The 72,089-nt window shown below is 40.8% G+C and overlaps 1 protein-coding gene across 1 annotated transcript; it reads right to left on the minus strand.

The window, feature by feature from the left end:
• Positions 1–5,551: 5,551 nt before the first annotated feature.
• CCDC68 (coiled-coil domain containing 68) lies at positions 5,552–44,033 on the minus strand. The gene is made up of 11 exons (XM_040984739.1): positions 44,016–44,033; positions 35,150–35,274; positions 32,958–33,044; positions 29,379–29,519; positions 28,207–28,332; positions 26,089–26,217; positions 21,056–21,138; positions 17,345–17,450; positions 16,048–16,131; positions 8,846–8,922; positions 5,552–5,781 (listed from the first exon to the last, which is right to left on the minus strand). The coding sequence occupies exons 2-11, from the start codon at positions 35,264–35,266 to the stop codon at positions 5,724–5,726; spliced, it is 1,008 nt and encodes a 335-aa protein (XP_040840673.1). The 5' UTR covers positions 35,267–35,274; positions 44,016–44,033; the 3' UTR covers positions 5,552–5,723.
• Between the last annotated feature and the right edge of the window lie 28,056 nt (positions 44,034–72,089).

Here is a 72,089-nt window from a genome sequence, read left to right on the forward strand (position 1 = left end):
TCTGATGTGTTAGGAGACAATAGTCTGACAACACCGAAGCTCTTTACTGTATCCCAGCGGTGTACTGTTAAGTGGCATTGTCCTCATTTTTAAGCTAAGCATGTGTAATTGTTTTGTCTGTCTTTCACAGAGATCTTTTTCGTCTAGTGCTATTAGCATAATTTAAGACTTTTAAATATGGAGTTTTTGATTCTATATGCCCCTGAATAAACTGTGGTACCTGACAAACACTGTTAGGTTATTATCTTCTTGTACCAAAGTTCTGATGGCTACTGAAATCATAGCGTCCTATGATTGTGTGGTGTCTGGGTTTGAATATTATGGATGAGAACTGTATTAAGTGACTGTTTCTTGCACATTTTTTCAAATAAAAATGCATTTTTATCAATTATCTTGTGTCCTCAAGGCAACTATTTCTTTATTGAAACTAAGAGTCCAATCATTAAAAATTGAGTGTGGGAAACATGAAATCAATGTCAACATGGGATTTAAATCACATTAATAATGGAACCCACTCCAACGTACGATATAAGAACTGGTCTGAACCCAGACAAGTAAAATCACATCATCTCTCTAACCTTACTCATTAACTACTTAAAGACTATGCTTTGCAAGTAAAACTTTCTAATACTTTTGACAGTGCATTTATTAAAATTGGCAGTCGAAGCATCCTATGGTACATACAACCTTCCACATCATAACATCCGTTAAAGCCCAGCACCAAAAAGCCTATGTTCTCTTGCTTATAGATTGGTGCAAGTCTGGTGTTCAAGGCCAATTCAAGACCATGACTGTACAGCTTCCTTTAAAATGTTCGTTTGCAAAGGCTGCCTTGTTCCCAGAGCAGATCTCCCTCCATATGTTCCACGGATAGACTTTGCCAAGATAATGATGAGTTTTTAATTTAAAGATAAACAACTCTCCCACTGCAAGCAAATAAATCCTTGGCACCATTCTCTCAATTCACTCCCCAGGAGTACTAATGCTGCCTCACACAGGCAGGATCTTTTGCCCACTGGGTTCATTCTAAATAATTCAAGATAAATCACTAGGAGCTTGGTTCCTCTAACAGTTTTAAGGGATTTTTAAAAAGACAAAGCATGCCCCATGTTGAGAGGGAAGAAGGACAGAGCAACCTAACATCCACTGTCTGTAAATATCAGATTTCTGTTTTTAAAATGGTATGCCACATTTGCATTATTCACAGTTTGCTATACCGTGGAGAATTTCATCTCTGTTATGGATTGCTGCTTCTGAAGAAAGAATCGGTAACAGAAGAGTGTAAGCAATTGCTGTTCTAGCTGAAACTCATTTCAGTAACTTGGCTGATGCCTTGGGAACACAGCATGTTCAGTATTATCTGACCTAAAACTGTGGTATAGATACTAAGATAATGCATTTTATAGTTGTTCTTATAGCAGTGACCTGTTTTCCTAAATCTGAGTAAATGAAGAAAAATACATATTCATCAAATATTTTAAACCTACAGCAATGTTATACCATAGGACTTCAATTTGATTAATTTTCCAGGTAAGTTTACACTGTAAACTAATTCATGAAACAGTAACTGAGCTAGCAGCATTACCAATAAATGTTGCCCCATTCCCTTTCTAGGTAAACCCTGTCCTTTCTCTTCCTCTGACTTCCAAGAGTAGTTGCTTGTGAGGCCAGCAGGTCAAGACAAGACCTTCAACTGAACCATCTCAAAGCTGCTTTCTCTGATTTATGCAGAGAATGTGGGTTTTCTAAGTATATTAGGAAAACTATATAACATCAGGAGTTGGGATAAAGAGTCCCAGGAATCATTTGCTTCCTGCACAGAATTCAAAAAGCTAAAGGAATAATTTGTACAAGTGAAAAATGAAATGCTATGGCATATGGAAAAGGACTTAGACAAAACGGATACTTCTCCAATCACCAGGTCAGTTGCACTCACCTTCCTCACCTGCTGGCTTCTCCCAGAGGTGTGCACTGTTCTTGCCTTGTTTAAATGTTGCCTTTTAAGATGCAGTCTTTGAAATTACTACCTTATTTAAAGTAACAACCTATTGTTGCCATTTTTATTGCCCAGTCTAATGTTGTCACCGCACCCTGTTATCTCTGGCAATTACCTAGCACTGGATTCTTTGTCTCTTTTTCCAACCTGTGCACTGGACACCTCTGACATCTATTCCCCCTCACTAGGATGCATTTCTATTGAGGTAGAGATTTTTCTTCTTCTTTTTTCCCTCCCACTCCACCCTTACCACCTCCAGCTCTAGACCTGACATCTAGAAACTGCTTGCCAACTAGGGAAAATCAAGAAGTATTTGCTGAAAGAGGGAATGATTGAAAACACTTCACTATAATTATTTAAATCTTTATTGCATTCTTAATAGTCTCTATCAAAAAGAAAAAGAAGGAAGAAAGGAAGGAAAGGAGAGATGGAGGAAAGAGGAGAAATTATAATGATTACAAATAGTTTGAGGGCTTCTCAGTTACAGTTGGGTAGTATAACTTTTGAATAACGATAAAGACTCTGTACTTACACATTGGAAGGGAGGTGGAAATTTCCAAAGTGGAGAAATATGAAAGAATGTGAAAAGTATATGTTCCTTTTGATTTCATGGTTATGATTTTTCAAATTTAGAATGTAAGCTCAATTGACTTGCCCTCAATTAAAATACAGAAAAAATTAGCAGAAAAAAAACCAAGGAAGATGTTAATGTCTGTTCACTAACAGAAAACAAGCCATGCTTTATATACTCATAATTAATCAAATAAAAACTTCATGTCAAATAGTTTTTATATAAAACAATTTTAATATAAAAAGGGATAAAATCCCAAGTGTACAGTACAATATCAGCTTTCTTATCATGAGGCATATTATAAGCAAGTTTTCAAAATACACTCATCACTTTTTATATTAAACATTCCTTGACAGTTCACAACAACATATGTATATAAAAACTTTCTTGATATCTTATAGCAACATATGTACATAAAAATACTTCCTTGTCTCCTCCCTTTTTCTTTCTTCCTTCTCTCTCCCTCTCTCCTTCACTCCCATCTCCTTTCTATCCTGCCTACATTCCTTTCAAGGCAGCAAGCCAAACTATGGCTGACACCCCAAAAGTACACAATGGCTTGGGATACGGCAGGCCAAACCAGGGAATTAAGAATTCAATCCAAGTTTCCCACGGAAGTAGCAAGGACCCAAAGACTGGAATGGAACCATCATCCTTCCCGGGATTCAAAGGATCAGAAATCTAGAACTGGGAAGAAAGTTAGGATTTGAGCTTTTAACTGATGTCTCAACCACTAGGTTAAACACACACTCTAGAACTAAATTTATTTTCATTTCCAAACTGCATATGTGAACTTAAGGCTCGCTGCAGACGTCATATACAATATATTGAATAGTATAATTAAAAGTACCGCTATCCAGAATAGAACTTAAGTATTTTCTTTGTCTATATGTCCTAGCCAGAACCACTTTCAGAACAACAGATTTAATTCCACGCTCTAATCCTTCGTTTCCGCATTGTCGGTTGTTTATTTAGAGAATATTTCAAATGAAAAATCCATACGGTCATACAAAATAACCCATAATGACAAATAAATGAAATGGCTTCTGCTACAAATATACATATGTTTGTTTAAGAGCTCAGATCTCTTTAGGCTTTTGAAACTGCAAGTCACTGTTCCTGGGAGTCCAAACATTCCAAAGTGAATCTACAGAGTTCACTTACATTGTCTGCAGCTGTGCTTCCATATCAAAGCATGAGGGAAAGGAAACCCAAACCAATACAACAGTATCTTTCCATTTTGACTTTAGAATACATTGAGAATGCATTAAGAGTGCTATGTCAGCTAAAGTACATCCCCAAGTCTCAAAGGTATTATGATCCAGAATGATGACTTTGCTGAGCTGTGAAAAAAGGCTAAGTGAATTACAAGTAAACAGGAAGGTTTCCTACTGCACTGGGCATGCTAAAACCAATTCATGACCCCAATTTACTTACACATATGCTTGAAAATGTGTTAGAAATTCTTCAATGTCACACAGAGTTATGAATAAAGGATAAAGTAATCAGACATTTAGCAGGGAAGGCTGGCTGAACTGAGAGCAGAAGATGAAAGGCCCACTTATTTCTGTAAACTAGTGACTTGTCAGTGAGTGTTCCTGGTCATCACCCACTGTGAAATGCAAAGAGCCATCCAGGAAGCTGTGTTCTCATAAAGTCTCAACGAGGTGTTCTCTGACTGCACAAATGCCAGGTCATTGGAGAGTGGAATGAACATCAACAGCCAAGTCAAAAAGTTAAATCCTTGCTTCCCAGTTAACAGTGGAGCAAATTAGTAACCATTCTTAGTATCTTCCTGTGCAACATGCATGCAAATATATGACCTGCTTCTGCAGAGGTAAATGGAATCAATACAGGTGAGGAATTTAGCATTGTTCTTCTTACGGTATAACTATGCTTTGGATGCTAATTAGATAACTACATTTTAACAACAGATAAACAACAAAAATGCTTCAAAAGACATCATGAAGCATAAAACTCACATTTAGACAATGTTTCAATGACAACAAGACCTAGATATATTTATAAATATGTTACTTCACCTCATTTATATACATTCACTGGGTTATGTTTAATACTGATATCTGACATTCCACATAGAAGGGCTGAAGCATCTTTCCTGGGCAAGTGTTCATAGCTGTGTATCACAGAGGATGACCAATGGCGGAGATAACTCACCCTCCAGGAATCTCTAATTACTTATTTAACTTAATTTAATTTAAAGTACATTCTACTTTCTTGAGTGACTTATGTTTGCATTTCTACAAATCAGAGTTTGGTTTTACTGAATGCACCACCATCAACGCTTCCTGTACAGAATGACATTATTAAAATACCAGCACTCTTTCACAAACACACAGACAAATTGTTGTCATTCATGAATTTAGATTCTTCCTCACTATATACCACAACCAACAGCTAACAGCGTTATGTATTGTCCTGCTCCTCCATGGTAACTTTTATCTAGATAATGTTAATGAATATCACGAAAACCACTAACTATAAAGGTCATGTGGGCAGTGGGCTTCCTACATGCTTATGTGTATGGATTGTCACTGGTAACCAACGTTTATTTCCAGAACAACTGCAAGGCTGTGGCTTTCTTAAGTGTGCTGAGGCAACCACTATTCTACATGTTGGAAAGCTTCTGGCTTAGGGAATTGGCCAAAAAGAATCTCCTCTTCACATATCCTTAAGTAAGTACAATAAACCCTCCATTAGCAATGGTCCAGCAGATGAATTGTATGCTATGAACAGGTCTTTCTTATTCAGAGGGTTGGCTTTAAAATAAATTATTTATTTGAACATATCTACACTCTTCCTTCTATTTATATCTTTGAAAAAACATTATCAAAAGCCATAATTGACACCACGAAACAATTCCTCCAGCAAAAATCTGAAAACAGGATTTACATTTCTTTCTGTTTAAAGGCAAATCCATCCTCCATCATGAGAAAACACCTGCTTCATAAATTTTGAAGAAATATATACTTGCTTGACTTTCTGAAATGCCACCTTTCTGACAAACTCATGGTGTATAATAAATTCCATTTAAAAACTGACATTATGCCATATTAACATGGGCAGTGAGGGAAAGCTTCAGGGCAAAAATTAAACGCACATTGTCTTTCGCGGTCATATCTTCATGCAGCCAGTTCATTTCCGCAGCCTAATCAACATCAGATACGGAGCAGTTCCTTCCATTTTCAGTTCACTGTAAAAAATAAAACTGTTCATCAATGGAGTCTGTTGAACTCTGATGATCAAGTGGCTATTCCACCTCCACTGCTGCGTCCCACCACGTCTGAGCAAGCTTGCCTTCCCCTCCTAAATGGCTGTAATTGATTTATTCTGACCAAACTCCTGTGAGATAGAGCAGGCTCACATGGTGAAACCATTCAATGTATGTAAACTTCGCTACAATAGCAATAAGTCAGACAGGGTCTATAACCTATGTCGGCCATTCCCCTTGGGTAATATGCACCAGAGTGAGTCGGGAAGGAGAGGATTCAACCAACCCTTCCCGCACGCAGTTCCACAGATTCTCACAGTCTAAACTCCTTCCTTCACAGTGCAATTCATTGTTTAAAACTCCATGTATATCGAAGTGGATTTGTTGCCTTTATTTGATGATAGGGCCCCCAGTCTAAAAGAAATGCTCTTTTGTGAATTCAACTCAAGAAATATGTGTCAGTGCTGAAGAAAAAAACAATCATAAAGTCTTGTATGTCCTTCCTGAGCAATAGCATTGAACCATCCTGTACGGGTGGCTTAGGAGATTTGCCAAGCTCTGCACCCATGTGGGAGACCTGGAGGAAGTTCTTGCTCCTTGGCTTCAGATCAGCTTAGCTTTTGCTGTTACAGCCATTTGGGGAATGGACTAGTGGATGGAAGATCTATCTCCCCTTATCTCTATAAATCTGCCTTTCAAATAAAAATAAATCTTCTTTAAAAAAAAACACAATAACTTAAGAATAATAATAAAAGTAAAACTCAAAAAAGAGATTTACCAGGATTAAATTTAAAGAGTATATGGTAATTTTTCATTACTATCCCCTTTAACACAGCAATCTCAGAGTTATAATTCCTTCCGTGAATGGCTGTCAATAGACTTATAAAATAATATTGCCACCTGCAGTCATAACACAGCCAGTAGATTATATTTCACTTTGCAAATATGAGATCCACATTTATACCATTATACTAAAATTTTTTCCAAAAATTAGAAAACAATAGGAATATCTGTATTAAGGAGATAGTAGATATTTAACTATTAATTCAATACTATTCATGACTGCAGCCTAGGAATTGGTAAAGCAGTCATTCTTTCCACCAAGTCCCCTCTGTAGACAGCAGTCAGGGCTGAAAGTGACCCCTGGTGACCCTCTCTGCTTCAGTTGCTCCCAATACTTACAAGGCCAAAGCAGCCTTGCTGGTCATGGTGATGCCCTGAGTCCTCAGGGCATAGTAGCTGGATGGAAGGAAGGGTGAACCATGGAACCATGCTCCCTTCTCATGGAAAATCCGGTCTGCCTGCTGTTCTCTGCCCTCTGCCCACCGAGGTAATGCCTTCTCCTTGCTTTTGAAATGTGAGCATCTCACCTTTTCATTGCATACCCCTGGGCTTTAGTTTCCTTTAGGAACTATAGGATTGGTGGCGAGAGATTTGGGAGCTGAGCTCCTGGTGTCCCAGGGATGTTAAAGGACTTGATTCCTAACCCTTTCCTCTCTCCTCGCTCATCACATGTGTCATTAGCAACATGAAACACTATACCAGGGAGTGTTGAAGAGGGAGGAATTTGCCTAAATTCCTCGGAGTGATGCTAAGCACAGGGAGTCTCATTTCCCACCTCAGGCTGTGATCAGGAGACCTTCAGGAAATGAGATGCTTCCCTAGAGAGAGGCGAGACTGTGAAATTCAAAAGCTGCTAGGATAGGAAGTTTTTAATCACTTTAAAAATTATACATGTAATTGCAGGCTATGTTTTCTTCGAAGTGATAATTTCCTAGAGTTTATGGAAAGGAAATGTGAGCACAGATTCAGATTCTTACCAGGAAAAAAAGCTGCATATTTTAAAAATGTCCTATAGATACTTACAATTCATCACTTTGATTATGTTAACGGATCACTATCAGTTTGAAATCATTTATTATTGGATTATTTTAATCACAGATGCAGAAAGTAAAAAAGAAATCAGAGTAAGCATTTTTTGTCATGACAATATTTGAGATCTGTTACAACTGAGCAATAAAAATGTGAAACTTATAAAAAGTCCCAAGGGCCTGGCACTATAGTCTGGTGGCCAAAGTCCTCTCCTTGCACATGCCAGGATATTATATGGGCGCTGGCTTAATCTCAGTAGCCCCACTTCCCATCCAGCTCCCTGCCTGTGGCCTGGGAAAGAAGTCGAGGACAGCCCAAAGCCTTGGGACCCTGCATTCACATGGGAGACTGAAAGGACTCTCAGGGCTCCTGGCTTCAGACCGGCTCAGCTCCATCCATAGAGGGCACTTGAGGAGTGAATCAGCGGATGGAAGATCTTCTGTCTCTCCTCCTCTCTGTATATCTGACTTTTTGATAAAAATCAATAGATCTTTTTTAAAGAGCCCCAAATTCAATAAATGTTAACAAATTGAGATTAAGATTTCTATCATGAAAGCCATGAGCCTTTGGGGCTGGTGCTATGAGGTAGTGGATACAGCACAGTGGCCATAGTGGCCACATGTGGTAACAGCAATCAAACTGGGAACCAGTTCCCTTATTGGCTGCTTTACTTCTGATCCAGCTATGCATCTGAAAAAGCAACAGAGTGTTGCCCAAGTACTTGGGCACTTGCATCCACATGGGAGGCCCAGAAGTAGCTCCTGAGCACGGGCTGTTGTAGCCACGTGGAAAGTGAAGCAATGGATGCAAGATCTCTCTGTGTCTCAATCTCTTTCTTTGTAAGTCTACAGGGAAAAAGAGATAACGAGATCTTTTTAAAATCTGAGTCTCAGTGGAAAAATGAGAATGAAAGAAAACATCTGTAATGTTTGGAAAGAATGTTGAAGTCAAGATTGGTTTTTTTAAGCAAAGGGGAAGAAAAAAGTTATCCAAACTCATTCATTCATTGTATTAATGCATTAGATTTTGAGATTTCAATGGTAAATAATATTAACTGTTCCAAATGGTAAGTGGGGCAGACAGTAAAGAAATTATTATATGAATATTAACAGACTGAATTTAACCAAGCTCAATAACAGTCAAGATTGGAAGTCAGTAGGAACAAATGCCTTACCTTGTTGAGACAGCCTTAGATACCTTTGTTCTAGGAGTTTCAGACCAAAGTGCCACCTTCGTTTTTAGTTCTTTATTCTAGAATTTAAAAGAACATAGAGATCAAATAGTTCATCTACTGGCTATAATCCTAATGCTTTTTTAAACCTATGACTTGGTTCACTCCTTGGCATTGTCTATTTTGGTTGCTTTATTAGAACACAAAGTATGGTTAGTTGAAATTCACTAAATATTATCTCTGAAGACTTAAATACACAATTAAAATGCATAATATGCTAAAGGATTAAAGTTTAGAATTATAAAACTCAATGACTTACCTGTGTTTTATTTTTACAAGGTTTCTTTCAGATAGACAATTAAATTTTTTTTCTAGAGAATCTTGTTAAAGATACTGTTGGGCCAAACCAAAGTGACTCCTAAAGCAGCTGAGTGCGTCAGAAGACAAGGGAGCTTATAACAAGCCAGGAACCCTGGCAAGGCTTGGAACACCAAGCAGCAGATCGAATCTCTGTGCTCTCTCTCCTTCCTGCCTCCCTCTGGCCATAAACAAAGCATCCCAAGTCTCAATGCTATCCTGGCTCAGGTCAATCAGACACTCCCATACAGAAATGTTTCAAATACCAAGTTTACACAGAATATCAACTCCCACCATCATGACACTGCAGTGAGGAGCTGCCATCATCCCCCACTTCCCACACCTAAGATGTATTTGTGCACCCTGGGTGGCCATTTCCCGCACATGGCCACTCTGCCACGTGGAAATAGTTTCGGGCACTCTCCCACTCTGTGGACAATTTGTCAGATTCATTCTCTCTCTCTCTGTCTCTCTCTCTCTCTCCCCCCTGCAGCCAGCTTTCTCACTGGAATAAAAGACCTCCCGTGTGACTCTTAGTCTAGATTTGTAGGTTTATGACTCAAAAAGCTAACAATACCCACAATCCTGAGCACACTTTTGTCTTTCTGCGGCAACTTCTTGATTACAAACCCTATGAATATAGGCACCATGATTACTACATCAGTTGTGGCACCTTAAGCCTTATTTTCTTATCAAAGCATACAATTCTTCATTTGTTTAGTAGGAGCAAATTATTCAAATCTTGCCTATCTTCTATAAATTGTTGAAAGAAGCACAACATATGATATTCTAAATTATTCAATATTATCCAATAGTCTAAACCTAGAAGCACTGTCATAATTCTAAGAAATATTGCAATAACTAATAAAAGGAACAATCCAAATACTGCTGATGATAAGCTTTCCGGCCTTGTTTAAGCCTAACTTCCTGGCCTACACATCAGGTGTAATACTAGCACTTTCTCTCTAAGTCTGGATTAAGGGGGAAATAGGTAAAATTCAGAACGATGTTTGGCATACATTTCATGATTTCAAGGAAGATGGTTATGATATCCAGTCCGTGCTTTACTTTCATAACTGAAGGTTGAAATCATGAGAGAAGTCAGTGGTAAGTTGGGTCCCTAATCCAGATCGAGTTCATTTTCTGCAACACAGCCAAGCCAGGCAATTTTCACTTCACAGCACTCAGAAGTGAGAGTTGAAAACAGTGAAAGATCCTGAGAAAAGTTGAATCACTAGTTGCCTCCAGACCAGAGGTCTCCAAAGAATACATCTGGATAGAAAATCTAGTATCAAAAGGTGAATGGTAGAATGATGACACAGGCAAATGAGGTTTTCAAGAATACAGCAGCACCAATGCCTGATAGAAAACTAAGGACTTACACAGAATCATATAATTAAAGTTTAAACAGTATTTTCTAAAACTATGATGGTCTGAGTAAGCTATTCCATTGGAATAAGCCAACAACAAGATATTGAGTTTCAGAAATAGACATTGGAATTTTGATGAAAACTAGAAAGCTAACTAAATATGAGTGCCCAGCCAATTCATAATTTTTACTAAGGAAACAAAGTTAGCAAAAATTAGAATGACTGAGAAGGTTTCCCGTGATATTGTAGAATGTGTTATTTTTCTCTACAACCAGAGGAATTAACCCAGCACCTTAATATTACATATGAGCAAATGGCGATGTTCAAGAGACATAAAGATTCAGTGACTTTAGAAGGGCCTGCTGGGATGATAGATACAAAACAGAAAACTTAAAAATAGGAAATGAATCCATGATTTATCTATTGCAACCATCCACACACACACACACACACACACACACAGAGTCACTCACTCACACTTGCACATTCTCTATTATTCAGTCCCTGCATCTCATCAACTCCAAGCCAGGACCACAGGAATTGCAAATAGGAACCAGAACATAGGATCTCTTTCAGTACACAGACGGAACATTATAGCTGAAGTGATACTACAAGCATGTGGATACTAAATAATGCAAGAAAATAAAAGCAATTCAATAAGCCATAAGTGGTGCATAATTAATTGCTGAATAAGAGATTTTAAAAAGGAGAAATCAGTGTGACCACAATAAAAAGCTAAGTACACTTGGAGACTTAACCTGAACAATAAAAATAAAATGAAATGGGCTTGTGTAGAAAAGCAGGGAGGATAAAGATTGAGATAACCATTCTTGAAGTGTGACCCTGGGATCAGCAGTGCCAGCATCATGTGGGAACTTGCTGGAACTACAAACCCACACTCTCAACCACACCTGCTGAGCCAGAAGTCCACGGTGGTCCTGTGATGTGGATTGGGTGACTCCTGAAATAATTCCAAGGCCTATTCACTTGGAAGACAATGGACTGAGAAGTATTTCCAGTCTTGACTGCATGCTAATGTTACTCAGAGGGCTTAAGACACAGTTTGGTCTACCCACATTCTATATTGAAGCATCTTGCTGAAATGCCAGCTCCATGTCAGATATCAGCTTCCTGCACACTTAATGCACACTCTGAAAGGAAACTGGCAATGGTTTAAGTCCTTGGGTGCATAACACCTTTGTGGAGATACCTGGATTCAGTGCCAGGTCCCTGATTTTCATCCTAATTCAACCCAGATGGCTGCAAACGTTTGCAGAATGAGCCAGCACATAAAAGAATGAGCCAGCAGATAAAAGAGATCTCTTTGCCTCCTAAATAAAATAAAAATATATACATAAAAATTTTTAAAATAAATTTTTTGTTGAAAAAAGAACAATAAAATGTGCTGATACCTAATGCCCTAGATCCTGTTTCACTTTATAGAGATTGAGTTCAGTTGTTTTCAAACTCTTCAAGTCATTGTAATGTGACCTGATGATCTGAAGCATGGGACTTTGCCCTTTCACCACCCCGCCCCGTCCCCACCTTCTGGATGGAGTATTCTCTAAAGAATAAGACCACCTGCAAGCACATTCATCATTTCTCCATGCTATTTTAATAGTTCCATGCAAGTATTACTCAGGAGATATATTACAATTTGATAAATTAGTAATAGAAGTGTTCCTCAAATAAGGGACATAAATCTAATACATAAGTAACAGAAATATTACTTAGAAATTATTTGAATTTTTTTTCCAAAATATACTTCCACTTTCTTACATTGCTGAGTATCGAGTAGCACATAAGCATGAGAGACTGTTACGCTGTTTTAAATGTATTTCAAATCCTATGCTGACACAGGTCATACATCAGACTCGGGTACTTAGTCTTACTCATTTACTTTTCTGTCTTTCCTTTAAGCATCACAGACATATGCATGGATTTACCACATCACGAGTTAAAACACCAACAGCTGGCCTGACTGTTCCTGCCATTAGCATGGTTCTGCCCGAAAGGAGTTTACTGCTTTCCTTTTCCAAAAGAACATATTCTAAGAGTGAAATCAAATTTCAGGATTCTGGTGATCATACAATAAACCAGAATCCTCAAAGCTTAAGAAATGGAGTAATTTTTGTTTATTCATTTTCATATGAACAGGTCATTAGTGCAGAAGCTAGAGATGCATAAAATATAAAATAGATAGCAGCATTGTAAATGAAGATGATCAAAGATGCAAACATAGAAAGAGGGTAAATATATTTTTTTAACAGTTAAACAAAATTTGCTGATGATTTTTAAAAGAAGATTGTGAAACTTGAAGATTTTTTTTTAAAGTTGATTGAGTCAAGTGTATAAACAAGGGTTAATTAAAACCAAGCTGGGATAAATAAAAGCAAATTTTAGGCAAAAATTTTAAAAATATATTTAACATAGTTGCTGGTACAATATTAATTCATAACTGTGCACCGTGTCTACAGTATGTGCATATTTCACATGAACGTCTATGTATCTGCACATGAATGTGTATTGTGTGCACACACACATTCCAGCCTATTGATAAACAGCCACTGTGCAGCATGGCAAGAGGTTCATGCACAAACCCGCGTACACTGAAGTTCAGTTACCTACTAGCTAACTGATTTTGAACAAGTTTCTTTTTAACTTCCATAAATCTCATTTCAAACTTGCAAAATACAATAGGTATTAACTTTCTCCTGAAGTAGTTTTTAACAATAGACAAAATTAAATACGTAATACACTGAAAACAGACAAAAGGTTTTAGCATGGAGAAGAAAATGGGGCAGTCAGTTTGGACGGCTGACAGTTGGGAAGAGTCTGTCAAGCTTTGGCGACCACTGCTCATAAATGCAATCAGCCTATCCTGCTTATAGATTTATAAATGATATTTATTATATTTAAAAAGCAATGAGATTGGAGGCATGTAAGCAAACAAATGTGAGGTTGGATAAACTAATTTCTCTTGTATTCATAGTAAATATCAATTTACATTCCAGAAGCACTGAAATTCAGCTCAAATCTCCATTTTCAGATAAACAAAAATCACCATGGACTCTGGCGCCATTTAAGAAGTTTCCACTAGAGAGGCACACATTTCTTGCTGCACCATACTCTAATGTGAGTCAGCAATTGTTTGCTGAATACTGAAGCAAAAGATTGAATGCTGAAACAAAATACAATAGGCTGTGTACAATTTCCTGATGTGATTATTGGATCAGAAGGCCAATAAGAAGATCCAGGCTTGTCTGGGTTAAGTTGCCAGTCTATTTAGGACAATTTTTTTTGTGTGTATGTGTGCGTGTATGAACACAGATACAACTAAAGAACATAAAACTGAGCTAAAAGCACTAGTCTTACGAATACCTTCACCCTATGATGAGAGAACTGGCACTTCATCAGGTAGGACCAGAGCCTAGAACTAGAAAGGAGTAAAAGAGCAGAAAAAGCTGTCAAGTCTAAACAAACTCTCCAGCTAAAATCTATGACAGAAGCATCCTAGTTACAGCATCATGTCATGGAGCCAAAAGAGACAGGTATGCTCCTGGGACAGTTGTCACCATTAAGGAATATTTCTACTGTGTTGATTAGCCAGTAATTCCACAGTACAGATCTCCTATCTGTTTTGTTCACCATTGGCTTCCTGAATTCAGTGCCTGAACTAGTGCCTACTTAAATACCTGCGAAAATAATTACATAATCAGTGATGTGAACAAATGAGTGAAACAAACAGGAGTTTAATAGAATGCAACAGACACGGTTTTATATCACATATATACTACACCTTTAACAGGTTCACACAGGTATGTGATAGACACAGACATCCAAGGAAATGTACAAAGACGTGTGCAATTATGCAGAGTCTGCAGCACCCATGTGTATCTTTAGGAGTAATTTTCTTGTTCTATTTGCTTATAAGTTTTCCCAATTTACATGAAACAAAACTACGTAAAAACAAAAGTAACACAAGCTACATTAACATCTAATAATATATGTAATGATATAAACTATTTCATCAAATTAATTTTGCTCAAAAACCACTAAGTAAGAGACATGGCAAAGAGCCGTTTTCTTTGCCAGAGCATTTCTTTGAAGAGTAACCAATTCATCCTGAAGTATCTAACCTGGAAGTCCCCTGACACACATTAACCAGCCATTACTGGGCACTTGAGTAAATGGCAATTTTGAGCCAATCACTCCACGTTCAGTGCATTTTCAGCCGTATGAAGCTGTGAACAATCTCTCAATCAAATCAGCAATCCCCTAGAGTGTGCGGTGGCTGAAGGTGGAAGGAAGGAAGAGTTCAGGGTTTCTCTCCTCCAGAATTAAAGCAGAAAAGTGGTTCTCTGAGAAGCCAGAAAAGCAAGAGAGCTAGAAAAGTGAAGCTGTAAAAATACTCGCCACCTCTGTGTCCTATGAATCAGTAACTTCTATTCAGGTAAAGCAGATAGAACATGGTGTTAGAAGGAATGATATGCCTTTGTGCTTGCTCTGAGAACCAGCTTCTGTTGGCTCTCCCTTGGAGCGAAGAAAGTTCCAGAAAATGTAGGGGGTTTCTCATGGGTACCAGAGCACCTCCATATCTCACAGGGCAGCACAGCCCTGGGAAAGGCAACAGCAGAAAATGACAACATGGAGGGACAAGGAAGAGATGACAACCAGATCCAGGCAGTGGAATTGGGAAGGTAAAGTGGTGTAGCAAGGCTGAATGATAAGCAGCCATGCAATCCTCAAAGGTGCTGCAACCTCGGCCTGCACGGCCATGAACTTCCTGCCAGTTGAGGCTACTGCCAGCCCAGACCAAGCAGTGACTCTTGAGAAAAGGAGAACTGAGTGGGCTGGAAGAAAATGGACTCAACACAATGAGTCAGGAAGTAGAATGTGAAGTTTTCCACAGCCTGCAGGCTGTGATGCATATGGAAGATGCAGAAGGAAAAAGAACCTCTTGGGGCAGGAACGAAATAGTTCAAGAAAGAAAAATAGATGAGAAGCCTGGTCTTCTGAGGAGATGGAATTAACATCAAAGTGGCCTTGACCATGGCTCCAATTCAAGTTCATACGAGAGACAGGTGGTAACAGTAAAACAAGTATCTGAGAAAGCTTGGATGAAATGTTAACAACTATTTATAGCATTTATCTAATTCACGCATTAAATGTCAATGGCAGCAGTAAGGTAATAATAAAACCATGTTAAATACTTAACAGTAATTTAACAATGATCGCAAACACATCCCCCCAAGCTGTTTCTTATGCATAGAAGATGTGCACATTCACAAATGACACTCATGTATAAACAGATGCATGCACAAAAATTCACAAATGACACTTCGACACAATCAGTCACACACAATCACAAAAGCTCATTCCCATGTAGTCATCCTCAGAGATGCTGTCACACAGCGCACGCGCACACACACACACACACACACACACACACACACGTCCAATCAATGCCCTCCTTACCTGAGCTTCAAGTATGTCGACTTTTTCTTTGAGACTTTCAATTTTTTCATCTTGTTCCTTTAAATTATTTTTTAATCCTTCCATCTAAAAATTAGAAACACAATTGGAAAAATCTTGTCAGTCCATTGAGAATAGTTACTGAAGCCAGAAAGCATACAACTTCCTGAGGTCACATGATGTTTAACAAATAAAAATATAAAATCCCAAAAGTATCATCCAGATGCAGCAGGCACAGAAAGCAGAATGTCGCCCTGGCCCCTGGGCTTTCAAGCACTCAGATGGCATAGTGAGATATTTTAAGCCTTGGATAAATTTTCTGCTAAATCAAGCAAGAGTGTATCTCCCAGGTGAAAATGGGCATTGGTCAGGCTCTGTCATCATTGCAGCTTCAAGGTCGCATCCTGCACACACAGCTGCTGGCGTGCCCAGAGATGAAGATCTTGTCAACCAGCCACAAGACACAGTGAGCCTGCCTTTCCAAGAGGGCGCGGACTGCACAGAGCAAAGACATGAACTTCGAAATCAACTCTGACATTAGTAGCTTTGCCTTCCCTTGAACCACTCTGGATCGCAGCTTCTTAGCTGCTAAATGAGTGTGGGGTGCTGCCCACTCTCTTCTCAAGTCCCCTGCTGGCTCTCAAATCTCACCGTTCGATTTCCTGGACCTTTAGAGAAATCATACCCAAGCAAGTGCAATTGCTATGTTTATGTTGGGGAATTTACTGGAAGTATCTGGGAAGAGTTCTTTGGCAAAAAAAAAATATGAGAAGCAATGAAAGGAGGCTGGGTTTAATCTAAAGTATGCCCCCAAACAGATCAATGCATATTTTGCGGTAGATTTTCAGCACTCATTCAGTATTCATTTAGTTGGGTGCTATCACAATTGCCTCTGCTTTCTTGGCTGCCAGGACGTTCCTGGAGAAGAAAAGTTAGGATATACCCTACCTAAAACACCTCTAAATGAACTCATTGCTTATAATGTCATAACATGGTTCATTCCAACCTACAAATTCTTCAAAAGAAACACTCACATTTTCTGACTGAGAATACTCTACAAAAACGTTGAAATGTCTAATAAAAGCATTTAAGGACAGTTTTACAGTCTTCGCCAAGAACAGGTGTTGACATCACAGACAGAGAGGGCACTAAGAAGTGCGCTATTTTGCATGGGAAGCAAGGAGGATATCCCAGTGAGGAGACATGTCTTGTTGCTTTGAAAGTCCCACCAAGACACTTGTACTTAACCTTCACGGTATAAGCAACCATCGGCCAGAGAAATGCACTCAATCAATCTGACCTCCTGGATGATGCTCCGCAGGTTCTGATGCTGGGAGTGAATCACAAATTGCAGGTGAGAAATTTGCTCCTGCAGAACAGAAATCTCCACTTGAAGATCCTGGCAACTGAGAACACAAGGGAGAAGGGAGAGAGGAAGATGGCTCCTGGTGCCTCTTCTTGCTTTTTCTTAGTGCCTGTGATGCCAGGGCTCCCTCATACACCCAGCAGAACTGGGCATCAGGTAGGTGATGCCAAGCCCCATATGCCATACAGACCTTTGAAGAGAAGCAGCTAAGAATTAGCCTCTCTTTTGCATATATGAACTTGAATGACAATATCAACTCATGTCAAATCTCCCATAGGACTGTCTGTGACTTCCTCCAATAGATAACTGAATCAGGTTGTACTGCTTGAGGTGAAACTCTTACATGTCTAAATTACCTTGTCTACAAACATTCACAGGCCCAGAATCCATCAGATTTCAGATATGCCAGTCATTAAGATGCTTACGTGCCACAACACAGACCTAGGGCTGCATACCCAGAGCTGTTCCCGACTCCAGCTTTCTGCTAGCAGAGAATTTGAAAGGCAATAGTGATGATGCAAGCAACTGGGCTCCTACCACCCCAGTCTGAGACCTGAGCTGAGTGCTCAGCACCCAGCTTCAGCGACAGCCCAGCCCAGGGCATCATGAGTATTTGACAGAGTGAGTCAGAGGACGGTACATCTCTAATCCCACCCCCAATCACACGTGGAGAGTGAGGTCAGAATACACAAGAAGGAATGGAGACTTTTAATCAGTTTTCAATGGTACATTTATTATATGTCGTAACTGCCTGTGCTTGCCTTTTGTATTTTTGCTTTACTTCCTATATTTGACAATTCTACCTTTTGTCATGATGTTAGATTCTTCAAATGCCAAGTTACATTTGAATGTACATCAACCATTGAGCAAGGTCGAGGCAGTTTGAACATTGCTGCTGTTGTTTTGTTTTTTTTTTTTTAATCAGTGGACATGTATTACTTTTGTAATAGAAGAGTAAGTAAGAACCAAAACCAATCCACATTGAAAATTATCCAATAAAAAGTAGATTAACGTTTGGGGAAACATCTGTATTAAAACAGAAACCCCATGTCGATCAGTTCAATTGAGTCATACAAGGTTACAGAGAGGAAGAGGCAGAAGTGCTACAAGTGGATAAGACCTGGGATCTAGGACAATAGAGAAAAACAAGCAAGTGGCCTGAGAAGCAAAAGAGAAGGCAGAAAACGACGAGAGAATGAGTGTCCAAATAAAGTGTGTGTGTGTGTCCTAAAAACATATCTTGTGAAATCCAGTCACAAAATGGAGTCACTTTGGTTCAGGCCTGTGTAAGTCTGTTCACCTGCTCTTTAATGATTCTGTACAAAATGCTTTGCCCACTTCCTGCTCTTTGGGTCAAAGCACAAGATGTAACATCCCTACCAATAGCTCTCAGTGTCACGAATTGATACTGTAAGATTTGCTTCACCCACTGTTCTCATGGCTGCCTTCTGTGACTGTCCAACTCACTTGGTTCCAACAGCTGCACAACTCACTGTATCTACGCAAACCCCTGTAGCCCTCATGTAGGGTTTTCTCTGGAGGAAAGGAGAGCTGAGCCCACCTGGTTGGTCTGCTTACCTGCCTCCTCAATAAACTCTGCAACTGCTCAGAATTGTCTGGGCTACACTTCTTTTAAAGATTTATTTTATTTTTATTGGAAAGTCAGATAGACAGAGAGGAGGAGAGACAGAGAGGAAGATCTTCTGTCTGGTGATTCATTCCCCAAGTGGCCGCAACGGCCAGAGCTGTGCCAATCCGAAGCCAGGAGCCCTGAGTCTCCTCCGGGTTACATCTAACTGTCCTTAGATCTTGGTATCACAACTACTTCTATATTACTATGGATTCATGTAGCATGCTGTTTATAGAAATGAAAATTCCAAAAGAAACAGAAAGAATGAGATGCTGAGATTTAAAGAAAAAAAAGCAGAAAGTAAAAGTAGCTACTGAAACTGTGTCACATACCCAGAGATTCTACTTCTGGAACATGACACGTTTTTCAGACATTGGTAATATGAAACATCTCACACGGGATTCCCAATTAAGAGAGAAGGCAATAATGTTAGTGGAATCTTATAGCTTATTTTGAGCTGCAAAAAATCCTGCTCCCGTATAGAGGGGTGCAGATTGTGTGGTATGCAGGCTAAAATGTTTCCCTGAACGCCCCTAAAGCTGAACAGCACTGATTACAGCAAAAGGATTAACCAAGAGCCCCACCTTTAGTGGGCATTTGGCACAGCTTCCAAGTTGCATCCCCATCAGGCGGCCTCATGTAAGCCCTGGGGACTCTGCTCACTCAACTGTCTGCTAACGTGTGCTCTGGCAGGAAGCAGATGATGGCTCAAGTACTGGGTCCCTGCCACTCACAGGAGAGACCCGCATTAACTTCCAGGCTCAGGCTTACCTGAGCTCCAACTCAGAGGCACATTGTACAAACTAGTAGTTCTACTGCATGGAAAAGATGCTCTATGTAAGAAACAAAGTAACCCAAAGATTTAATTAGAAGTAGGTGTGATACCAAGACCTAAGGACACTTTGTGCAGCCTTTCCTTTGTTCTCTACAGACTGCACCTTGTTACAAAGCTATCCTAGAAGTCTGGGACTATAGGCAGTTCACAGGGGAGATTTTATGAATTAACAATTACAGGTGCCTCAGTATGTCTCAAAAATGTATGTGTAACCGCAAGGGTCAACGCATTTCTGCATGAGGTCTTTTGTGGTCAGAAATGCATGAATAAGAAGCAAACAGAAGGTGCCACACATAAGGAGATGTGAGCACAGATTCAACAAGGGAAGACAGTGAAGTGCTTGGAGGAAACCAAAAGACTCAGAAAGAGGGATATTTAAGTATACAATACAGCATAAATGACAGTAAGAATCTCCTCATTCTAAGGATATGAGAGTACCTGGTTTCCCAGAAAATAACCATCCTATACTGCCAAAGTACAATCTTGAAATAGGCTTGACTTTTAACTTTATAAGATTAATACTGAAATACAATAACTAGGCTGAGCTTAGAATGCAAAAAGAGAACAAAAATTTCATAAAATGTGATATAAATTATTAAACAGAAACATAAGAGTAATTTAGTATACATAATACTTGATGCATCGTAGTAATTTTCCTAATAGCAGCTGAGTTGTCAAGCAGCTGTGCTGATTTCGATACATCTACTTCTGCCTGCTGCATACAAAGGACTGAGGCTGCTTAGAAAGCATCAGTATTTGTAGGTAAGTCCAAAGAACTAAGCATGTTTTCCATAAATCTTCCTTCCATCTCTACAGAACCAAGGAGTCCACGGAACTGTATTAGAATTCCACTGGCAGGCCAACCCTTTTAATACCACTGTGGAAGAGACTCATTAACAAAGACAAACTCCCATGGGGGCAGGAAGACCTCTCCAGCAGCTCCAGGTGCCACCCTTTAGGATTAACCTTCCCGCAGTTCCCCCCAGACCTCACAAATCCTGCTCGGTAGTTCCTCAGTGGATGGGACAGGGAAGCCCAGTACTGGAAATCCCTTCTCAATTTGCCTTCATGCCTTTTCTTGGAGGGTTAGGAGGGTGGATGCCAAAGCCTTCTGCCAGAGTACCAATGGAAAGGCAAGATGCCAGGATTTTCTTAGAACTTAGAAGATAGATGTTCAAACCTTTTAGTGCATGCAGCACCGGAGTTGAGTTGCAGTAGCTTGTTTTCCAAGGACAGTTTTCTTTCCAGTAGTGTTCTTTTTTCCTAAAGGGAAAAAAAAAGATGTGATTTTTTTTAGCTTGTGTGTCTGTGTGTACACGTATGTTTTTGGTAAAGCATTCTTGCAAGCTGTTTTAAAAGATGCTTCTTATAATATGAGTAACAAAGCTTGACCTGAAGAGCTCATTTCTTGAAAGTGGTTACCACCCACGCCGAGGGAGTCTACTCAGCCATTTCCCAGGGTACTTGACAAGCAGCTCAGTGATAAGTTAAGAGCAGTTATCTTCACTCCATTATAGGAATTTAGAACTTTGGTTGGCTGATACAAGTTATCAAGTCAGAGACTCAGGGGAGGAGATAGAACAAAAAGGAAGAAACTGATTGGAGAAGATATTTTGAAACTACTTACAACACTGCTTCAAATCACTTGCTGCTATATTTATATGGGTGATATACAAAGCAATGTTTTATTTTCTCATAAGAATATAGACTGATCTACTTGGGAAATGTTAGCCAAGGTTTTAACCTCTCTGGATCTTATCATATTCAGGAAAAATTAACCAGAAACTTAGAAAAACAGTGTACAATAAGTCACATAAAATATTTTACACCTTATTGGGTCATTATTTGATCATCTAACCCAAGAACATTAATGTTTTCAGGGACTTCCCCTGTGATGGATTTTATTATTTAGTTAAAGTTCAGATTCTCTGATGTTATATGTTAATTTGTGGATTTCTATCTGGTAGAGAGATAATCCTGTAAATTATAATTGAATTGCCTAGGAAATATTAAGCAGCTTTTCATCTAATCTAGTCATTCTATCCTAGATTCCTTTTGCAACCTAGACAGAGCCTGTTTCTAAAAATATTTTATTGAATCTAACCTTAATGCCTTACCAGTTTCCTCAACACATCAAGTAAATAAAACATCCTACATGTACTCATGCTATATTCATGTTAATCACGCTTCTAACTTTCGGAACATCCCTAACTAGAGATAACACAGTGACAGTCAGAGATAACACACATGAAAGGTGCCCCTGGTTTCATGGCACATACTTGGCCCTTAATACATAGGACGCCTTTTACCTTTATGTTCTGTTACCATTTGGAATTATACTCTCTCAACTATCCTGTTGCATTCTTGCAACATAGAGGTTGTCTCAAGTCAGCCCATGCTGTGTTCAAATTATTTCTGAAGGAACAGAGAAATAGCTCACAGGCTTATGAGGATGCTTCGGGTTTCAAAGAAACACATTGAAGGTAATGTATTTCAGTGTATAGGATGAAGGGAAATAGTATTTAACAAATGTTTTTCCTAACATAATTGCCCTTGATCAATGGATTTTCCTAGCCAGGAGTCCAGGAGATCAGCATCTGGATTAATGATTGTCTTGGACTCGAGATGTGTCTCCTCTTTTGCAACCCAGGAAATCATTACATCACCTCGCATTTCTTGGACAGTGTCTTCCAAAAAATGAAGGCAGCTCGCAACACCACACAGCAGCCAGCCTACTGCAGCCAGTCGGCCTCCAGAGACCTTGAGATTTCCTGCCCTCTAATGGCCACAGTGGGCGCCAATTTGGCCCATAAACAAGTGGGACAAAACCCAGCTGGGAGAGCCACGGCCATTTGTACAAAGGGGAAGAACTAAGTGGTTTTAAAGTGCCTTCAAGTTCTAAAACAGTAATAATGACTCTAGGAACAAATACAATGCAATGGAATTGCACTGCCAGCAAAAGTAACATATGCCATATTAAAACACTCTTACTGGGCGTCCACGCTGCCTTTCCACAGTGTGTGGAATTCATTCTCACTGCATTCATGATTACGGCGCGACAGATGGGGAAGGTTTTAAGTAATGTGTTCATTACCAGACCTCATATCACTAATGGCTCTCCACTGGAGCAGGGCCTTACCCCTGTGAGGAGCAAACACAGCCGTCTCCAGGGGCACCCACAGCCATGGCCGTGGGTGTTCATTGTCTACTTCCACTTCCTTTTGGAACACACGCCTTTTTTTCTTTTTTCATATTATTTTCCATGATACAGTTTTATAGATCTAAGGATACCTCCCCTCCCTTCCTTCCCATTCTCACCCCACTGCTTCCTCCAATATCATTGCACTGATAGAGTCCTGCAGTACAAATCCAACAGTCTATTTAAGTGTGTCATAGCATTGTAGGTACAAGCATTGCTAGAAAACCTAGCATCTTCTTGTCAAAGTATACTTAACAGGTTTTTAAATCCTACCATTTGCAACAAAATGGTCCCAATTGGAGACCAGTATGCTCAGTGAAATAAGCCCATTCTAAAAGGACAAATAGCATAATACTCTCTGATATAAAGCAACCTTCATGCAAAATACATGATAAATAGATATATAGATAGACATGAATATACATACATTCTCCCAGAGGTACTGAATAGTAGAGACTAGAGAAATGAAGATGCATTGTAGAATGCATCTCTATTCTCAAATGGAAGCAACTTTTTTTTTTTTTTTCATTTTAAAGCAAAGGCTTGGTGCTCCTCCCCTCATCTGATATGCACTGTCCCCACCTCAGGAAATTTTTCTCCAATGTCTCTTCTTAGAACTTCCTCCAACCAAGAAGATAGTGCCACACTTTGATTCTTACAGCTTCATTCGTGAACATCTGCTAACTCCTGTTATAAATATAAAATCTTTCAACAAAACATATTATTTCTAAAAATCTTGCACATTGCTCCTCCGCCCCATTGCGCTTACTTCCACTTTCCAGAGCTGCCCATAGCAAGTCACAGGGCATGTTGCTGCTGGCCCTGCTGGACGAGGAGCATGCTGTCCACTTCAGTCGTCACAGAGATCCTGCTGACAGGCCAAGTTTGGGCCAATAGTAAGGCAGAAGCAAGGCCACAAGGTCTCCTAATGTGCTACTAGTGTCTAAGCCACTGAATTTTGTCCTGGCATAAAAGATTACACTTTCCATACTTGGCACTAAGAAGGATTTTGTAAAAAAAAAAAATAAATAAATAAATAAAGGGGGTCTTTTGAGGCCCACTCACTTCAGATTTACTGCATTGTCATCTCCACATTAACATGGGACTATGCAGGGCTGGCACTGTGGGGTGACAGGATGACCCCTGCTTGAGATGCTGGCTTTCCATGTGGGTGCTGGTTCATGTACCAGCTGTGTCCCGTTGAACTCAGCTCCCTGTTAATGACCTGGGAAAAGCAGTGGAAGATGGTACAAACATTTGGGCCCTGGACACCTGTGTGGGAGACCCAGGTAAAGTCCCTGCTTCAACCTGACCAAGCAGATGGAAGAGAGCTCCCTCCCTCTCTCTCTCTCTCTCTCTCTCTCCCCTCTCCTTTGTAACCTTTTCAAAATGAAAGAATCTTTGAAAAAAAAAAAAAAACAGGACTCTGCCTGCTCTGCGTTCAAATGCATACAGAGCCTCCACTCCCTGTAAGGGGAAGCATGTGGTGGAGGCTTGAACACCTGCTGAGAAAATGATCACGTCAACAATCCCCAGAATTCCAGGCTGCGTTCATGTAGGACAGATCCCCCGGGGAACTAGAAATAGAAACCATCTCCCACAGTTCCTAAGGAGCTGCTGTTGTTGTTTGATTAGTTTTCAAGCACTGGGGGGCAGCTAGTGTTACTGGATTTGAGACAGGGTGATCACAAATCTAAGTTTAAATGTCAAGCTGCTTAATCAAGTTGGTTAGTTAAACAGTTTCCAAAACTGTTTTCCCTTCTAAGCGCATGCATTCTTTCTGCTCTCTTTATTAAACTATGTGTTGCAGAATAAAGTATTCTACTACCACCAAATATTCAATAAAATATTATTTTTTCCCAAACAGCATAATGATAAGCTGGCATATCTGGATAATCCCATTAGGTAAGGGCATTGTAGCTCATTTATTCCACCTAAAGAACATTGACCCACCACCTAGTACAGATATCACTATGCTCTTGTCATGAGATCCAAGTAAGTTTGAGCTTAAAGTCTTGAGATCTCAAAAAGAACTCCATATTGATGAAAAACCCAACCAAATTCATAGTAATAAAAACACTGAAATCTTGGGTAATATTTTAACACTACTCAAGGTTCTTTTCACTAAGATATTTGAATACCATTGACATACAGGGAATCTGAAGTGACATTTCAGAAGTGATGTGAGACAGACAGAATCAGAAAACAAATTAAGGCTGAGAAGAGCAGAGGCAAATCAGAATTAATACAATAAATATGAGAAGAAAAATGTGTTGGGTGCTTTTTCCTGGTTGTCAACACCTATACTCATATCTACCACAATTTAGTTTCAGAGTTGCAAATTTTCCATTTGTTTTGTTCTTAAAATATAATGGTTCTCTTTAAAATTCTAAATAAGGCTCGCGAAATTAAATTTATGTGTCTGCCTTTTGTTTGTGTTTGGTTTGTCAGACTTTTAAAGAAACACAGTAGGAAACTTCTTATAATTTTGGTTCTATTTTTGCTCTTGTGCAAGTTCCAATTGCTCTAGGCTCTTTTTAATGGGAAAAGCCTCTCTTGGTGCAGCTGTAAGCTTTTACAAATCTAAAGTGAATCTGCATCTAGAAATGGATGGGACACTAGCTCTAGGACACCAAAATGTTACCGACTGCAGGGTCCTCTGTGCTTGAATTCCTCATGGGAGAACTTTGTGATCTTTTTCACGATTTCCATTCACAGCCTCACACTTTCCTCTCTGAGACATGGAGTTAACCAAACAGAGGAAGTGACAGCAAATGATGTGACTACACACCCTTGCTGAGAACTAAATTGATAACCACAATACAGCTCGTGTTCAGTGTGTCAGGGCAGAAACTAACACGACTGGATACTTGCAAACACCGAGTATTGCAAGGAATTCTTCCACTTGATATCATCTTACTTCGTGCAAGGTCTTATTTACTTCAATACTGTTTTCGTTCATTCTCCACCTATCCGTGTCCGGAAGGAATGGTCTTATCTCCCCAAGGACCGACCTTTTCCATTCTCTGTACAAGGTTCTCCAGTTCCGTGATCTGACTCTGCTTTTCTTCCAACTTTTCAGCAATTTGATTCACATTTTCAACATGTTGCTTTAACGTCTGTTCTTTTTCAAGCTTGTTAACCTTTGATCAGAAAAACAGTTATCAGACTCTTATTTTTATTAAGCTTACATACATTATTTTCTTCTAGAAATTTCTAATTAGCACCCTCCAAGTTGAAAGTTCTCACTGATTCAGAAAATTACTTTTTTGGTTCTAGTGTCCCTCAAAATGCATCTGTTATACCACTGTAAATTTAAATTAGTAGGGAATTGATAATACGCAATCTGAATTAGTATAAGAAAAAGAGATGCTAGTTCAAGACAATATTTTTTCACTTTTTTCTCAATTATCTAGAAAGAAAAGTTTATATGTTTACTATAAATGTTAATTATCACTATGAATCATGACGTTACTCCATAACCTACAGCAGCAGTTGTGCTGAAATATCATAGAAGTGTACTGTCCATCTGGCAGTCCATCAACCACACTGGGCAGGTTTCAACTGACACTCAGCTGACATGCACACACATAGCTGCATGTCGATTTAATCGAATTCGAGGTCTCATTAAAAAATTAGAATGTCTGACTTCTCTTGAAAACACCATGTGGTCATTCCTGCCAGACCACTTCAGGCTGGAGCTGAGCCTCTTTTATAGTAACAGGTGCGTGCTGTCTCCATGGACACTGTACCACACACAGTGCACCTGTCGGCTGTATCCACCAGTCACTTCAGGTATTCAGGATGCAGCTGCACCTGGCACACAGGTGAGTCCGTGACCAGCGTCATGGGAGCCCAAGGCATGACAGGTGTCAGCTTTAGGCAGTGGATTTCTTACTGTTGTCCACCAGGGATCTTGCCAAGGCCTGAGCTGCCAGAAACCCAGCAGCCCCACCAAGATGGCACTTGCCTGGCAACTGTTTAGTATTGTGAGCTTTACCACACACACTTATGCACACACAACACTTCTTTTTCATCTTGTCCCATAATAGGAAGAAGCCTCAAAAACTTCCATTGCATAGTAGGATGACTCTTGACAACCTCAGTTATGGATGTTTGTACTAGGAAGAAATTTTTGAGGGGGTACATATATTTACCCTGAATGGACATTACATAAAACACATATGTACAAAAATGCCCCCATAATATATATAATTTTTATATATCAGAGAAAATAAATATTCCAAGGAAAATGATGCCTGGATTTCAGATTTTTGGGAGGTCAATATGAATTTATGTTCTTATTTTTTTTTATTTGTGAAACAGGTTCCCCCATCTATTGGGTCATGCCTCAAATCATTGCTCCAGTCAGGTCCAAGTAGAGGCAAGGGTTGGGAGCCAGGAGCTCAGTCCCGACTTCCCACGTCACTGGCACAAACCCAACCAGTGGAAGCCCCACTGCTGCCTGCCAAGGTCTGCAGAGACAGAAAGCTGGGATCAGGAATGGGAGGCAGGAATCAGACCCAGGCCCAAGACGGGGTGGGGAAGCCTCAACACTCTCCAACTCTAGGCCAAGCACACCCCTGTCACGCAGATTCAGCTCTTATTTTCCCATGAACATCTGGATGCACCCTCATACATTTTTCAACATTGTCTTAGACCTAATACCCCAACTTCTGATTTCAAAAAAACGTATATACATGGAATTTACACAGATTTTATACTTACTATTTATATGTAAACACATGACAATGTAAACTAGACAATTTTTAAATATATACTCACATACATATTTTATTGATTATTTAACTTTAAGAATATATTCCGGAACATTAAAAAAAAAAAAAAAAGGGGAACCCATAGGCCCAGCTCTGTCAATCCAAAAAGAGAAAATTAGGCCAAAAAGGCAGAAGAACTCAAACTGGATCCATTTGGTCAAAGGCCTGTGGCAGCCTGTGCCCCGTGGGATCTGCGTGAGAACAGTGACGCAGGAGGTGCTGGGCTCAGTCGGTAGGGGGAAGCACCCCGGCCTTTGCTCGGACCCGTCTTGTCACCTGCGCATTGCTTGCCTCACTCTCAGCTCCTCCGCAAGAGGGACTCCGCGTCCAGGAGCCAGGCTGCCAGGTCCCTACCTGCAGCGAGTGTTGCCCGTCCTCGTGCTTTCTTCTCGCATCTTCAACTTTGCTTTGGTAGTTTTCAAACAGCCTCTGGGCTACATTCCTCAGGGCTGCTGCGCCTGCTTCTCTGGAAGCTTCCAGCTAGGAAACAAAATCAGCCTTCAGACAATGTCTCTGAGCCCCACGGCTTGCCCACTTACATGCCAGCCTTTCAGTACTGACGCCCACAAAAGCGCTGCAAGATGTGTCTTCTCGAAGGAGAACTGACACGAGGTAGGGGCATTAGAGGCAGCAAAACATAAATGTCCCAAGCCCTTCAAGAGTAGAAAGCAAAGAAGTCATCATGGGTTTGCCTTTCAGGAAATCAACTGCACATAAACCCAAAGAGGGAGATATAAAGAATGCAGTAATAGGGCCCTGCGGCGTGGCCTAGCGGCTAAAGTCTTCTCCTTGAATGCGCCGGGATCCCATATGGCCGCCGGTTCTAATCCCGGCAGCTCCACTGCCCATCCAGCTCCCTGCTTGTGGCCTGGGAAAGCAGTCAAAGACGGCCCAAAGCTTTGGGACCCTGCATTCATGTGGGATACCAGGAAGAACTTTCTGGATCCTGGCTTTGGATCGATGTAGCACCAGCTGTTGTGCTCACTTGGGGAGCAAATCATCAGATGGAAAATCTTCCTCTCTGTCTCTCCTCCTCTCTGTATATCTGACTTTGTAATAAATAAATAAATCTTTTTAAAAAAGAGAATGCAGTATTAGATTAATCCAATTCAACTATGAAGATTGCGATTAGTATTTATTAAATAAATAGGTTTTCAAAATCTGTTGTGATCTGAAATGTGTCATATGAGATCTGCCCTGTTAACCAATGTGTAGTGTACCAGTGTACGCTTGCGAGCTGTACACACGGCGTTGTGTCACGGGTCTCTGGGACAGATTTTTCTAGCATAATCAAGACCTTTGTAGGATTACTTCAATGATGAGAACAGTCTCCACAACAAACAGAAACAAACCTGACGTTTACTTTGTGAGACATAAGCACGCTTTTCCACATGCATACCACTTCCTGGGTGGGTGGGTGGGTGGGTGGGATGTCTCTCTGTCTGCAGACTCACCAGCACTCACAACCACGCTCTTACCACCGAGGCTCGAAACACAAAGTGTGCAACTTCACCCAGCAGCCATACCTTGATTTTTAACATTTCATTCTCTTTGTTCATTTCCAAGAGCTGCACATCTTTTCTTTTCACCTTTTCCCTGAGTACGTCCGTACTGCAGCCAGGGAGGTCCGTGTCCGAGGCAGAGCCGTTCTCCGTGCTGCCCTCGAGCTGGAATGGACGAACACGGGAATCACAGCGCTCACTGTGTCTGCCTGCGACACATCTGCACAGCAATAATGGCCACACACTCTCACAGATGCCAAAGCAAACTAGTCAGCACAAACAAAATAGCTTTGGAGTGTCAAATCCCCGTGGGGAACACAGTCCAAGTAGCTGGGCTCTGTATTTGCTCAAATATGTACAGGTCCTTGTATTAAAAGAGAAAGAACTATCGCTTTTATAACTCCTAGCTCCCAACATGCTGTTAAAATTTTCTAGGAAGTCAATAATATTCACAAGACAAGGTTTTTTACAGAAAAATTCTAACTTGCAGACATAAATACAATTGTTCCTATTGCATTACAGACTGGTAGCTTGCATAAGGCCTAGCAGATACAACACAGCTCAGTCAATGCTAATGATGCTTCTCCACACTCACTGAATATTGCATTTCTCATCAAGGACATCAGAACTGAAAATCACTGGCCATATAATTCTATGTACTCGAGTCCACTAAAATAACAAGTCAAGCATAAATTTCACTTGGAGTGTCTGGTGCAATAGCCTAGTGGCTTATTCTTTGCCTTGCATTCTCCAGGATCTCATATGGGCATCAGTTTGTATCCCAAATGCTCCACTTTCCATCCAGCTCCCTGCTTGTGGCCTGGGAAAGCAGTTGAGGATGGCCCAAAGCGTTGGGACTCTGCACCCACGTGGGAGACACAGAACAAGCTCCTGGCTCCTGGCTTTGGATCGGCTTAGTTCTGGCCGCTGTGGCCACTTGGGGAGTGAATTAGAGGACAGAAAATCTTTCTATTGTCTTCTCTCTGTATATCTGCCTTTCCAATAAAAATAAATAAATCTTTCAAATCAATCAATCAATCAATGAATCAATCAACTTTACCTAGAATATCAGAATTTGGGAGATGAAAAGTACATTAGAAATCACCCAATTTAACCCATCCATTTCACAGACTAAAAATAATCGAGGACCATTGCCCAAGGAAAGGCGGCTCATGGGAGATCCAATACCCCCGCCTGCGCATCGTTCATCTGCGCTTTTCCGTCTTTCGGTTTATCTCCTGGTAGAGAAATCATGATGGAAAAGACACGCCCCGCAGTTACAATAACAGCTTGGACTTGAATAAGCACCTATCATGTGCTAGGTTATAAGCAGGAGTAGTCACCACAATTTATATGGATGAAGAGTTTAAAGACGAGAGAATTTAATAAGACTAAAGTTATATCTTAAATTAACTGCCAGAAATAGAACGAGAACCCAAGTGTCTCACTGGAGTCCTCGCCACTGCGACAGCCTGACTGCATTTGGAGATACAGATGATAAAAGGAACACACCGCCCGTAGGTAGCATTCCTCCTTGCTGTAACTCCGCCGTGAGTTCACTACGTATGGTTCAACCCCCTGGGAATACGATCTCTCTGCACTGACCAAGTAAGGAGCTCTTTTTTTAACTTGCTAAAGGTTTCTCATTGAAGGGAAATTATTGGCTGTGGTTCATAATGGCAAAAATCCTAGAACAGGCCTTCTAGAACTTTCCTATGAAGTTGGTGATAGGTCTGGTTTGAAAATCACATTCTGAGCCAGGCTTCTGGAGTGGAGGTGTTAAATTGCTTTTCTAACCGGTCTCTGCTGACACCAAGGCTGATGCTGCTGTGCGGCAGCCACACCTTGAAGAGAACAAGACCCCAGGTTCTGAGCAGAACGTCTCTGTTAGGCTGGGTGAGCTCTGCTGTGGTGTGAGGTTGGGATGCAGATCTTCTACGGCTTGAGGTAGTTGAGGCAGGCACTTGGATGCAGATTCCATCCCGTTCCCTGTCAGGACCACCAACAATCCATTCATTGCTAGGCCAGTGGTCAGAGTTCAGGCCTCAGTGAACATAACCCATGAATATTTGAGAGTGGCCTGACAGCCTTTCTGGAAACTTTTCCTAACTTGCCCTCAGTGGCCTCTTTCCTTTCTTCTCTTCTCCTGGTTTTGCAGTCCCTCTGCTTGACCTCCTCGGATGGTTCCTCCTAGGAACACCCACACACTGGAAACCTCAAGTCAGGCCTCGCATCATTCTTCTTTTTCAGATTTTTTTTTTCTTAAAGATTTTTTTGTTTGTTTGTTTGAAAGGGACAGAGTGCCAGAGAGAGGAAAGGAGACAGAGATACTCCATCTATCAGTTCTCTCCTCAAATGCCTGCCACAGCCAGCAGTCATGAATTCCCTCCAGGAATCCTGTGTGGGTGACAGAAATCCAATTATTTGAATCTTCATTTGCTGGAACCCACGTGCATTAGCAGAAAGCTTGCCGGAAGGTGAAATAGCCAGAACTGGATGCAAGTGCCCCACCGGGGATGCAGGAGCCCCCAGAAGTGGCCTGCCTAACCACTAGGCCACTATGCCAGCTCCTTGTCTCTCTTTTCGTTCAACACCTGCGTGGTTATCTCCTCCAAGTCATAACCTTCCATAGCAACCATAAAGTGCCCAAAATACCTACCCAGTAACATAAACCTGGCAGTGGTGACCTTCGCTGTCAAGTCCAAACTCCTGTGTCCAGACACTCATTTATTAAAAGACTAACACATAATTCAAAATAGCGCAAACTGAGAGTTCAACTTTTTCCCATCATCCCCACACATAACCTTCTCCTACTATTTGATGGCTCTTAACTTGAGAAATGCAGAAAATTGGTTGTGTTAACTGGTAGTGGGGGATGGACAGGGAACACTAAGTTTATGCTTTGATGTACTCTGGCCTTGCACAGAGCAGATCGCATTTACGACTTACACTAGGATTACATGAAGAACTTGGCATAACCTAGACAAGTCAAAATGCTGATGCCCAGACCTTAGGTCTATGAGGGTATTCCAGAAAGTTCATGGAAAATGAAATAAAAAGTAAAATTTATTTTGGTGCAAAGTAAATTTGCAATGCATGCACCTGAGTGGTTCGCCAAAGATCTGTGGAAACACATAACTATGAAAAAAAGGATAATCACATCTCAAAATTGTTTTACACCAAAGTGAAATATTTACTGCAGCAAATAAATTATTTTGCACAAAAATAAAATCTTTTCCTCTTTCCATGATCATTTTGAAATGTCCTTGTTAAGGCCCATGTGACACTAACAGCCAATGCCTTTATTTACCTTTGTGATGTATTCTGCCTGGGCCAATATCTTCCCACACACTTTAGATAAGTAATCACAATTTAAAATATTCAGGTAAGATCTTATCCAATCTGTTCTTCTGAATTATTTTTGCGGTAAAACATTTCATGAATATAATCATTGACATCTTGATTGGTGCAAAATAATCTCCAGTTCATTGTTTAGAACTCTCAAAAATAATAATTACCAAAAAGTGACTTCAATAACATTTTTATGGTTTTGCGCAAATGTTCTTCAAGAATACAAGTAGAAGATGGTGATGAATCTGTTACCTTTGCATTCAGTGTGTGATTCTCACTGCTAGCTCCTACTTCCTCTTTAAACATTTGATTCCGAATCTTTTCCAGTGTAGTCCGAATCTACAGGAAGAAATCACTGGTTTCAAATACAGTTAGTATCAAATGCTATTTGTCTCTCTGCTAAATAAAAGTACTTGATTTGTCTGGAAACCAGTACATATATTCTGATGTCAGATATAAATAGCTGTAATAAAACCAATATGCATTTAGGCTGACATTGTTTAGATTACTGAAAATAAACCTTTGATCTTTATAATACTTTAAAGAAAACCTTAAAATACAATCACTTAACAGAATAGAATATTACAAGCTAATTATCATTGAGTAATTAGAACATAATACAACATAGTTAGCCCTATTTTGTCCATAGATATAGTAATTTAGTAGTAATTTACTGTTTAGTAATTACCATAAAACAATTACTATTTAGTAATCACTGCAAAATAATTACAATCTAGCAATTACTACAAAATAATTGCTAACTAGTAATTACCACAAAATAATTGCTATTAAGTACTACAGAATAATTAGTAAGAGGAGAGCATAAAATTTTATGCATGAAATATATGCTCCATGTCTTGGTGACCTATGGAAAGCACTCTGGAAAGATTTAATTAATCACCATAAACAAGTTATGAGCTATGGATGTCAGAATTTATCCTTGTGTTCTAACAAACAATCAACATGATGAAAATATGTGCTGTCAGCATTCCTTATCATCTTGGATTTTCATAGGACTTCAGACTTTTAAGGAAGTAACATACCAGCATGCAGTCCTTGGCAATAGTTCCACTGGGTTGTAAAAAAGGGCAAGGATGCAAGAGGCACCTGCTCAGCAGGAAACACAGCCATCCACTTGAGAACACAGCATCAGCCCCAGGGAACACCATAAAACCGCAAAAAAGGCCATGCTGACCAATGTGGCATGAATTAAGTGCTGCTTGGTGTTCGGAACCCTCTTTCCGATCACTCGAGTTCAGTGAGGGAAGAGCATTTCATTCTAGGTGCAAAACATGCTCAGATCCGCAAGAGGTATGACTAACCATGTTTACATCTCAGCCATCAAGGCTGCCCTTGATCAAAGGAGTGTTCTGTGGTGAAGACGACCAAATATACCAATGGGTTCCAGAATTCATCTGCTTTAAAATGTAATTGACAAGCAGAAAGGGGAAACGAGAGAACCTCTTCCTTCTGCTGGTTCACTCCCCCCAAAACCCATACCAGCTGGAGCTAACCAGGCCCAAACCAGGAGCCAGGAACTCCACCTGGGTCTCCCACGTGGCTGGGTAGGGAACCACGTGCATGAGCCATAATCTGCTGCCTCTGTGTGCGTGCTTTAGCAGGAAGCACGCCAGCTAGCAGAGCTGGAATTCAAACTAGGCACTTGCGTTTGGGGGACAGGTGTCCCAAGTATTGCCTTAACTAAGTATGTCACTATACTTTCTACAGTTTATCTTGGCTACTCACACCCTGGCGCCAGCATGTTGGAGCAGCCTGCAGTGCTGGCATCCCCTACAAGCTCTGCTTTGTGTCCCAGCTGCTTCACTTTCGATTCAGCTCCCTGTTATTGGCCGTGGGCCCCTGCACCTGCCTACACAGGAGAAAGCTCCTCGCTCTCAGTTTCAGACTAGCCCAGCTCTGGCAACTAAGATTATTTGGGGGAGTGAACCAGCATATGGAAGATCTCTCTCCTCTCTCCCTCTCTCTGTAACTCTTTAAACTAAATAAATCTTTTAAAAAGCAACCTCGTGGGCCCAGCATGCTAACCTTGTAGCTAAAGTCCTTGCTTTGCACACACACCGGGATCCCATATGGGTGTCAGTTCATATCCAGGTTGCCCTGCTTCCCATCTAACTCCCTGTTTGTGGCTTAGGAAGGCAGTTGAGGACGGCCCAAAGCTTTGGGAGCCTGCACCCACATGGGAAACCTGGAGGAAGCTCCTGGCTCCTGTCTTTGGATCAGCTCAGTTCCAGCTGATGTGACCACTTGGGGAGTGAATCAGCACAGAGAAGATGTTCTCTGTCTCTCCTCTCTCTCTCTGTATATATATTTTTTCCAATATATATTTTATATATATATAATATTTAAATATATATATTTCCTATGTATACATTTCCAATATGAATACATAAATCTTTAAAAAAAAAACATTGTGCTAAACATACCTTTTTCACATATTCTGTTTCTTCAATAATGTGAGCTGATGTGGAATCATACCAGGCCGAATTCTCTTCTGTCTTGCCCTTTGGGAAGACTTCCGTGGTCACCGTTACCGCTGTCATTGTGAATCCTAGCATCAGAAAAACATACATCCATTTAGCAGACCAGACTTTATCTTGCATGATCATTTGTCACATAAACTTGAAGAAGTTATTGCTGTAGTCAAATACAATAGCAAAATTATAAATCACTAGTCTATATTTGTAAATTCAACAACCAATTTAATTTAAAAGCAATACCACCTAAAACCATCATTAATTAGAATTTTTTAAATTAAACAATTCAACAAAAAATATGTAAACTTTCTCCTTTTATTGAACATCTTCTTAGACAATAAAACCTCAAGGGAAGTTTTTATAAATTCCTTCTATAACATTGAAAAGAATTTCTAGATTAACAAGGCTATAACTTGTAGGTTCTTAGGAAATAATATGTCTAAGCAATATCTTGAACCAAAGCTAACAATAGCAGAGGAAAGTTTAGTGAAAAACTTATTAACGTAGCAGAGTTCATTATTAGCCTTAATGTAGCTAAAAATGGTCATTAATTGTCTCAGGAAACCCATAGTCATTTACACTATACATGTTATTTGAATCATGACTTTCTGGAGACTAGAAAAGAGCTGACATTACAGGATTTTTATAGTTTTGGTAGCTATGATAATATAATTATAATATTCTTAGAAAATGTTTGATCTATTACTGACACATATTGAAACAGTTCCAGGTGAAATGAGAATACATTAGGACCTGCTTTCAGACAGCAGAGCAGGCAGGATGTGCCAGACACAGTGGTCAGGTTGTTGCTCCCACCCACACTGGGGTTCCTGGGTTCAAATCCTTGCTTTTCTGCCAAGTCCAGTGTCATGATCATGGGCACCTGCGAGGCGGCCTGGAAGGTGAATGACGTACTTCCCTGCCCTCCACCAGGACGCCCCGGACTGAATTCCAGGTGTTTGGCTTAATTGCAGCTCTGCCCGGGTTGTTGAGGTAGTTCAGAGTGAACCAATGGACAGGCAACTTTTCCTTATCTCTCTTTCAAATAATTTTTCTTAAAAATTGGGAGGAGTGAGTGGAGACGGAGAAGAAATAAATTTAGCAAAATATAGATAATCATTAAAGTTGTGTGATGAGCAAATGTATTCACTCTACTCTTCCAACATTTGACATTTCTATGGGGAAAAATTAGGGAAAAAAAAAACAACTATAATGAAATATGAGATAGGATTGTTCGTTCCATTTCACCAGTAAGAAAACTTGGACTCCCATCTTGATCTAGCAACAACCTATTTTTACTAAAAACAGAAAGAAATTTTGTATTGCTTGTGGGAATACCATAAGTCCTGCCTTTATCCTTTAATCTTCAATGAAACTGACAGGGCTTGCCAAGAGTTTCCCATTTTATTATAGAATCCTCCTAGCGGCTATGCTTCTATTTTTCTTTGCTGAAGATGGCTTGGCAGCAGCAACTAAACAAGTCAGCTTGTGCAAAATGAAAGCGGAAATACTTCTTCTCTTGGTCACTGGATGTTCCTTCCCAGATTATGGTCTTGATCCTAAAACAATGCTTTGATGCTAGAAGTGAAAGAAGCCATGGAGACAATATGTAACATGGTTGGGAACCAGAAGGAGGGAGTTGGTGCCAGGGGAGAGGTCAACAAACCACAGCCCATGTGGCAATCTGCCTTCTGACCTGCTGTGCAGTTTCTGAATCAAGAAAGGTTTTCATATTTTAAGATATATAAATACATGTACTTTCTGGAAGGCACACTAGAGGGGAGAGAGAAAAAAAGTTAACTTCCTTCCACTGACTCACTCCCTTAATGCTTATGACACTCAATATAGGACCAGGCTAAAGCCAGCTACCAAGAAATCCAGAAATCCACCAGGTGTCCCACATGGTGGCAAGGACTCCAGTACTTGAGCCAGTGTCTACTGCCACCCACAATGTGCGTTAGTCGGAAGGAAGTTGGAAGCAGAGGTAGGACTGGAGCCCAGGCATTCTGATAAAGACGGAGTCTTTTAAGTAGCAACTTACCTTAGGGCCCAACAGCACCTGCCTGCGTTCTTACGCTTCTGAATCGTTGGAGGGGAGAATCTCAGAAGGACGGCATGTTTATCAGTTGTGCTATGAATACAGTGTTTTGCCAAGCTTTGTGTTAAACCTTTGTCCAATGGTCAAGAATGATAACACAACGTGACTAGTTTCAAATGTACTACATATGAATGCAAATTTTTCAATTAAAAAAGTTTCTTGTTTGGGCTCTTAAATTGAAACCTAAAATTTTCATTTTTACTATCTGTTTTTACATTAAAAACGAACATGACGTGTTGGCCCAGTTTTGATTTCAAAGCTCTTCTGCACAAAAAAATGGATGTATCTTCTAACTCGATTGTATCCTCACAGTGTTTGTGAAGCTTTACTGTAACACTGCCCTGGTCATTTATCTGTCTGGACACGGTTCATGGTGTTTGGCCAGAGTTGAGCTGTTGCAACAGAGAAAAGCCATGGCAAACAAAGTGACAACCTCACCCTTCCAGGTGACAGCAGTGATGGGAACAGACCTAGTTAAGTTTTTCCTTAGATTCAATCTTCGTTGAGCTGCAGTTTCATCTTATAGGTCTACTTTTGTTTTTCTTTTTAGTATGTTTTGCATTGTACACACCGACAGGAATGAACCCCCTTTAGAACAAATCCCACGGCATCCTCAGCATGTTTCTGAACTTGAAAATTCTGTTGACCTCATCTCAGAAATACTAAACTGTACTCCATGGTGGCCCTTTTAGTCCTGCAATTGAGGAACACTGCCACACAAGGATAACTCAAAAATTCTACATCTTCTAATGCTTGTTAAGCCACCTAAACCCAGTTAAATAAAATCTTAGCTTCACATATCTGTAGAATGGGCACACTAACAGAGTTGTGAAAAGGAGGTTTAAAACACAGAAACTGTTGGTCTCCCACAGCACCCATGAACAGTTTCTATTAACACTTTGGCTTATGTCTGATTTTATAAATTACCAGGAAAAGCAAGCAGCCAATACAAGGCGACGTGGTTCATGCCTATCTGTTGGCAGTGAAATTCAATTCCATTGTTCTCATTGGTTCACAAAGCTTTTTTGCCCACAGTCCTTGATTTGTATGAGAAACCCCAAGAGGAACATAAGACAGCAAAATCCAAATTGCCATATGGCATTACCATCCTGGGGAAAACCCAGGCGAGCATTTATTCCAGCCAGAAATAGATTAGGCAGATAAAATTTTCAGAATAAAATACAATCAGTTAATTAAAGTGAAGAAAGACTTTTATTTGTTTTACGCTGGAACGGATTGAAGACAGCTTACAAGTGGCACCATGCCAAGAGGGCTTATTTCTCAGACTTGGCTTTGCAAACTGGCTCCCAGAAAGGGGGCGGTCCAGCACACAGAATTCTGTCACCTGAACTTTGACAAAACAGGCTCTGCTTTGTTCCATCAAACTCTGAATTTTTCCATGAGGCCAGAAAGAGGTTCCACCACTCAAAGAGTTAGAGGCAACCTATGTTCTCAGCCTCCTTCCGCCACCGAGATGCTGTGTGATCTTGGACAAATCCCTTAACTGCTCTGTGCCTTAGCAGGAAAAAATGCAATGGGTCGTAATTATTAACAATAATAATGAGCATGAGGTTGTTCAAGCATTTAGCAAGGCAATGCATAGTAAATGAGTTGTACATGTTGGTCTAATCAGTAAGTAAAATATGAGATAATTATCTACAATTAATTTTGACAAGCAATCTGATTGTTTTGCTTCCCTGAAGGGGAAGAACCAGGTAATATTTTAAGCAGTCTACATCTGAGAGGGGCTACAGAGGAAAATCTGCTTGGGAAGATGTTGAGACGATGAAGTCTGACACTGGCACTTTAATGCTAATACATCAGCAACCTGTCAGTATCCTCGACCAACAACTTTGACATTTAGTGGAAGGCTTACAATCTACACAGCCTATGTACATAACTGTAAACTGTAATCCATGTGCTAAACTAACAGATCACTGGACACTTAGGTCTACTATTCCATACAATGACATGCAAATAGCTGAACAAACATGTGACAGATACATGCAAGGCATTGTTACAGGTGTGATGATGCGGTAGCCCCAAGCAAGATCCTGGTCATGGCAGATGTAAGGTCCTGCTGCCACATGTAAAACTAGAAACCCCCAAAAGCAGAGGCAGTCCATGCCGATCAGGTAACAATCTTTTATACCCAAGTGAAATTCAATTCCACTTCTCTCACTCACCCATTAGCCTGTGGCTTAATAAGACTGACAGCCTTACAGAAAGGGGAAACTTGAGGAGAGATGACCATACAAGAACCACACCAGGTCAGGATGAAGGCAGAGATGACAGTGGTCCTTGTGTGTGCCACAAAGACCAAAACTGGCAGCCAGTGCCAAGGAGTCATGGAGAGTGCTGGCACAGACTCCCCGTCACTGCCCTCAGGAGGAACCAAGGGCAGACACATCGATCTGTGTGCTGACTTGTAGAACTGGGAGGTGACACATTTCTGTATTTACTCCACAGGGCTTCCGGTGACTGGTTAGAGCTGCCTTCAGAAATGAACACAGGCACTGGGTACAGCCTGGCAACCCTACCATGGGTGTTTCCTTTCTTAACCCTTGACTCATTCAGCCCTATGGTCAGTGTTTATTGAATACTCTTGGCAGGTGCTGAGGCTGCAGCAGTGAACCAAGAGACTTTGCATAGAGAAAAAGATGCACGCTAAATAAATAAACAAGTATGGGAAACAATGGCAGTGCCCTGAAGAAAAGTCACCCGCAGGACAGGACAAAAGGAGGTACCATTTTGGACGACTGCTCCTGGAAGCCACTCTGAGGGTATGGCACTTGAGGAGGATGCGAATGAAACAAGGTGCAAGGCTCTTGTGCCTGCAAGAAGAGGGCTCCGGGCACAGGGAGAGCAAGAGCAGAGCTGGTATTTGCTTCAAGTAGCATTCTAAGAGCCATGTATCAGGCAATGTCACGCATCATTCTCTCTAATATTGCAGAGCTTTTCTTTGCACATAGACTTAAACTTGTTGTTTTTCTAAGGCGTGGTCTCTTTGGGTATGTTAAAGCAGATTTAGTTCTGGCTGACCTGACCCCAAACACTGAAGGAAAGGCAGAACACAGCAAACTTTGTAACACTGTCTCATGCTGCAAGGAAAGCTCAGGAAAGGGGCAATGAAGCCAAATGGTCTCAACACTCTACTGCTGGTCCAGACTGAAGCTTCCCAGGCAGGTCCTGGGTAGCTCTGGGCCACCCAGTGCGTCAACCTCCAGCCTGCAGACACGGACTCACCATCATGTGAATACTACCAGCCTCACTGCTCCTCACTGCCTGGAGCAGGAGCAGAAGCACAAGAGTTTTCTCAGCAGGCTGGGTGCTCCCACAGGAAATGCCACTCAGACCAGACCACCAGGCTTATTGATGCTAGAGGTGATAAAACCCGTCACCATGCAGGAAAGGGGAGTCTGACACTGAGTTATCATGCGCAGTGGCAGCAATGCCAGCGCTGGTCCCCATAGACCTCTGGACATATCTGAACACGCTGATCCACTCTTCCTGCTGCCCAGGCTGGCAAGTACAGCACACTGGGTCCTGACACTGCTTTCCAACTTTCCTTTCTGTTAAGGGAGTTGCTTCACATCCTCCTACCCAGTGAGCCAGCACCAGGGCTCAGTGTGTGACCCAAGAGCTCGCACTGGTTCTGTGCTTTCTGTATTTTCAGTTTGTATTTTTGTTTCTTCTTTCTGACCACTATCACACAGAGTTTAGGTAGCAGAAACTGCAAAAGCACTTCCAACAAAAGTACGATGAGAAGTGAACTCACGAGGCTCCAACCTCTTGAAGAGAATGACCATGCCCCGAATACTGATCAGCACACCTGTTCTGCAGCTGCCTTATACAGCACAATGGTGACATCCAGTGTCAGCTGGCTAAATCTCAGGTGACTATACCTGAAACTCATGCCCAATATACCGGATATGCATGCTAACACTGACCTAACCCAACGTCGGTTTCCAAGTGATAATCTTGTCATTTTCTTAAGCAGAAACACACACATATAACAACATTATATAAATAATACATATGTGTATTAAAAGACTTAGATATGAAACAAAATATTCTTGGAAGAAAAAGGATGCAAACATTGGCACAAGCACAAACACATATATACTATCCACAAGCTCCATGCAATTTATCAAAAAGTTATTCTTCATCTATTCTCAACATTGTCATTATGATATTGTGCTACAGTTATTATCTTCAGCACATCTACAAATGTAACTAACTGTTACTAGAAAGCTCAGTGGGTTCTTTCCTTAGCTTAGTACAGAAATAAAAAGTATCACTTGCAAAGTAACAAGTTGAATGTAGAAAGAAGAGAGAAGGAGAAAGGACCCCTGGGAGAGGACCAGGAGGTAGGCTACTTCTTAAAATGAGAGAAGGAGAGACATCAAAGGCTTTCAGAAGGATTGGGGGATTTTAAGTGTTGCCTGACCCCTCCTTGTCTGGGCAGGAACCTGCAGGCAAGTTGTTCCCCATTGGTGGTCTCTCAACCAGTCAGGAAATGGCTGGGCAGTTCTTGTGCCACCCACTTAAAGATGTGCCCAAGACTTCAGCAGGCTTGGAGGGTCTCAGTACCCACGACACAGTGCGTGTAAATCTTCAGGATGATAGATTGACTTCATCTTTTGAGAACAAGTGGTTTGACCTCATGATTAGATATCTATGAAATGAAATCATCTGTCTTCATAATTCACCAGCATAATTTGAAAAAGAGGAGCATGTCAAGGACACGGATCACACACTTCATGCTATTTACTCTTCTTTCCCAACTTGAAGGAAAGAAAAAAGAAACTTGATTGGGATAACAAATTCCTCAACATTTTTTTAAAAAGTTATTGCTTAAATCAGTGTAAACTCATCTAGTTTCAGGCACGGTCAGAACTGATGGATGGTCATGGATGTGGTCCCTGAGCTCCAGTATTGGTCCAGCTCTAGGATGTCCTGAAGGACTTGAAGACTGAATAGACCGCATGAGGACAGACATGTGGCAAACACCACTGAGCTGGAATCGTCTGTGGCGACTCGAGCCCTGAGCAATACATGCTCCATAAACACCGGGTCAGTGAATGAGAAAACAGACCCACAAAATCACAGATGCACCATATAAGCTCTGACGCGACAAACACACACACACATACTTTTATTTTCCAAACACATGTATGTGGTTGTTTCTGTGCTTAGTAAAATGTGAACTAATTTTAAAATGTCATGAAATTCAGGGTAATATTTTCCATTATGAAATGGTTTCACTCACTGAATGAACATACAATTTTGATACAAGTGCCTCAATTCATAAGGTATGAAACTACTCCCCAAGACACTGAAAATCCCTCTCAAAGCTTCATTTTTTTCTTTGGAAGTTATTTTTCCCTAAGAAAAGTACAACTCACTTTTCACCTTTGGCCAAAATTTATTTTACAGCTCAAGTCTAGGTGGAACATATTGTAAACAAACAAACAAAAAAGCTCAGGATTAATATGCACATTATTAATCCACAAAATCACATCTGAATTTGTGTGAAATGCCTCTTTGTCCTTTGAACAGGTTTTGTTTGGTAAACACCAAAGGATAAGAAGTTTAAGAGGCTTGTCTAGTTCCCAGGTGCTAGAACCTGTTCTCAGGATACCCCTTACCTCGAGCAAAGATTAAAACTGTCAGGCGTCTTCCCTCTCCAGCCGCGGGCGTGGGGGAGCAGAGGACGGCGGCCATGCACAGCTAAACAAGAGCAGCCTTTGTGCCTGGAGAACACCTGACACTCCGGCCCAGCTCAGCTTTCTGGGAAAGCAGACTCCTGCATATTTAATACAGCAGGTAAAATCAAAAGGGCACATTATCTTTTCCTTATTCCAATACAGGATAATTCCCTTTTGTATTCTAATGCTCACTGCATTCTATACACTTGTATGCTAAAAAAGATAAATAAATAAATACATGATGAAATTGGGATTCCTGAAATAAAACAACTGCTCCTCAATGGTGAGCAGCACAGCTTTGTTTACCGTCAGGCCTGATTTTGCCAGATCTGATCCTTACATGTGTTTTCTTTCTTTTTTTGCTTTTTGAAGGAAAAACGAAGAGGGTGCCGGGAGCTTTGGCAGCTATACAATCTCCAGATTTAAAAGCCACATCTCTACAGGTGCACTCTCTCTCAGTAAGACAACACTGCTCCCTTGCAAAGCTGGCAGGCCTCTAACAGCCAGCTTCAAAATCCCATAGAGTCCCTCAACACCAACAGCAGAAAACTGTCCCAAGGCGGCCGGCTGTCTCAGCTCATTACACTGGGCAAGACAACCCCCTTCATTCAATTTGCTCTAAAAATTCTGGGCGCAGGGACCTGTTCAGGCTGGAGTGGGATGACAGCTTTTTCCTGAGGATTCTTTTCCAAGACTCCTAAAATCAGCAGGCAGGCATCATGGGGAGCCACTCAGCTCAAACAGGAAGGTGAAAGTATAAAATACCAACCCTGCCTAAGGGATCGTGTAATGAGCAGATAAATAAATCATCAGGTGTGCGCCAAGCGAAGGACAGCAACTTTCTCGTAGAGAGGCGAGTCATTAACTTCACGTCCCAGGAATCCAATCTCCAAATTGGAATTTACAGCGAGGAATATGCTAAAGGACCCACAACCGGAAATAACCTGGGAACACTGAGCTCCGCAAGAGAAACCCCGCTTCCAGGGGCACCTGCACACCCACTCACCTGGCGCACGCCGCGGTCGCCAGGGATCACCTACCCGGGAGGACGCTTGGCCAGCGTGGGGTCCCAGCGCTGCTCCACCCCGGGCACTCAGCCTAGGTGTCAGAGTCGATTCTCAGAAAGCTGCAGGAGGGAACTCCGCCCTGCGGGGCGAGCCCAGGGCAGAGTTCGGACTCCGGGGAGGAGCCTCGTCTCCTGTTGCACCCGGGACGCGCACGCCCTGTGCACAAACCCACATCTGATTGCTGCTTTCTCCGGAAGTTCTATTGTTACCCCAAATTCATGATTCTTTACTTGATTTGTCTGTATTAATTTTTTACATTAGAATAGTTTGAAATCTTTCCCTTCAAATTTGCAAGGATCACACAATTTCCAGTAGGTTTCTGCCAGTGTTCTCTAATAGCCACATCTTATTAACCTCGGTACACTAATAAAACTGAGAAATTAACAAAGAGCCGTATCTGCCACTGAACGCCAGGCTTCGGGCTGACTTTTCTGCTGACTTCTTTCTAGATAGCACCTGCCTATGCCACGCTGTGTCGCTGCGTTCGGTTTTCTGCATTTCCGGGTGATGCCGTTCTAGCCTCTTCTTCACTCACATGGCTTTGGAAGATTCTGTTGAAGTGTTTTTGAGAGTCCTTCATTTGGTTTAGTCTGACATGCTTCTCAGTGCAGTGACTGCGGGGTTTGGCAGGGCTGGGGGAAGCACAAGGATGAGCTCTTGTTCTTCTCCGGGAGTAGGACTTCTTTGCAGCCTTGACCCTGAGCCCTTGGATAAGGGATTGCTCCACTGCAAAGTTAACTGTTTGCCTCTTTTCCCTAACTTCTTCTGATGGGGGTCATTCATTTCGGCCCAGTCTCAGGAGAAGGATGGGTTATTTTCCACTCTGAAATTATGGTGTGTCTCCTAGTATGTTATTATTTGGAATTATTCCCTAAGGAAAGTTTTTCCCCTCTCCTGTCACTGATGCATCTATTCAGTTACATTTGCATATTCGTATGAATTCGTGCATATTAATTTTATCCTCCGGGCTATAATTCAATGCTCTGTTACTTAGATTATTGCTCACCTTGTCCCAAATTTGACCACTGGGCAGTCTTGCAGGTTGGTCACTATGAAGGTTCCTAAACATTCAGGGCTTTAGACAACAAGTACTTCTGCCACCTCTCCTGGGTTTAGCCTATTTGAAAACTGCAGCCCGAATATTTCAAGGCACACAACTTTTCAGATTTTTTTCTGGGAATCTACTACCACAGCCAGAGATTTTTTTTTTATTGTTTTTTCTCACCTAAGTTACTTGTGGATTGCAGCCCAGTTTGGAGAAGTGCGAGTTGATGATTCTTGGGTAATATTGTGCTAATTAATCCTTGCAATTTTATTGAATAAATATACGTATATGTATAGACAAATCATGTTCCACATTTAGCTGTGGGAGTTTATCACTAGTCTAAACATCGAAGAAATCCAGCTGCTGGAACGCTGCGGTTGCTGGCCGTTTGCCTTTTCAAATCGGTCCCATAAACACATTTCCTCCTTCTTGGCTTGGATCGTGTCCGTTGGTTCTACCTCCCTCTCTTTCTGGACATTATTCTTCTCCAAGAGGGAAATCAACTTCTCTGCTGACATGCTTATGACAGGAAAACAACATGGTGGTCTGATATGTACTCCAGCACCACAGAGAAAAAAATGGTTCCATTTTGTCTTTGAACTATTAAGAAAAAACTACTAGTCATAGTAAAAATCAAAGAAAAATATTTTTGTTTAAGTCTTTACAGATATTCTGTGGACGGTTTCCTCCAAAAATTCATTGGTGGAAGCTGGATTCCCACACGTGATGATATTTTTAAATGAAGTCTATGCTAGGAAATCACAGTAGGAAAATGAAGACCCTCATGGGCGGATGTGGATATGACCTTCGGTTTCTCTTTTCATGACTGCACATCCACAAATCACCTAAAATTTTACAAAGCTGCCTCCCTTCACATTTTCACATTTTACCTAGTATTATATTTTAAAGAATGTGGAATGACTTTGGTTTGGTCTGAGAGAGGTCAGGCTGAGTTCAGTCGAGATTGGTTGGACACTAAGACATTGCCAATCGATGTTTGGCACCCCTACAGAACAAATCCCTGTTCCTTTACCCGCAGGTGGAATTCACTAAACCTGGAATGGATTTAGGGTACAGGATAAAATAGCAGATACTGTCTTCCTCCTAGGGCACAGTACAAAAATATCATCCATATTCAAAGTGGACTTGACCACAAATGTGATGCCCAGCCTTGTGACATTTGAAGCTTCTCACTTGTGATGTTCAGACTCAGGCTTACGGTTTTGATCACTTTATTTTTGTGTGGATGTAATTTATAATGCAATATTTTCTATGTCATTCAAACTTCCAATAGTAGGCATAGACAAATCCTTTTTTAAAAACACCTCATTGCCGTCAATTAGTTAGCTAAGTGTAGGGAAACCTATCTAAGCTCCCCAGTTTTGTGGGATGTCCTATTTAGGGCTTCCTTTGAAATGTTTGATACATTGAACTTGGTATTGTATTATGACTGACTGCTATAGCAACCAGCCATACACCTGGTTGTTAAAACAATACAAGGCAATCATCATCACGTTATGTCGTCTGACGTAATGGTGACTTCTGTCAGTGTAAACACACGACCATGTTCCCTGATGGATGCTTCAGGAGAGAACTGTTCCCTTGCCTTTTGTAGCATTTTCCTGTTTGCTGACCTCTTTCTCTGCATTTAAAACAAATAGTATCCTCTCTCTGACACTGACTAGCTCTCTTTTACTTACAATGATTTTTGTGACTACACTAAGCCAACTGGATAACTCACCATGACTGTTCCGTCTATGACTCTCAACTTCACCACACCTACAGAGTCACTAGGCATGTAAGATAGCCACCAATTTCAGCTTTAGAACGTGAGCATCATTGGGGCCCGTTGCTACTGGTGTGAATTAGGTCTGGTTATTAATATTCCCACATTTAGCACATAAATTCAGACAGCTTTGCATAATTGTGCAAAAGGCATGTTCCCATTACTTTCTGAGTGATCCCTCCATCTGCCTTTCTCCTTCATCTTCTCACTTTCCCATGAAGCACTCCTGTGACACCCTAAGGAATACCTGGCATTAGAAAAATCCTTTATGTCCTTAGTTCTCCCCTATTCCCGCAGGTCTCCTAGTCTTTGTGGTACTTCTTGGAAGAACAGAGTATGAACGTGGTCATTACCACATTCATTTGACAGAAGTTAGCTCTCTGGGACCCCCAGATCTTGCACATTAAGCTGTAATTTCACACTTTGACTGCTGGAGAAAATACAGTGCCCCAAGTATATTTTAAACACCTGGAAGAGCAATCCCTCCACTCTATGCCAACCCTTGTGTTGAGGGTAAGACTCCATTTTTATCATTGTGTCTTACATAAACACTTTAAATTACTTTTTTTTTTTAAAGATTTATTTTTACTATTTTTTCATTGGAAAGGCAGATATACAGAGAGGAGAGACAGAGAGGAAGATCTTCTGTCCGATGATTCACTCCCCAAGTGAGCGCAACGGGCCGATACTATGCCGATCCGAAGCCAGGAGCCTCCTCCGGGTCTCCCACGCGGGTGCAGGTTCCCAAAGCTTTGGGCCGTCCTCGACTGCCTTCCCAGGCCACAGGCAGGGAGCTGGAAGGGAAGCGGGGCTGCCGGGATTAGAACCGGCGCCCACATGGGATCCAGGGCATGCAAGGCGAGGACCTTTAACCACTTGTGCCACCGCGCCGGGCCCTTAAATTACTATCTTACACATACACATGGTAGTAACTATAAATACAGTTACACAATAAATTAAAATATGCTTGAGCAACAAATCATTGCTGAGTTATAGTAGAACCAGTAAGTACTGGAAGATTAGGAGACAATTAATATTGGTTCATGTGTTAGGGAAGGCCTCAAGTGGAGGTAGAATTGAAGTTGGACCTTGAGTATTGTGATTCTAGGAGAGCATGTTTCAGTATAATTATCTTACTATTGTGGGAAGCCTTTCAAGGTCACGCAGAGAAAAAGGCACAAAGCAAGCTAACATTCAGACAACGTGGGAAATCACCCAACAGATCAGTACAGCTTGGCCATAGGAGATTAACATGAGTTAGCAATAGGAGCAAACTTGTTGTTCACGTATGCTAAGAAAGAAAGAAAAATCATTGTGAGAATTGAAACTCCTGTTGTTGTGAGTTCAATGACAAAACTCTGAGCAAACATTTGTGAACAATATATGAGCATCTCCTTATATACACAGTTTGTTTTCCTATAATGGACACAGAAACCATGACATAACCAAAAGTATTATTCAAAATATGTGCCTACTGGTTGAGCAGAGAGGCCAACCAATCAGAAATAATGCCAATTGTAATAGTCAACCCTTAGCATGGAGCCAATATGCATCTGTGGAAAATAAGTCATGGATAGTATCACATAAAAGTTTAGCTCTCTTGGACCCAGCATGATAGCCTTCTGACTAAATCCTCACCTTGGATCCCATATGGGCACTAGATCGTGTCCCAGCTGCTCCATTTACCATCCATATCCCTGCTTGTGGCCTGGGAAAGCAGTGGAGGTTGGCCCAAAATCTTGGGACCCTGCACTCGCGTAGGAGACCCAGAGGAGACTCAGAGTGCCTGGCTTCAGATTGTCTCGGCTGCAGCTGTTGAGGCCGCTTGGGGAGTGAATCAGTGAATGGAAGCTCTTTCCCTCTGTTTCTCCTTCTCTCTGTATATCTGACTTTCCAACAAAGTAACAAATAAATTTTTAAGAGAAAAAAAGCTATAGCCTTCTTAGCAAAACTCTCCTTCCAGAAATGCCTTTCAAACCACCCCCATGGACTGAATAAATTGTCATCTCTCTAGGCTCTTTGTAGCAGATGAATTTACTTCACTCCATTTTATCAATAGCTGCAGCCATAATTGTCTTTTCCCTGAGAAGGCTGACCATTCTCAGAAAGGTGTAGAAAGGTGACAAGAAGTGTGGCAACTGAGATGACTATGTTAAATTCCTTCTTGACGTGTTTCTAAGTTTACAGAAGCTAAGTAAAGGCTGGAAAAGCTACTGGAAGATCCTGTGAGATAAAATTTATTGATCATTGATTAGAGCTAGAGCCTATATTTGTTCGCTTTCTCCCATTTTTTCCTCAGTCTGCCTTCAGTTGGTAAGGACATCAGTTCACATTTCGTTACTGTTTTTTATTTGTTCTGCAGCAATAGAAGAAAACCTACTGGTTTCCCAAGCCAAATGTACTTAACTGCCTTCCAAGTCTCTTCACACTACTCTAGTTAAAAATCCAAGACCATGGATCCACAATTTGTTTTGCAAGGTGCTTTGAATGGGCTATGAGATTTGGCTCCCCAGGCTGTTTATGACAGCATTGCTTCATGGGATAAGTGTGGTTTGATATCCAGATCTCTGTTTCTGGGGTTTTGTTGCTGTTGCTGTTTAATGCCTTTATTGATACTTTGGTTAATGACTTGTTACAAAGATGGTAATTTTGGAAATGAAAAGTCAACATCCTTGAGTTAGCCTAGGGCGGGCAGGGATTCGTGTAGGAGTCACGTGGCAACACAGGAGAAGGAACACTTGCGGTTCTGGGTGCTGGCCTCTTTCTCCAGCTCCAGCGGGAACCTGGCCCAGATGATCAACTTGTTTTTTCCACCTTCACTTCTCTGAAGATACCTTTTTATGTCTTCCCACAAGAGAACATTTAGGTTGGCTGATTGACTTAGGCAAGTGACAACCTCTGTGGTCTCAGTTTCGCTTCTTGAGTCCTTTCAACTACTTTGATTTCTCCTTGCTGTTAAATTATTGTTTTCAATACTGACTCATCAGCATAACAGACTGATAGATTCTTTCTTTCCTTCTGTGGAATGAGCTATTTCTACCAGGACTCATCAAAGCCACCAGCTCTACCCTGGTTTGACCAACATTGGAATGGTTGTCGTCACTGTCTTTCAGAACTTACTAACTACACAGCAGTCACCTGTGAAACAGAATAGGGCAGCCCAGGCTCCCTCCACCAAGGAACCTTGGGTGCAACAGGCCTGGGAAGGGAATCTTAGGATGGATTTTCTTAGCAGGGTTGTCCTCTGAGTCCAGACTCTTCTTTGCACTTGCCTTCTCAGTGTCACTACTGGGCTATCTCACCATCAACTCAAATACCACGTGTTCAGAAATCAACTCCTGATCATAAATACTGGCATGCCGTGCTCTGCCTGCACTCTGTACCACTGGTAGTTGGCAATTTGATCATTCCAATTCGGGGGGACCTAAATCTTGACATCCTCAGATTCTTTCTTCCTATAGATTCTTTCTTCTCAGGCATCTGTTATTCTATGCCTAGTCATTTAGGAATTACTATCAGCTCTGCTGCTAAAGCACCTCGTGTCCTCACTCTGGGATAAGCAGGATTTCTCATTCAGGTAACAACAGCTTCCTAGCTAGCGCCCCTGCTTTCAGTACTGCCTCTCTAAATCCTGCTCTGGACCGGAGTTCAAGAGATCCTCAAGAACATGAGTAAGGCCATGTGTCAGCACGATTTCTCCATTTATCTGCCATAAAAACCAAAGTTCTTGAAGTGAGCTACAAAGCCCTGGCCCCTGTTCCCTCTCTGACCTTGCTGCTTGCTTTCAGTTCTCCACCTCTACCACAGCTAGCCTCCTGGCGCTGCTTGAGTGACACAGGCACTCTGTCACCTTGTTACTTAGTCCTCTGCCAAGTCTTCCATCCAGCCTGCACTCCCAACAATTTCCAGTTTTTGTTCAAATGCCACCATCTGTGACATATCCCTCACCATTTTTATTTAATATTACTGGCCTCTTTCCACTGTACCCTACAGCTACTGTTCTTTTTTATTTTTATAGAACATAGGTTACCCTCTGGCATACAAGGTCATTTTCTTGTTTTTCTTTTTTTCTGCATTTTTTTCCTGCCTTTCCATCCCCTTTTTTTTGTTACTCGTCTATCTTAACTATAACTAGTATTTAAAGATTTACTCAATACTGCTGGTTCAATGAATTAATCTGTGGAATCAGAATTTTAAAAAAAAGGAAGAATGTGGCTTAATGGAAAACTGAATGTTTTATTTTAAAACCTTTATGCTTCAAATACCTGGTAGTCTCCTGGGAAGCTATCACAATTGATTAGCTGAGTCTGTAAGTCTAGTGTTACAAACTGAGGATACATACATATAATGTGCATATATACAGAAATATCTAAATTACCACATGTATGGAGAAATATATAATTGACTTCAAGATGTAGTGAATGAATGTAGGTTGAAAATCTTTAGAAGAGGACATAGCAAAGACTAAGAAAAGCAAACAATTTTTTTGGGGAGAAAAATTAGATTGATATAGCTCTGAAATCAAATGATAAAATTTCATGTTGTTATGAAGATAGGACTCACAAGTTCAGTTAGCTGGTGAATTAATATGACTAGTAGCTAAACATTTAAATCTTATAAGTATATATGCTAATGCAAATAAACTGAAAAATAATTTCTTAAAACTTTAAGAAGGAGATATAACAATTCAAACAGATGAATAAGTTTAAAATCTGATAACACAACAAGTTTGCATCTTATTCCTGGAAACAAAGAAATATGAAAGACCACATCTTACTTCTACTTGCAATAATAGCTGCTTTTGTGTGCACACATTTAGGTTCCAACACCCCATACTTGAGTTCTATGATGATTTTGTTCCCCTCTGTTCAACCTCAAAGAGATCCAAAAAGAATGGAATTTACTAAAACACATAACTGAATGACTACTGAATGTTTTGGAGACATTTTTTCCAAGAGGTGCAGTTCCTCAGAGGTAAAGCTATTTTGCCCAAGCTTTAGGAATGAATGGTGAGCTGCTCTGTCAGTCCTGTTCATGGATCCTAGAGTTCCTCCCAGTTCTTTCAGAGGCTGTGATTTACTTCTTGTTCTTTGATTTCTGACCTTCTGGGTCCCCTTAAGCTTTGCTCTAGCTCTGTTTTTAAAAAATATATATTTATCTTGTTTTTATTAGAAAGGCAGATATACAGAGAGGAGGAGAGTCAGGGAGGAAGATGTTCCATCCAAGGACTCACTCCCCAAGCAGCTGCAAAGGCTGGAGCTACCCTGATCTGAAGCCTGGAGCCAGGTCCCTCCCAGATCTCCTATGCGGGTGCAGGGTTCCAAGAGTTTGGGCCTTCCTGGACTGCTGTCTCAGGCTACCAGCAGGGAGCTGGATGGGAAGTAGGACTGTCAGGATTAGAATTGGAGCCCATAGGGGACCCACCATGTGCAAGCTGAGGACTTTACCCATTAGGCTACTACACTGAGCCCTGCTCTGGCTCTTGACTCAACAGAAAGAATAAGGGATTCCCTCGCCACCCACCTCACCCACTAGTCCCCCTGGAACTTCCAGTCTTACAGCGAGTTCTTGCTCTCCAGGCATGCCTCAGTCTCGCAGATCCATTCCCACTTAACCCATCTCTGGATCTCTGTGCCTCACAGCTGGGCTGTGCCACATTATCTGCTGCCTTCTCTGAGAAATCAAGGCATTCTCATTTGTTATTCTGAGCCAGGGCTTGAGATGGTCCAGTGGCTAATGTCAAGGTCAGTCCTCACCTGAGCTCCTGGGCAACCATCTTCCAGCCAGAGCGAGAAGCTCAGCCCTTCCTACTTCCAACTTCTCATCTCTCCTTGGATTCTCTCATAAAAACTCCCATTCTTGGTTTATTTGCAAAATACACATTACTGCTAAATTATATGATAGAATGACCTTTCCACAGAAATCTCTAATATTTAAGGAAAGAACTATTAGCAAAATCAAAGTGATTCAAGTGCATTTTAGAACAGTGTTTATCCAATTTCTACAAATACAAGTGGTAGTGACTATTTCAGATTTTCTGTATGCATCTTTGCATTTAATAACATAATTTAACATCTTGATCTGTACAATGTAAATATGCCTTGGAAACTGAAAGAAGAATAGAAGAACATACTCGTTTATAATGCACATTCTTCTAAAAATAATTTGAATAGAATATCATAAATATTCCCAATTACATTAATAGCTGGAAGCATGTAACACCAAAACTAAGAATTTAAAGTGAGTGAGATTAGCTCAGAAAGGAGGGGCTCCACATATTCAAATATTGATTTTTCACTGTAAAGAAAGACTGCACCTTGCCTTACTAAATTAATTAAGCTCTGTGTTAATTAATCACTACAACTTCATAATGAGAGGCTGCCAATCACCCGTCAGATTGTTTACAGATGAAATTCCAGCCTAAAATTCATCTGGCTAATGATCTAAGTTAAATTTAACCCTTGTCTCAGGACCTCAGATGTGCCTCCAGATCACAACAGCGCACACAGTCTTAGGTCCCTGTGCGCCTCTCTTCCTCTGCAGGGCCATGGCCAAGGCCCAAATCGGGCTGAGCTTCTGGGTCCACAGCTGATACTGCACTGCATCTTCCTCCACTGTGATAAACAGCAAAGTTGTGAGTATGTTTAATTTACTATTGCCTTTTGTTACAAAAAGAGAGAAATTTTGCATGGGTTAGTTCACTCTCCAAATGCCTGCAGCAGCTGAGGCTGGGCCAGCCGGAAAAGGAGAGTGAGTGGCCGGGACCCAACTATTTGGGGATCGCTGCTGCCTCCCGGGGTCTTCGTTTTCAGGACACTGGAATGGGAAGCAGAGCAGTCTTGAACACGAATGGAATGTGGGTTTCCCAACGGCATCTTAACTGTTCCCCCAAAGATATCCACCGCTGTGAATATTTCTTTCTAATAGAATAATGCATTTAATAATGAAAATATTTCTGTCATTGACTGTAAAATCACTCAATTATTTGATATCTTATTAATAAAAAAAGATTCAAAATTGAGGTAAATATGTCACCAGGCTATGGTAAAACAACAAGTGTGGTTTCTATTGTAGAGCCAGGTTTATTTTTCACTTAAGACTGTGGGCATGTTATTTTTTGGTGATTTTTCTTTTACTTGAGTTACTTATTTAAAACAATTTCTTTGAAAATGAAAGCTACTGAATCGAAGAAAGCTGTCCTAAGAAGCAATCAGGGTGTTGTTTTTTGTTTGTTTGTTTTTGGCACCTCTCAATTTTGAAGTAGATTTAAAAATGCCCCCAGAGTTTCTTGTACTAACTTCTTTGTATGATGGAAAAAAAATCTGTCCAAAGATTCAAAGGACTAGCCAGCATTTCAGATACTGACATCAAGTAAACAAGAAGGTTGTTTTATGTGGTGCATGGACTGGGGGAATTATTTTTCATCATGTCACTGCATGGAGCAGTGAGATAGGAGTAAGGATAATTGAGGCAAGACAGGAAGTTCGAGAAAAGGACAATTCACAAGGTATAACTGGCCTGAGAACTAGTTCGCATCTGTGGTTAAAGATGAGTACAGATGTCACCAGGTGATCCCCACACGGTCAAACCATGTTTTCAAGTTCAGGATCGGATCAAGCAATGACTTCAAAGCAGCAATGTTCAACCAGGAAGCCGTGAGCATCCTGTTCCTGACCAGTTAGAAGGGGGCTGTTCTAAACTAAGACAGATGCATGCACAAAATACATCCTAGAATGGCTGCTCCAGTCAATTCACATATACATTTCCCCACAACTTACCTATTGTGTGCGGAAAAGATTCTTAAAGAATGCAAAGTGTTGTTACTAATTATGGTTACCACGTTGCAGACTTCTTAAATTTGCTGTTCCTATTTAACTATCTAACCTCTGTAGCTCTCACATTTACTAATGTCTCATCGGCTCAAGTAGATCACACAGCCAAGCCTAGAGCCAATGCGAGAGGGACCACATGAAGGCATGTCAGCATTTGCTTGAATGATTCGCCACAGATGGATAATGTCAGGTCATTTAATGATGAAGATAGTAGGAAAAGTAGAGAAAATGGTGGGTGGAAATGGAATTGCGTATGATCACTATGTTTTGGGATGCCAGCCACCTGGTAGGTGTGGCTTACAGCTTACCTGCCCGTAGCCTGAGGCACAAATCCCAGGCCTACCCCTGGAACATGACTTCTGATTTGACTGGAAGGTAAGAAAAAATAAGCATGTCTTGTAGTCAATTACAGCATCTTTGGTGGGCGATGGGGCCTGCCAGAAGATACCCTCCTTTTCTCCCCTCCCTGAGCTTTTACAACTCTGGAATTTGTTCAGAATAAATGGACATTCCTCACCAGCTTGTTCCCAGTAGTTCTTATGGCCAAACAATACTGTTGCCTCATCCTCGGTGACCTCAGGGCCTGCTGGCAGGCTTTAATGCCTAAAAACCCGTTGTAATTTGGCAGGTCACAGGCAGTCACTGAATATTTGAAGTAGAAACATCCAATATGCACAGGCTCGTATTCTGAAGTCAGAGAACAGTCAGCGCTCTCAGATAGGAGGCAGCAAAAGCTATGTTCTAGACAGAAATATTGGAATGACAGAATTAAGTATAACCAACAACAGAAAATCTGAAACAGTTTAGTTGCTTGAGTTGATTTTTCACAGAATGTTCCAGGAAAGTTATCTTGCAACATTGTATTCATAGGAGGGCTCCCAACTAGCACAAGCAAGAACATCACAAGAGAAAAGTCTGATTCAGCCTCTTGACACATTGTATGAAGATGCACATGACTTGAACAGGAAGAGCCCTGCTGCTCCCCATTTTCTACATCCTGGACACTTCCCTGACCTTGCTGTGGATGTTCTGGTAAATTCCTCTAGCAGGGAACTGTCCCTCCCCCTGTCTCCTTGACTAATTACAAGCAAATAAAGATTTCCTTTGAGCCACTTCTGCTTGAGGATGGTTACTTGGCAACATCCAAAGCAAATGGAATCCTTGTGTTTGCTAACAAGAGAAGCTGACAGAATCAAAAGAAAAGCTGCCGAACCAGGTCTCCAAAGGGAAAGAAACCTGATGGCTACACTGGACCGGTTATCAACAAACAGGACCAGTGGGCAACTGTTCAAGGCCCTGCAGTCACTGAGTCAACCCCAAGAGTTTTCTGCTCTCTTCACTCAACTCAGAAGTCCAAGGAAAAGCCTTATTTGATCAAGGTGTGTCAGTGTTTCACATTTGACAATCCTACAGTGCATACAGTGGGCACAGATTATACACCAAGAAATCCCAGATGGGAAGAGTGAGGGGGATGGCAACCTCTGTCTCACCCTCTGTCTTCACATAAGGTGTAGCTTTCCCAGCTCCCTCTTGATAACAGCTTGGATGTGTCTCATGCAGATTCATTCACCCTGTTTCTGGAACTTACAGTCTTCTCTCCCTTGCCTATCCTTCTTTACCAAGGGTGCTCTTCTAGGCCCCATGGACCCACCAGGCAAGACCTACAGAACCTGAACAGAATGAGAAGAATAGATTGGAAGCAGCCATCTGGAGACTACTGTGTAAAATTAATCAAGAGTGGGGAATGAACTGAGTATGGGAATGAAAGATAAATCAGAATAGATGATGGAGGCTGGGAAAGAAGTCTGGCTCACTGCAGTATCAACTGAGACAGAGAAAGAGAAGCCAGGTATATGCTTTAAAAACATACTTGATGAAAGCAGGGAGATCCAAAAACATAGTCACTATAGTAGAATTACTGAAAATGATATATAAATGCTGGAAAGACTTCAGTTTAGCTAGAAACATAAGTGTCTATTCACTCTCCTTGATTTGAAATGACGCACTCCAAAGGGCCTAGGCTAAAATGCCCAAAGTGTAGCTTCTGCAGCCACTTATGAAGCACTCCATATGCAAGACCCTTCAAGACTTGTATTGATTTTCCTAACTCATTCTTATTCTTGCCTGTACCTATTTTGACAGCAAATTTTTAAAATTTATTTTAATTGATACATAATACTTGTTTATCTCTATGCAGTACAGCATGCTAATTCAATACATGTAGGTCTGTGTATTGATGAAATCAGGGTAATCAGCATTTCCACCTCCTCCTGCCTTTATTATGTCTAGAGTCAATGAATGCCTCTCTCGCATGCTTTGTGGAATACGAAGATGTTGTAAACTACAGCCATCCTAGCACGCTGTAAGTACTAGAACTCATTCCTCATGCCTGCCTACGTTTTGCCATCTGTAACCCAACCTTCCTCTATGCTCTCCACCACTCCCTTCCTGACCTCTGTTAACCGCTTCTCACCTTTATTCTGTAAGATCAACCTTTCCACCTTCCACCTATACTTGGGTGTGTAGCAGGCGGGGCGGTGGGGTGGGGACTGGAGAGTAAAAAGGTTTCTCTCAGCACTACACCTGTGAGTTCCTTTCAAAGTTTTCAAATTCCATCTAGGGTGAGTTTTGGAACAGAAGCCAGGATGCCACTTTGGATTTCCACATCCCACACCATGAGTCCTGAGTTCAAATACCAGGTCCATCTTCCAGCTTCCAGTTTCCTACCTCTGTGTACTCTAGTTGGCCCAAGTCTTGAGTTCCAAGTTTCTGGCATCAGCCTGGCCCAGTGCTGATTGCTGAAGGCATTTGGGAAGTGAACCAGTGCCAAGGAACTTTTCTCATTTTTTTCATAAAAATAAGTGCTGTTGTCTTCAGTTTGCATATTATTTAAACAAACGGCAAACAAAAATGTATAGTAGGAGCGATGTAAACCAGGGTACAAAGGTTCATTGGTAATCCGGCACCTGCAAGTGATGTAAAGCAGAGGTTATGGCTCTGGAGCACTGGCATCCCAGCCACCAGGACCCACAACCCGGAAGCAGCTTCACAGGTGTTATCTCAGGAGTGCAGAGGTCAGAGTTCACCTGTCAGGAAAATCTTTGGTGGATTATATACTCATGTAATACTAGCAAGGTTCCACATCAGTGCATACCTTAAAATATTTACTAATTAGGCCCAGCACAATGGCTCAGGGGCTAAATCCTCTCCTTGCACATACATGCCAGGGTCCCTTATGTATGTGTTTCGTGTCCCAGCTGTTCCACTTACCACCTAGCTCCTTGATTGTGGTTTGGAATGGCAGTAGAGGACGGCTCAAAGCCTTGGGACCCTGCTATCATGTGGGAGACCTAGAGGAAGCTCTTGGCTCCTGTCTTTGGATCAGCAAAGCTCTGGCCATTTTGGTCACTTGAGGAATGAACCGGAGGATGGAACATTTTTCTCTCTCTGTCTCCTTCTCTTTGTAAATCTGCCTTTCCAATAAAAATAAATAAACCTTTTAAAGATATTTACCAATTACTTGGAAGATCAGTAATTATATTAAATCATATGGTATTTGTTGTCATTGCTGTTTTTGTTTACAAGTAAACGTCAATTCCAATGTGTGTTCCAGGCACATTTTCTTTTTTGATTTCAAATTTCCACTAACCTCATCATTACATATTTACTCCATTGTCTCCTTTTTCATCTGTTTTCCTATTTGACTCCCTGAGCAGGTGTGAAGTCAGAGTGCGTATTTGTTTGCATCACCACTGAATTCCGAAGGTCTTTATCAGGAAGTCAAATGTTTGTTTAGTGAGCAATCATATACTTTGCCCTTGGGAAAACCAAGTTTGCAGTTCTGAGCAAGTACATTTTAAATAATGCCAAGCCAATTGAAACATGTGAACAAGAACTATGCTATATTTTAAATAAGGATGGGCTAATTAGAGCTTTTCACATCAAATAATAACTGTAGCCAACCCATTTTTGTTTGTAATAATAAAACTGCTTATATCAGATTAGCTGAATGTGGGTGTGTGGATGTGTTTGTGTGGTCTCTTGGGATGTCTTACAAATTAAGACACTGAGGATAGCAAATATGACAACAGGTTTCCACCTAGTGGACATTTTATAAAATGCCTACGCACCCAGATTCCTGACTCAAGTTCTAATACTCAGCTTCATAGCACACAGTGCTCAAGGGACCATTATGCACAGGATCTTTATAACCCTGTCTTTTATGCAGATTAAGAATCCAAGCCATAGGATGATTTAGTCACTCACTCCAAGTCCCTCGGTCCCCAAATGGAGGAGCTGAGGCTTGAATTCAGCCTGTCAGGTTCCAGTCCAAACAGAAACTTTGCTTGGCTGGCTGTCTGTAGACCATCAGCACTAGGCCATACTGCACAATGCAGCACTCGGTGCAAGAGTGGGTTCAGCTCCTTTATTGAATGTGTGTGATGCTTGAACGTCACCCTAGGCTTCCAAGAAGGCACTGAGGACCCAGTGCTGAGTCCAGTGGAGGAGGCTCATGCGCTAATGAAAAATTTCGTCTATTATTGCCCGCTGATCCCCTCCAGCACCCTCACCACGGCCTCCAAACTTTTACCAGCTGAGGAAAGGGCACTCTGGTGGGACCAGCGCAACGACAGGCCCATAACACTTAGTCAACGAATGTTTATTGGATGATTAAAATAGAGTGAGGGTTGTAACAACCCAAAAGCTTAGATATTCAGTTTGACAATACGTTGGTCTCCCTAATTGCATTTGTATTTAGCACTTGTGATCTTCACTAGTGATTTATGTTACCAAAAAAAATTCAAAATTTGAACTTTATTAACTGGATCTATTCTAAGCAGGAATAATCACACTGAAAATGCAAATGCTTGTGTCAATAAAATGGAGATGTAATTTAAAAGACAAATGAAAAGCAATACACATTTTTAATCATCACCCTTCTAGAAAGTATGCTTGGAGACTTTGAAAGATTAGTTTTTCCCCAAAAGCTAGAAACTTGGCTCTAGCACTACTTAATGTTACTTAATAATAATGTCCACCAGACAAGTCAACCATTCCGTATCCAAAATGTGGTGCTTGGCCTTTCTATAAGCTCAGCATGATTTCCTGTCTCAGCCGAGGGCAGCTCCATCCTTCTAGCTCTCAGGCCTGAAGTCTCATAGGCAGCCTCGACTCATTTTCCTTCTGTTCCATTTCCCTGCTAGCAAACCCTCTACCAAATACCAAGAATGTGCCCCCTTGTGAGATCACCATGGCCCAGCTGCCATGTGTCACCTGGATTGCTACAGTAGCCTCCTCACGGATCACCACAGGGCTGATGCTCTGCACACAGCACACAGCACGCAGATAGTCAGAGTCTGGCTTCCCTCTTGCTAAGCCCCCAAAGAGCTATCAACCTCTAAGTCCAAGGAAAGCCTTGACAATGGTCCACGGGAGGTCAGAAGGTTTTGCCCCAGGTACTCTTCTGGCTTTTCAAATCTCTTTCCAAGTAACCAACAGAGAGAATGGATAATCTCAAAAAGGTACACTCTCATGATGCCACAGCTCTGGTGTGTCAGAGATAATAGACCGCTGTGTTACAACTACATAGCAGTGTCCCCTGTGTCAGTTTCTGGAACCATTACACCCCAAACCACACCAGCTCAATAGCGACCCATAATTATAGTTAGTTCTTTGGCTCACTTGATTGCAGGGCTCAGTTGTGTAGGCTGTGCACAAGGATCTCAGATAACTTTACTCACACATTTGGGATCTTATGTTTACATTGGCCTTGGCTGGGATGATAGCGTCATTCAGCTGCATTTCTGTGTCTGCTCACCACCACAGAGCTCATGCCCACAGCAGAACATCAAGAATAGAACACGAAGAAAAATGCCAGGCCTCTTGTTATCTGCACTCGGACTTGGAACACTGTCATTTCTGATGTGTTTTATTGGCTGGAGCGAGTCAGAGGCCAGTCCAAATCCACGGTGACAAGGAGACAGAATTTGTATCTTCAATGAAACCACAAATCACACTGCAAAGCTTTTGATTCCAGAACAGATGAATGAGGGCCATGAACATGGCCTACCACGCTTCCTGGCCCATAATTTGGCCAAACCCTAACCAAAAGTCATACTCAAGCTTCAAGTTCAAAGCCCCTAAGTCATCCTGTTCCAAATGCATACACAAGTTATGTAAACCTGTCCCTATCTACAAGTTCAAATCTGTATTGATTCTACAAAAATAGTTTGGAAAGGGCAATGTTATGAAGAGACTAATTGGGCAGGTGTTTGTCCTAAAAGCTAAGGCATCTTTTGGAATACCCACAGCCTAGATAGGACTTCCTGGGTTTACATCCAGGCTCCACTCCTAATTTCAGCTTCTTGCTAGGGCAGAATCTGGGAAAAGAGCAGTGGTGACTCAAATCATTGACTCTTCCACCTCCACGGAAGACCTGAATTGAATTTCTAGTTTCTGGCTTGGACCTTAAACAGGTCATGATATCTGGGGCACCTTGGTGGCAGCGATAAAAATCCAAAAATGACAGATGTTAACTCTCTCTCTGTCTCTCTGCTTCTCAAAGACAAATATTTTACAGACATAAACATATATATATATAGATATATATATAGATATACCCTTAACTTAGGGTTACAGAGTAGATGAATCTAGTTACCACAGGGCAGAGAACTCATGACTTAGTTGGCTAGCGCACATGAATCCACAGTAAACAGGACAAGACAGAGTAGCTGTGGAGCTCAATCCAATGGTGTAGGCAAGGAGCTCTGGGAAGGAAAAGTATAACAATTAAGAAGACACAGTTCCTGCCCTGAAAATTAGCCACTACCCCAATGGATTTTGGAGTTGCAGTGTTAATAAATCACATTTAAGCCCAAACCAAAACCACCCCTTCTTGATTCCCTTCTATGCCTCAGAAGCCACTGAATTCTTGGAGCACTCAAAATCTGTACCACATAATTGAACACCTAATTGTATATTTTCTAGTAATGCTTGATGTTTTTTTTCAGGATGGTTAGTCTTCTACTCCTACCAGATTGCAAAGTCACTAAGGCCTGGGAACATATGTGCCTACATAGAATTGAATGAGACCTTCGAGATCATTCTGCATAATTTTTGCATTTCTACAGCTGGGGGAACTGAAGACCAACAAATTGTGACTTGTCCAAGCACGTGCAGCCATCTTGGGTTTAAGAAGTCTTTAGAGCTCTGTGTGCCTTCATCTTTCCCTGATTGCTTTGCAAAGGAGAGAGGACACAGCTTTTTTCCAAGGACGCTGTGAAAGGAAGTCATTTGGAATGGTAGAAGCTGCGTCCGTAGTTTTGCTATGAGTTGTCTTGAGAATGTAGATCAACCATTACTTCGATCAGAGACTTGAATACAAATGGCAGGACTTAAAACACTAATTTTTTTTTCTCTCCCTCTGCAGAAACCAATGCTTCATAAGCTCTGGCCCTGAATGAGACCAAAGCAGTTAGAATCTGACCTGAGTTTGACAAAATGGGGAGAAAAACGTAAGCATTAGAAGAGGCTGAGTCTGTTTCTCCTTAGAAATCCAAATACATCTGTCCTTTTTTTATTCAGCTGCCTCGTGTCTATTTTCATTTTTATATTTAGCAGGTTATAGTATTGAAGCATAATTCTTACTGAACTTGGCATACACCTGTTTTTGAACTGGAGTAAACCTGGACCACCAGAGCTGTCATCCCGGATAGCAGAAGTGGGAAGTAAGCCCAGCAAGGTGACTGTGCTTTTGCCCTTTTCTCCACTATTGCCAACAAATAGCCCATTGAAGCTTTTTTTAGATTTAAGAAACACTATAGTTTAACATAAGTAGCTGGGTTGGATGGGAATAAAATAGTATCTATGCTGAACCCATTCTTGATACTGTCTTTCTCTGCATGAAGCTCAGCAAGCCATTCAGTAAGCTTCCCATCCCAAGGGTTATAGAAAGAGTCTGTGATGCTATTTTCTTCAGTATCATAGCAGCTATATGGAGGTGTAAGTAACATACAACGAACTGTAAATACTTACAGTACACAATTGGATTGGCAAAATTTTGGTGCATTCATGAATACAGCTTGACTCACTAGTTTCCCCTGCTCCTCTTGGAAATCTTTCCTAACATTTCTGCCCCAAAGGTCTCCAGATAATGAGGAGTCTGCTTCCTGTCACTGGATTGAGCTCCATGCTCTGAATTTTTTACAAAAGGAATCACACAGTGTGTGTTCTTACTGTTTGGGTTCTTTTACTCAACCTAATCATTCTAGAATCTGTTCACGCTCATCATGAAATCCAATCCTTTTTGTTATGAAAAATTAAAATAGGGACTTTATAGCTTATCCTTTCACCTGTGGACAGATATTTGGGCTGCTTCCAAAATTTGCTTAGCACTATTGTCAGCTGAATCTGGTACAAATATGAATGCGTTTCAGCAGGGTTTTTTGCACTGAAATAAAGTTATTGCTGAATTCCATTTTGCCTGAACACTGTGAAATCACCTTACATTCAGTGGCAGTTCATGTTGAAATCTCTCTAACGCTTGCAAGTTGGAAGCACAGTCCACCTCAACCGTGAGCGAGGTGTGAATTCAATTGCCTGAGCCATCGCTACTGCCTGCCCATTTCTGCATCAGCTGGAAGTCGAAGCTGAAGCCACAATTGTGTAAGTAACTCAATATTTTCTTATGGGCTGTGGGAACCTTAACCAAAACTTTAACGGTTAAGCTAAATGTCTGCCCCAGAATGCAAAGTCTTTGTGCATGAGTAAATGCCTGTGAGTGGAAATGACTAGATCAGATGGAGATTGAGTGTTTTAAACCTTTTAAAGAACTGCTAAGTTGTATTTACAGATTGTTCATACCATTTTACATTCCCAGCTGCAGTTTAGTTCCAGTTCCTCCTCATTTGTACAAATACTTGGTATGCACAAGCATTCTTACTGCACATTGTATTAGGTGTGTAGTAGTGTCTTATTATAGCTCTAACTTGCATTTATCCAATGACTTACAAGGTTGAACCTCTTCTTTGTGAGCTTACTTGCGTAGCTTTGGTGAATTATTTATTTTTAGCCCATTCTCAGTTGTTTATTATCTTGCATTTAAGGCTTCAAAGTTCTTTTAATATTCTAGATTCTTGATAATTTGATAAAATTCTTTATCAAAAACGTGACATGCAAACATTTTCTCACACACTGCAGCTTGAGTTTGATTGTCTTAGCTCTGTCTTTACAAGAATAAAAATTTTTAAGTTTGATGATGAAATTCAATCATCAGTTTATTCTTTTATGGATCATGACTTGGACCACAGTCATTAAAATTTTTGTCTGCCCTGAGATGAAAAGGATTTTATCCATGATTTTTTTTCCTAGTTTTACAATAGTTTTTATGTTTTATGAAGCAGTGAGAGCTAATTTTTGTGTATGAAATAGATATGCATCAGAGGGTTTTTTTTACATGGACTTTGATAATTGCTCCATCAAGATTTACTGAAAAGACTTTAGGAATAAGTTGCTGCTGTGCTTTTGTTGAGAATTAGTCATGCATCTACAGGTGTAGATCTATGGCTGCATTTTCTATTTCAGCAAGATTTTACATGAGTTTGTCTGTTTTATGCCAATATCACTGGTTTGGGTTATTGGTGTTTTATAATAAGTCTTGAATCAGATGGCTTCAGTCTTCTAAATCTGTTTTTGTTTTTCAAAAATTGTCTTGGGCATTCTTGGTCCTATGCATTTCCATATGGATTCTAAAACCAGCTTGCCAGTTCTTACTAAAATTTCTGCTAGAATTTTGATTGGAATTACAAGAAATCTATAATTAAAATTGAAACAGATTTATACCTTAACATTACTAAATCTTCCAACCAATGAGGAGAATATATTTTTAACTTATTCAAGGCTTTCTGAATTTTCCAAAATAATAACAATTCTATTCTCTTTTCAGTGTTCAATTGTTCATTGTCAGTATACCAAGGTATAATCAATTTTTATATTGATTTTGTGTTCTACTTTACGAAAATCACTCAGTGGAGTCAGAATCTTTGTATTAGTAAAGTTATACAACTTTATAAATGATCATATTGGCAAAAGAAATAAGCACGTTCTTTGGAATCTGCGTTGCTTTCAGCTTCTCTTTCTTACTGCACCGTGCTTACTGGAACCTCCAGTAAAAAAGTGAAAAACAAATGCAACAGGGAATACCCTTGCCTTTCTGTTCCTCTAGCTTTTCACCAATGGTAGCATTTCTGTAGAAGCTCCTTTTCAACTTGATTTAATTCACTACTCTCCAATGTTCTTAGAATCACGGAGGGTTTTCAGTGTAACTGGTGGGAACAGACACCATCCCTGACCCTTGAGGAATTTCCCTGTCATGCCTGAGCAATGCTTTATGAAAAAATAATTGTTCTTTACTGAGTTGAAGAAGTTCTCTTTTATGCCAGGGAATGTTGTTTGCAAACTTTTTCTGCATCTCTAGATTCTTTCCTGGGGTTTCCCTTGTTTAGTAGGGTAATAGGCTAGAGCAGATTGATTTTTAAACATTTTTTTTTCAATAAATATCTGAGAATCCCTGTAGGAAAATACTCTGAACTCTCATTCAACTTCAACAGGAAACAGTGGAGCAAGTGATGTTTGATGGCTGATTGCATAGTACGAGGAGTGCTTTGGCTCCTCCTATGCCATGAACTCAGCATATTTTGTCTCCACGCTGGTGTCTTCCCCACCATAAGCACTGCTTTCACTCTCCACTTTGCCACCAGCAGGTGGTCGCTTCTAGTTAGGAAATTTCAACAAATTCAATGACGATTTATGACAGAAGTTATGTGAGAGTGAATTGTATTTCATTTAATAATTTATTCATAAGAAAACTTGACCTCTTTCCCGTAGAGGGAAGGAGGGAATCCAATATATAAAGAGCAGCCTGAGGACTGGAGCTATGAGTTCTTCTGGATAAATGTATCATTTGTTCTTTGGTTTGGAACCTGTGTGGTGTGAGTGATCTGAGGAAAGGCACTTCCTCTTGAAGCTGCAGAGTATTACAAAAAAGACCAGCCAGGGGATTATTCACATCACGCCTTCCACCCCAACCATGCTGCCGTTCCCACATGCCCTGCAGAGCAGTCCCTAAGTAGGGAGATACGTTACTGATTTCTGTTCTTGGAATTCAGAAAGAATCTCTCCCTATGCTTGGGGCTTGACACTGTTAAAATAACTTGTAAAGTCCTTTACATTCGTGTATTAAGTTTTACAGTTTTTAAATTCTGTTTTTCTTAGTATCTACCCTTAACTCTACTACTCTTTCTCTGGGGAAAAGTATAGCATGTTTCGAACGACTTAACAGGCACGAGGATTTTTAGAGATTCACCCATTTGTAAGTGGGAGACAGTCCGAATGTTGTGTTTATACATAATGCTGGGGTAGGCATTTGGCACAGCAGGTAAGCCAATACTTGTGTTACCTACATCCCATCCTGAAGAATCTGAGTTTCAGTCTCGGCTCTACTTCCATTTCCGGTTTTCTGCTATGGCACACTCGAGGAGGTAATAGCTCAAACACTTGGCTCACAGTCCAAGTAGGAGACTCAGGTTTGGGAATTGAACCAATAGACAGAATAGTGTTCATGTTGCCTGTCTATTTCTGTCTCCCCTTTTCCCCCCATACCTATCTTTCAAAGTAAATTAAATAATGTAAACAATGTGTATTAAATTATACATATATGTACTTACACAATTTAAATACATAAAGCTAACACATATATGAATATACCCTAAGTGTATTCAAAAATTCAGCAAAACAACTGAAATGGCAAAGAAACAAATGACTTATTATGCAGCAAAATTAAAGTTGTGGGGAAAAAAAAAAGGAAAATCCAGACTGCTACTGAACTCTCTGAGACAGCTAAAGTTGAAATTGATTCTGGCAAGGCCATTACGGGGGTAATTGTCCAAGAGAATGTTTTCTTACACAGGAAATTAGAGACAGGGAAAACATTATTAAAAGTAAAAATTTGTAGATTTTTGAGTCTGCCAGAATGTGTAACAGCTATTGTATCTCCTTATGGGATTAGAAAGTAAATTGAATTTTAGTGATTCAGAATTTAAGTTGACTTTCAAATTGAAGAACCTTGGAGGAGAGAGAGAAGGCAGAGATACCCAAGATGTTGTTTACTACACTGAACACGCACACCCGCCCCCCGGAAAAATCACGTTGTAAGAAGTTACAAAAAAAGGTAAAGTGAAGGGTTTTATTGCTTATATTAAATGAAAGATCAAAATGTTTTGATTGATGCTTTTTAAAAATCTGGCCATGGTTCTGCACCAAAATTTGCCATATGTACATGATTCCAGAAGTTTGATATGACAAGATATGAAAAGGATCTGCCACTAAACCTTATGATGAAATTCTGTGGAAAAATGGAAAATTGAGTCAGTAATTCAGGAATATGTACTGGGGAGTGTGTGTGTGTGTGTGTGTGTGTGTGTGTGTGTGTGTGTGTGTGTGGTGTAGTGTATATTATGCTAATGTGCACATTTTGAAAGTAGAGGGTACAAAAGACTAAAGAGTTAACTTGAAATGTTTTAAGATATTAGTTATGGAAATTATAAGCTAATTTTACCACATAATCAACTTATTTTTTCCTTTGCTGGTGTGGTGTGAGGGGGAGGGGTCCTTTCTGTAGTCCCTTAGATTTTTATCTCAAAATGCAGCTTTTCTTTAAGCCACAGCCTTTACTTCTCTGCATTGATTTAAAGGAATAATGATCATACTCTGTCATGTGGAGAGACATTTTTGGACAAGACATGATATACATTCATTAACAGTTCATTTATTTACCATCATAAGTTTTGCATAAGTGAATTTTCCAGACAAGCAAATTAAACCCATGAAGTTTTAATTTTAATCATTTTAATGGAAAGGGCTCAACTTTCCTCATTTCTTAAAAGAATTCATTCCTGCAAGATTCCAAGTGAGGAGCAGATAAGTGTGAGAAGCAAATCCTGGTGCCTAGCAGGCAGGAATTAGAATATAATGTGCCATATAAATCATGCGTAATAGAATGATACTTGTGCATGACACTCAAGATATTGAAAATGGTTACTCTATGACATTGCTGGTAAGAGAAGGATATAAAGTTATGTGCTGTTATCTCAATAATAATGTAGATGGTGTGTATATACCAGGAAACGTATCGGATGTCAGATCAGTGCACTGGATCTCTTTGGATAAGGAGTTGAAGACGACGTTTCTTTTTTCCTTATCCGTTTCCTTATTTTTCATATTTTTAATAACTATCTTTCATAGCAAAGCAGTTTTTCCAAAGGTTATTTGTTTCCTAGTTATGTCACAGATACTCCATTTATTCCTTATGTAACAGGGCTGTTACATGTTAAGCAATGAATCAATGTTTCATGAATAGTATAGGTCAGAGATTATTCATTTTGCCTGACGGCCGTTCTCTCATGAATCCTGAGGGAATTGCCATAAACAATCTGTTTTTGACCCATTTTTGAGTAAGAGAAAACTTTTTCTGCAGACTGAAACATTTCTCAATATACACTCATTTATCGCAGGGGCGAACAGTCCAGGAAAAGATTTATGGTGGTTAGCTCTTTCTCCTCTCCCACCTTCCAGAAGGCAAAGGAAAGGCACCCATTGACAGTTGTCAGCCAGAGAACACCCTTCAACATGTGCTAAGCTAGCCCAATATTTCCACACAAGCGAGAAGTTATCTAATTTGTTGCCTGCTCTCATCGTGTGGATAAAAAACTAAGCAATTCCTTTACTGCGTCCACAGTAATGGTCTTCCCCTCAATTTTCTGTAGATGACCACAAGATGGCAAGAGGCAGCTGAGTTTGAGCCTAGCAGTTAAGATGCCCCCATCCCACATCAGAACACGTGTAAGAGGTGCCCAGCTCTGGGTCCTGACTCCAGCTTCCCATAGACACAGGCCCTGGGAAGCAGAAGAGATTGCTCCAGTAGTCAATGCCTTACTACCCTACAGCAAACCCGGATGATGCCCCTGCTTCCCGGCTCTGGCTCCAGCCTAGTACTGTCTGTTGTACATGTCTGGGCTCTCGCGTGCACTCTCTCTCTCCTTATACAAATAAACATTCATTTTAGAAAAAGAAGAGAGCAAGGGATTTACCTTGACTGAAATAATTTACAGTGTGGTGGTGTTTCTGAGGTAGTAGAAGCAGCCTTTTAAGATCACCAAGGACTGAATGGTTAACAATGGCAGTGCTGTCAAGTCCTCAGGTAAGCTGGTTAGAACAAACAACAAAAGGCCATTCAGACCACAGTGCTACCGGGCTTACAGCTCTCCGACTTGGATTGGTGTATTCCAGAGTACAGAGGCAGAACTGGACTGCGGTTTCTCGGGGTGCATTCTAGGAAGGGCACACGAATGGTTTTGTGTGTGTGTGTGTGCGTGACCCAATAGTGACAATAATATTTGATTGTTTATTTATTTATTTATTTGTCTATTCATTTATTAACAGCAAGCAAGACACAGAGATATTTCTCATACTCTCGTTCATTCCTGAAACACTGTTGACAGGTGAGTCGGGCCAGGCTGAACACAGAAACTACAAACTCGACCCAGGCCTCCCATGCGAGTGACACGGACCCAGCTATTTGAGCATCATATACTGCTTCCTGGGTGCACATGAGGCAGGAACTTATCATCAAGACTTAGCCAAGGCTCAAATCCAGGCCCTCTGAGGCGGGACACCGCATCCTAAGAAGTATCTGAACCAACATGCCAATAGCCACCCAGGGGGCTTCTTTTAACTTGTGTTGAGCAAATCAAAATTTCTGAGCCTGATATGAAAGAATCTACCTGCTAATGCCATTGAGACATTCAGTGAGGTAATTCATGGACCATGCGTAACACAATTGCTAGATCTAGTGTTTAAGAAGCATTGTTATTAGTCCTTCTTTATGATTAACAATGAACATGACTGCATGCACATATTTATAAACTTTAAATATGCCAAAATTTCATAGGGCAACAGCTAGTCTATCCTGGCAGACAGAAAAGAGTGCAGAACAGGAGCTGGCAAACCATGGCCTGCTCTTACTTTGTGCTATTGGAACACAGCAGTGCATTCATTTACCAATTTTCTGAAGCTTCCTTTGTGTTAGAAGAAAGGAATTGAGAAGTTGCATCAGATTGCATGGCAAGCAAAACCTAACATATTGATTATGTAGCTCTCCACTAAGACATGTCGCCATCCTCTTGTCCAGACCATAAAGAGAATGCAAGCAACCAGCAAAGAATATATGGAAATTAAAATAAATACAATGCTCAGAAAAATACTAAAGAAAGAAGAAATTGAGAAATTTTACTGCCCCGATGCATTCATTAGTAAGCAATAAAAGAGGACCAACCCTTGAGTAGAAGCAAATGATTGCAAAAACAGAACAACATCAAGGAATAAATACTGGTAGACTTATTTGTGACTGAAGCAAGGAATCCAGTGAAGGGAAAGGGAAAAAGATAAGAAAGAGGATGTATTTATTGTTTGGTTGTTTGTTATTTTTTGAACGTGTCATTGATGCTGTCTCAACCCAGATGTTTCGAAGAATGGAACTTGCATTATTTTTAACATATTGTTTACCCAATACTATGTCAATTAATTCCATAATGTTGTATATTGATACTGAGGCCTTGTTGGGGCTTTTAACCGACCGGATCTTTACTCTGTTAGACCTATCTTCAGACCATAGAAGGTCTCCCCAGGAGGCCACTGAACTTATCTGGACAATAAGACGCTGAACTTTATGCTAGGCATGTGTTTGCAAGCAATGAATCTCAACTGAACTTGAACTATGGTTATGCAGCAAGGTGGAGGAATCCACCATGGGGGGAGGGATATGGGGAGGGGTGGGGGGAATCCCCAGCGCCTATAAAACTGTACTACATAATACAGTGTAAGCAACAATAAAAAAAAAAAGAAAGAGGATGTAGGCATTAAGTTTCATATTATCAAATAAGGAAAACGAGAAATTCCATCTTCATTCTGTAAAAGTATATGTTTCAGCACAGTAATAAAATACTTCCGGAAGCTCATCCATGATGTTACGTACAATTATTTTAAAATGCATACGTATGCAAACATAAAAAATGTTGACATTAGCTATAAGGTGTCTAACACAGAGAAATTAGAATGTAGAGAAGTTAATAAAGTCTAGCTTTCTAATTAGCCTAAAGTAGACAACAACCTCCTGAGAAATGTAAAAGACACACAAAAAAGACCACTCTACCCAGAGACAATGCATTGATGATGTTCTGTGCACAATTTTGAGGAATATCATGGACATTAACACTTTCCCAAAACTATATATATATATATACAACTGTCAAAGCTGTGACGTCATTTCATTCACATAGGTGGTGATCAGCTTCGTAGGAAAAGCACCAAATTCTAACTAGCAGAGCCATCACTTCCTGTCCCACCTCCCCCCCACCACACACACAGACTAGACAATAGCTAGAAGCAGTAAACGGGTGACAGAGTTGAGAACAGAACCCAGATACTCTGATAAAGGATGCAAGTGTACTGACTGTCACCATCATCCGGGTGATGATTGTCTGATCCCACACAATTCTGCTCAGCCCAAATGTTTAGGTCTAAAAACCATATCAGTCAAAGCAATATGAACTCTTCATTCTCAAATGTAAAATAATGTCATTCACACTTCAGCTGATGACCACAATAGTCAGTTAGTGTGTGGACCTGACCGTCTAATGGTCATCCGGCCAATCATGTGGCTGCTACCTGAAGTGGGTGCTCAGGTAGATACACCCACAGCACTTAAACCTCCCACAGAATAACCAGCTTTTCCTTTCAGTTGAACCTGCTTTTTTTTTTTTAATCTTTGTTTAAAGCAAAGGACGAAGTAATGCAAGGAACAACTAAGCTAATGGTATATGTATGTGTATATATATATATGTGTGTGTGTGTGTGTATTTTTAAAAGGCATATTATTAGCTACTATCTCCAGGGAAGACAATTCTTGCCATGCACTATGCTCCAATTTTGGAACGAATGGATACCTGCTGAGACATTCAGCCTCTTGCATTTATCCTGCATTGACACTGGTGTGTACAGCTTCTTCATTGATGATGCTTTCATGGTTCCATCATCATTACTACACACTTGGGAGAGAGGCTGGGGAACATGGTACAGGAGCTCTGCTCGGCAGCACATATGGTTGAATACATCAAATGCAGTGAGGGATGCGAGGTGGAAATTAACTCAGTGTAGACTAAATCACCTTCTCCTTTGGACTCAGAGCTAAGAATTCCTGAAACATTTTGTTGCTGCTTCTCAATTGGAGATGGGGGAC

This window comes from Ochotona curzoniae, unplaced genomic scaffold (assembly GCF_017591425.1).
Source record: "Ochotona curzoniae isolate NIBS_2020 unplaced genomic scaffold, NIBS_Ocur_1.0 contig_43, whole genome shotgun sequence".
Classification (NCBI taxonomy): domain Eukaryota; kingdom Metazoa; phylum Chordata; class Mammalia; order Lagomorpha; family Ochotonidae; genus Ochotona; species Ochotona curzoniae.

Bases quoted from the DNA above. Each gene is read 5' to 3' on its own strand.
- CCDC68 (XM_040984739.1), bottom strand. From the start codon at position 35,266: ATGACAGCGGTAACGGTGACCACGGAAGTCTTCCCAAAGGGCAAGACA. The intron at 21,139-26,088 runs GTCGGTCCTTGG...TTTTCCCTTTAG, and splicing joins TTGTACAGAGAATGGAAAAG to GAAAAAAGAACACTACTGGA. The intron at 17,451-21,055 runs GTTTGAACATCT...TTGTGTTCTCAG, and splicing joins GGTGCTGCATGCACTAAAAG to TTGCCAGGATCTTCAAGTGG.